At 45.3% G+C, this 72,089-nt stretch overlaps 1 protein-coding gene across 2 annotated transcripts; it reads left to right on the top strand.

Moving 5' to 3' along the window:
* The first annotated feature begins 840 nt into the window (after positions 1 to 840).
* LOC122941663 (zinc finger protein OZF-like) lies at positions 841 to 29,095 on the top strand. 2 transcript variants are annotated; one of them, XM_044299074.1, is made up of 5 exons: positions 841 to 886; positions 13,673 to 13,816; positions 13,946 to 14,125; positions 14,208 to 14,331; positions 27,692 to 29,095. In XM_044299074.1, the coding sequence occupies exons 2-5, from the start codon at positions 13,742 to 13,744 to the stop codon at positions 28,996 to 28,998; spliced, it is 1,686 nt and encodes a 561-aa protein (XP_044155009.1). In that variant the 5' UTR covers positions 841 to 886; positions 13,673 to 13,741; the 3' UTR covers positions 28,999 to 29,095. The 2 variants fall into 2 exon arrangements, with proteins under 2 accessions (XP_044155009.1, XP_044155010.1); XM_044299075.1 differs by lacking the exon at positions 13,946 to 14,125.
* The last annotated feature ends 42,994 nt before the right edge of the window (positions 29,096 to 72,089 follow it).

Raw genomic sequence — 72,089 nt, forward strand, 5'->3', positions numbered from 1 at the left:
ATCATCATTACCTTCACGCAGAGAAAGCTTCCTTCCAACAACTGCTTCTTAGGTCGGTATTATTTGTCAGTCCGTGTACTTGAGTAACTTGACCTAACGACACCTTCAGCTGATCTGGCTCCAGTCCAAAGAGACACCTTTTATCAGGTCCCACACTTGATGCCTATGTCATCGTGAATCACCTGTGTCCCTTAGGACAAAGTATTAGGCTGGATCGGCGTTGGTCACTTACTGTACCCCGGAGCTTCACGTGTTGTGCCGGTGATCAGCGCATGCGTGGATTTGGGAACTCGCTGGAGTTGATGGTCACATTGCCAGAACACAGAGTCTCTCCCAGGATGAAAACAAGTCTACTGCGCATCCGCCGATGTGTAATCCGGGATATAAGCTGGAGGTGGAAGAGTTAAAAACAAAAGGGCCATAAACCCCGGAGTTATGATGTATGATATATCTCCTGGAGAATGAATAGCAGATGAGCACACACAGCTCTGCTACACACACATCCCAGGACTGGATTACATGGCTGTATACACACTGCACACATACAGCCCTGATACAAGAACATTACCGCGTTCTGCTAAATACGCATTAAAAGACGCAGCTGTATTACATGTACATCACACACATACAGCACAACTACATTCACTTCACACAACAGGGACAGCACTGCTACATACACCCAGTTCACTGAGCATATTAAGGCACCACCTGGTCATGTGACCCTCTAACTCCTCCTACCCAGGATCACATGGTCATGACATCATCACAGGTCTTTTACCTCCCCCAGCAACACAGTCTTCAGCCTGACTCCTCCCACACAGGATCACATGGTCATGACATCACCGCAGGTCCTTTAGCCCACTACTCTTTTCCAGCTCTGGTGCAGGTATGTGTACATTTACCTTCCCTGTCTGTCAGGATTAGGCCTCGTTCACACAGTCAGTATTTGGTTAATGATTTATATTGGGGTAATGCCTAGAATGTATGGGCTCCCCTGAGGTTCAGGTCATGTGACTGTGAGGTAGGTGAAGCATTCAGTGGAGGGTTGTGATTTTGGGGCTTGGAGTGGAGCCTGCACCTAGATATGGTGGAATGGAGAGATCTGACCAAACAGTGAGTGTGAACCAGGCCTTACTGGGGCTGAGGGATCATTAACCCCTTATTCCCACAGGTATTTAACCCCTAATGAGCGGAGCAGCTTTCACAGTCCTGTCAGACACAGATGTGATAGAGCTTTCTATGTGTTTCCTGGATCCTGTGAGGTTCACACTGGTGTTTGTGTTCCCGGTGAGGAGGAGGCCGCCCCGGGAGGGAGGGTTATGTTCCTGGTGAGGAGGAGGCCGCCCCGAGAGGGAGGGTTATGTTCCTGGTGAGTTGGAGGCCGCCCAGCGAGGGAGGGTTATGTTCCTGGAGAGGAGGAGGCTGCCCCGGGAGGGAGGGTTATGTTCCTGGTGAGGAGGAGGCCGCCCCAGGAGGGAGGGTTATGTTCCTGGCGAAAAGAAAGCCGCCCCGGGAGGGAGGGTTATGTTCCTGGTGAGGAGGAGGCCACCCCGGGAGGGAGGGTTATGTTCCCGGTGAGGAGGAGGCCGCCCCGGGAGGGAGGGTTATGTTCCTGGTGAGTTGGAGGCCGCCCAGCGAGGGAGGGTTATGTTCCTGGTGAGGAGGAGGCCGCCGTGGGAGGGAGGGTTATGTTCCTGGTGAGGAGGAGGCCACCCCGGGACGGAGGGTTATTTTCCTGGTGAGGAGGAGGCCGCCGTGGGAGGGAGGGTTATGTTCCTGGTGAGGAGGAGGCTGCCCCGGGAGGGAGGGTTATGTTCCTGGTGAGGAGGAGGCCACCCCGGGAGGGAGGGTTATGTTCCTGGTGAGGAGGAGGCCGCCCCGGGAGGGAGGGTTATGTTCCTGGTGAGGAGGAGGCCACCCCGGGAGGGAGGGTTATGTTCCTGGTGAGGAGGAGGCCGCCCTGGGAGGGAGGGTTATGTTCCTGGTGAGGAGGAGGCCGCCCTGGGAGGGAGGGTTATGTTCCTGGCGAGGAGAGGCCGCCCCGGGAGGGAGGTTTATGTTCCTGGTGAAAAGAAAGCCGCCCAGGGAGGGAGGGTGGTTATGTTCCTGGTGAGGAGGAGGAGGCCGCCCCGGGAGGGTGGGTTATGTTCCTGGTGAGGAGGAGGCCGCCCCGGGAGGGAGGTTTATGTTCCTGGTGAAAAGAAAGCCGCCGAGGGAGGGTTATGTTCCTGGTGAGGAGGAGGCCGCCCCGGGAGGGAGGGTTATGTTCCTGGTGAAAAGAAGGCCGCCCCGGGAGGGAGGGTTATGTTCCTGGTGAAAAGAAGGCCGCTCCGGGAGGGTTATGTTCCTGGTGAGGAGGAGGTAGCCCCGGGAGGGACGATTATGTTCCTGGTGATGAGGAGGCCGCCCCGGGAGGGAGGGTTATGTTCCTGGTGAGGAGGAGGCCACCCCGGGAGGGAGGGTTATGTTCCTGGTGAGGAGGAGGCTGCCCCGGGAGGGACGATTATGTTCCTGGTGATGAGGAGGCCGCCCCGGGAGGGAGGGTTATGTTCCTGGTGATGAGGAGGCTACTGGGGGAGGGAGGGTTATGTTCCTGGTGATGAGGAGGCTACCGAGGGAGGGAGGGTTATGTTCCTGGTGATGAGGAGGCTACCAAGAGAGGGAGGGTTATGTTCCTGGTGATGAGGAGGCCGCCCCGGGAGGGGGGGTTATGTTCCTGGTGATGAGGAGGCCGCCCCGGGAGGGGGGGTTATGTTCCTGGTGATGAGGAGGCCGCCCCGGGAGGGGGGGGGTTATGTTCCTGGTGATGAGGAGGCCGCCCCGGGAGGGGGGGGTTATGTTCCTGGTGATGAGGAGGCCGCCCCGGGAGGGAGGGTTATGTTCCTGGTGATAAGGAGGCTACCAAGGGAGGGAGGGTTATGTTCCTGGTGATGAGGAGGCTACCAAGGGAGGGAGGGTTATGTTCCTGGTGAGGAGGAGGCCACCCCGGGAGGGAGGGTTATGTTTCTGGTGAGGAGGAGGCCGCCCCGGGAGGGAGTGTTATGTTCCTATAGATGAATATGGTACAAAACATGAGCACTCTGTATTATGTGCAGCTGATGTCACACATGTATTATTTACTGTAAATCCTCATTGAAGAGGTTGTCCAAGATATTTAAAAGGTGTTTTCTGGGAGTAAATTCTTCAGGATAAGTCACCAGTATCAGATCAGAGGGGTCCGACTCTGGGCAACTGTTTGAAGAGTATGCAGTCCTCCAGTGAGTGGTGCACCCTCCTCACAACGCCGTCCATTGTATGGTGGCTGTGCTTGGTATTGCAGCTCAGGCCTATTCACTAGGCCTGAGCTGCACCTAGGCTGTGATCATAGTGCCATGAGCTCTTCAAACAACTGATCGGCGGAGGTTGCGGAAGTAAAACCCCCACCGATCAGATATTGGTGACCTATCCTGAGGACAGGTCATCAACATTCTACTCCTGGACAAAAAAAACTTTAAGAATCTCAGACAGCCCCCCCATCCCCAATTGGCTGTCACTTTTTTCTCCAGTGCCTTTCTATTCTCTGTGGCAGTGACGTATTGTATAATCATCTGGAGGTCATTTTGAATAACCCCCCTGTTCAGTATGGACCCCTTAATTGTTTTACATTTACCACTGTTTGTGGGACTTTTTTTGTACTGGATTCGGGGAAAGAAACTGGAGATCACACAGGCTTGTTCAGTGATAGAATTCTTCCCTGAAAAAAATATATATTAGTAGACTGCACAGCCTGTAAACCCAAGATCAGGCAGGAACTCACCTCATAAGTCATTATGGAGGAGCAGCTTTCAGTACGGGAAACACAGCCGCCATACGTAGCGGGTTTCTCGCTACCTTGTGTGAAACTGGCCTTGAAACATTGCAAAATCAGAAAGGGTTAAACGTCTTATAAGCCAGTCACTGGATAAGACCGATCATCACTTCGGTAAGTGATTGGCTGAGCCAGGCATTTTTAATTATTACCTATGTGTTGAATCATGACCAGGAAGTGGCGAGCAGCAGAGACCACAGCAGTGTCGGAGTGGTATCGGTGGTGGCTTAGTAGTAAATTCATTAGTATAATGAGTATTGATTATTTTTTATTAACCCATCCTGGAAAGTTGTTCTTATAATTAATTGCAATAATTAAATTATCAATTGAGGTCAGGTCAGACACAGTCTTTGTTTACCGAACTGAGCTCGTTTGTATGAATCAGCCGTTACACTGTTTGAAGAAACCCAATGGGACACATTTATCAAGCATGACTTTTTGGGGGGAGAAATTAAACAGCCGTGTTGGCAACGCTAGTCTTCAATTTGCGCCTCGTCTGTTATCCCTTAATAAATCAGGCTTTTCTCTTTTTTAGTTTAAATCTGACATCTAGTGGTTGTTGAAAAGATAGGTTCCTATTCACTAAGACTGGTCTATTTCGTATGCGCATGAAAATGTAAGCTGAATCTAGGCGCACTTCTCCATGAAAGTAGGCAAAATGTAGCACAATGCACCATTTAAAACATAGGCAGAACAGTAAGCCAGCCCTGGAGTGGAGTAGAAATTAGACTCACAGAGTTACAGTAAATTGGTCAGAAAATAGTTGCAAAAGTTTTAAAACTTCTGAATTAATCTTAGAACTCAAAACAGACACAAATGCCTCCAGAACAGGTGCAAAATCAGTTGGTAAATGAGACTTCTAAAACAAGACGGTCAGAAGCAGGCTTTTTACTCATGAAAACAGGCACAGACACTATAGTAAATGTGCCCCAATGTGGCTCAGGCTGGGTGATAAATCTGGAGAACCCTTTAGATCAGCGTTTCCTGAACTCCTCAGGGCCCACCTGCCGGTCATGTTTTCAGATTTTCCTTAGTATTGAGCAGGTGATACAGGGAGTGCAGAATTATTAGGCAAGTTGTATTTTTGAGGATTAATTTTATTATTGAACAACAACCATGTTCTCAATGAACCCAAAAAACTCATTAATATCAAAGCTGAATATTTTTGGAAGTAGTTTTTAGTTTGTTTTTAGTTTTAGCTATTTTAGGGGGATATCTGTGTGTGCAGGTGACTATTACTGTGCATAATTATTAGGCAACTTAACAAAAAACAAATATATACCCATTTCAATTATTTATTTTTACCAGTGAAACCAATATAACATCTCAAAAATATACATTTCTGACATTCACAAACAAAACAAAAACAAATTAGTGACCAATATAGCCACCTTTCTTTGCAAGGACACTCAAAAGCCTGCCATCCATGGATTCTGTCAGTGTTTTGATCTGTTCACCATCAACATTGCGTGCAGCAGCAACCACAGCCTCCCAGACACTGTTCAGAGAGGTGTACTGTTTTCCCTCCTTGTAAATCTCACATTTGATGATGGACCACAGGTTCTCAATGGGGTTCAGATCAGATGACCAAGGAGGCCATGTCATTAGATTTTCTTCTTTTATACCCTTTCTTGCCAGCCACGCTGTGGAGTACTTGGACGCGTGTGATGGAGCATTGTCCTGCATGAAAATCATGTTTTTCTTACCTTGCAGACTTCTTCCTGTACCACTGCTTGAAGAAGGTGTCTTCCAGAAACTGGCAGTAGGACTGGGAGTTGAGCTTGACTCCATCCTCAACCCGAAAAGGCCCCACAAGCTCATCTTTGATGATACCAGCCCAAACCAGTACTCCACCTCCACCTTGCTGGCGTCTGAGTCGGACTGGAGCTCTCTGCCCTTTACCAATCCAGCCATCTGGCCCATCAAGACTCACTCTCATTTCATCAGTCCATAAAACCTTAGAAAAATCAGTCTTGAGATATTTTTTTGGCCCAGTCTTGACGTTTCAGCTTGTGTGTCTTGTTCAGTGGTGGTCGTCTTTCAGCCTTTCTTACCTTGGCCATGTCTCTGAGTATTGCACACCTTGTGCTTTTGGGCACTCCAGTGATGTTGCAGCTCTGAAATATGGCCAAACTGATGGCAAGTGGCATCTTGGCAGCTGCACGCTTGACTTTTCTCAGTTCATGGGCAGTTATTTAGCGCCTTGGTTTTTCCACGCGCTTCTTGCGACCCTGTTGACTATTTTGAATGAAGCGCTTGATTGTTCGATGATCACGCTTCAGAAGCTTTGCAATTTTAAGAGTGCTGCATCCCTCTGCAAGATATCTCACTATTTTTGACTTTTCTGAGCCTGTCAAGTCCTTCTTTTGACCGATTGTGCCAAAGGAAAGGAAGTTGCCTAATAATTATGCACACCTGATATAGGGTGTTGATGTCATTAGACCACACCCCTTCTCATTACAGAGATGCACATCACCTAATATGCTTAATTGGTAGTAGGCTTTCGAGCCTATACAGTTTGGAGTAAGACAACATGCATAAAGAGGATGATGTGGTCAAAATACTCATTTGCCTAATAATTCTGCACGTAGTGTATAATTAGTGTCCATGCATCAGGTATTCATTCTGTGGGATATTCTCAAGTCATGACCGGCAGGTGGGCCCTGAGGACTGGAGGTGAGGAACATTGCTTTACACTGTCTAGTCTAACCTTGCACCACCTATTTATTGGCTTACTTTGCAATAGAATTTAATGCCGAAACTATGGTGCAAAACCGTGCCTCTTAACCCGTGTGCCCTTTCTTATGAAGTCACGTCCATTTTCCACAAAGACAAACCCCCTCAGTGGATTTTTTTTCTGGCTTACATTTTTGCCATAGTTTATGTGATTGGATTTCCCAGCATAAAAAAAAAATGTCATTCAAGTCTGTGAAATGCCCCGGTCCTTCCATTGATCCCTTTTAGTCTTTTCACATCGCTGCAGTGACACCATTGGTCACAGAACTGATACCAGTATGTATGAGCAAGTCAAGAAAGGGGCCATCAGCTCGAGTTATGCCTCATTCACACATTGTTTTGGTCAGTGATTTCCATCAGTGATTTTGAGCCAAAACCAGGTGCAGCTCTAAACACAGAACAGTTGCCGATCCTTCCCTTATACCTTATGTCTGGGGAGGCTTCAATCCAGGTTTTGGCTCACAATCACTGACCAAATCATTGACATGGGAATGAGGCTTTATTGTGGAGTCCTGAGATGTAGACACATTGACCACTACCAGGTTCCGTTGATTGCTGATGTTTCCACCTTGAGTTCCTTGTATTACTGAATATATACCATACTATCTATATTTGCTTTTAAATGACGGCAACACAAGGAGATTGACCCTGACCTCTGTAGGGGCAGGAAACAGAGAAAGGTTTAAATACCCCCCTCCCACCACCAACACCAGTGTTTTCTGTCCCTACAGAGGACAGGGGCGGAGAAAGGTCCCTTTGTGTGCCTCACGCCGGGGAGATGAAGAAGATGCGCACCTTAACACCATATCCACATGGTGACTCCCTGCCCTCCCGCGATCTCCGTATTGACGCAGGGCAGGGAGTGGATCGGGAGGCTCCAGTATTATCTGGGGCCTGCTCCCGGGGCTGCTGATTCCCGCCTGGGCTCTGTTATTTCCAGCTGGGTGCTATATAAGTTACGTCCCTTCCGGCGCCGAGATGACATCACCGGAAGTGACGAAGGTGGAGCAGATTCGGTGGTATCAGAAGGAAATTAGAAATTTTCTCCTTTCCCCAGCGTTCCTGGTTGTGGGGAGTTGTGCCTCCTCCATCCCTCCAGGATGTCCGTACCAGAGCACTCAGAAGCCACCGCGCCGCCATGCGTAAGTCCCCCGGTGGGGGAAATCTAATGCATGTGGTTTTCATTTTTTTTTGGCCAGATGTGAGGGATCCATTGGGCTTCTCTATTTACTAATGGGGCTTTATTCCTTTGCCCTTAGATTTCTAAAGAATCCCAAGCCCAAAAAATCCACAAAATAATTTCTTGCTTTAAACGTTTGCCAGATGACTATTTAAAAAAGCTATGCGGGGATTGTATTGCCAGGATTATACGAGACGAACAGCCATCGCTAATGGGTGAGTTTAGAACCATGATGCAGGAAGAAATTAAATATTCTTTAGCATTCTTGTCTGGGTTACACAAAGATACCCCTCCTCAAATTGAACCCCCACACAATAGTCTGAGAACTGGGGATTCCTTTTCCTCTGAATCAGAGTATGGGAGGAAGATGACAGACAATCCGAGCGTGATATCCCTGAAGGTAGAAAAAGATTTTATTTCTCTTCAGATGATATGCCAGAGTTACTCAAAGCAGTCAGGGCAACCATGGGAGTAGAAGAAATTCAACCAACCCCTTCTGTTCAGGAAGAAATGTTCGGTGGACTGCGAGTGAAAAAAAACTAGAGTCTTCCCCATTAATGAAAACATTAAGGGTTTGATATTAGATGAATGGTCTTATCCGGAAAAGCGTCTAGGACTCTCCAGAGCTTATCAGAGTCGTCTACTTTTTGATCAAGAGGAAGCCAAAATATTTAATCCAATTCCTAAAATAGATGCTCAAGTAGCAAAAGTCAATAAAAATACCTCTCTACCCTTTGAAGATGCATCACAACTAAGAGACCCCATGGATAGGAAAGCCGATGGTCTATTACGCAGATCCTGCGAGGCGGCTATGTACAATCTAAAATCTAACATAGCTGCTACATCTGTAGCCAGATCTATATTTGTATGGCTTTCAGAGTTAGAAAATCGCGTCTCTGATAACGAAGAAATTCGAAGTGCACTCCCACTCTTAAAATCTGCCACAGCATTTCTTGCTGATGCCTCCGCAGAATCCATTCGGTTAGCGGCTAAGGACGCATGGCTCTCAAATGCGGCTCGGAGAGCCCTTTGGGTAAAATGTTGGTCGGGAGACAAGGTCTCTAAATTGAGACTTTGTGCTATACCTTTCTCATGGGAATATATATTCGGGCCCGAACTAGATAAAATACTTGAGAAAACTTCGGATAAAAAGAAGGGTTTCCCAGAAGAAAAGGCCTACAAAAGGAAGTACCCCTTTCGTGCCCCCTCTAATCAGAACAGACCTTACAGTGGTAAAGGGAAAACGGGGTGTTATAGTTACGCCAAAGGAGGAAAAGGAGGGAGTTTCCTCGCCCCATCCCAGAAGGGAAACCAAAATCAGTGACGCCAGAGTGGGGGGAAGATTGAAGGAATTTTTTCCTTTCTGGGAGAAAATTTCTTCAAACCCGTGGGCGCTAAAGATTATCAAATCAGGCTACACGATCCAATTTTCTGCCTTTCCCCCAAGAAGATTTATAGTCTCAAATCTACCTATTCCAACATATCAAAGCCCAACTTGGAAGGGTGTTCAGGAGTTAATATCCAAACAGGTGATAACAGAGGTACCTCATCAGAAAGAGGGAAAGGGTTCTACTCGACTCTTTTTCTGGTGAAAAAGAAAGAGGGTTCCTTTCGAACTATTATAAACCTGAAGCTCCTAAACAAATTTATCTCTTTTCAAAAGTTTCGTATGGAGAAACTAAATTCAATCATTCCCCTCTTACAGAAAGAGTCAGTGATGTGCACGGTGGATTTAAGCAACGCTTACTACCATGTCCCAATACACCAACATTTCCAGGAATTTCTGAGGTTTGCAATAAAGGATCACAGGGGCGATATTCACCACTACCAATTTACCTCTCTCACTTTCGGCATATCCTCGGCTCCTCGGGTGTTCACAAAACTGATACGTAATAGAAGTAGTAGCATATCTGATGAAAAAAGGATTAACAATCTTCCCATATCTGGACGATTTCTTAATAACCAACAACTCTCCTTCCCAACTACAGAAAGACCTGGAAGTGTTTCTACTAACATTGGACAGACTGGGATGGATGGTCAACAGAATGAAATCGAACCTTGTACCATCGACCAAGATCAGGTTCCTAGGAGTTTTCCTAGATTCTCAAAAACAGCTAACCAGTCTACCTTGGGACAAGATATCTGACATCCAACGGAAGATCAAGGTATTTTCATCCAAAATAACCTATTCCATCAGAGACTCAATGAGTCTTCTAGGCGTCCTCACTTCTTGCATCCCATCAGTCCAATGGTGTCCAATTCACTTCAGACCTCTTCAAATGTGGATACTCAGAGTATGGAACAAACAAGATCACAAGGTTACCATACCTCAGAGGATAAACTCCTCACTACAGTGGTGGAGAATCCAGGAGAACTTGACCAGAGGAGTAACATGGAAGAAAATACCTCACACCCAGATTACCACAGATGCAGGCCAGTGGGGCTGGGGGTCGAAGGTCGGCAATTTTTATTATCAGGGACCATGGTCCAGTTCAATCAGGAGTCAGTCATCGAACTACCGAGAGCTGAGAGCGGTATGGGAAACTGAAGATTGCAGAATCACAACTCCGGGGCCGTCATTTAAAAACACTATCAGACAACACGACGACTATAAAATACCTAAATCATCAAGGAGGTACAAAATCTAGGAGTCTACTAAAACTATCCTCAAAAATATTCAGTCGGGTAGAAATAAATATAAAATCCATTTCAGCGGTTCACCTAAAAGGAGTCCTGAATATAGAAGCCGACTACTTAAGCAGGAAAAAGAAAGACCAATCGGAATGGTCCTTGAACAAAGGGATCTTCCATATGATAACAAACAAATGGGGCATACCGAAAGTGGACCTGTTCGCCTCTCGGGAAAATTCAAAGGTTCCAACATTTTGCTCCCTACACCCCAGGGACAATCCATGGATTCTAGATGCCTTCTCCATCACGTGGGACCAAGCGCTGTACTATGCCTTCCCGCCTCTTCCGATAATACCAAAGGTGATATGAAGATCTGGAAGAAATTTTGTTCTTGGTCGGGATCATCCTCTCCTAATAAATCCACTCCAAATATACAATCGATTCAAGGGCAAAAACAGAGGACAGAAGAAAATTTCCAAATCCTCAATCGCTAGATGGATTAAGAATGCTATTTTAACCTGTTATACTATTCAGAATCTCTCTTGCCCAGATAATCTGAAGGCTCACTCTACCAGAGCGATGTCTTGCTCCCAAGTGGAGAGAGCGGGTGTTTCCCTAGAAGAAATTTGTAAAGCCGCTACTTGGTCTAGTATCCATACCTTCATTAAACACTATAGACTAGACCAGTGGTCACGAGCCACAAGCGGCTTTTTAGAAACTTCAATGTGGCTCTCTGGTGCGGGCTGGCGGGTGGGCGGCCACGCAGCCATATCGCGCCGCTCAAGCTGCTTGCAAAATGTCCGTCATGCGCCTCCTGCCCCGTCTATCTGCTCCTTCCACTTTATGAATGAAGCAGGCAGGCGGGGCAGGAGGCGCTTGACGGAGGGTGAGATGTCACGCTCCGCACAGCAGCAGAAGGGCGGGCAGCGGCGCTCTTGTTCGGCTGCCCACTGCCGGCCATATGAGGAGTGGTGAAGAGGCCGCCACTCAGGAGGAGCGAAATGTCCTGCAGCAGAAAGGTAGGAGCTGCCCCCGGTGTGTGCACAGCGCCGGGCACTGCACTGGCCCCGCCGCAAGTGTCCCTGCCTCCTACCTTCCCCCCACTAATACATTACTTTACTTACTAGAAGGCACTTATGTGGGATATCTGTGGATGACGCACTTATGGGGGATATCTGTGGATGACGCACTTATGGGGGATATCTGTGGATGACGCACTTATGGGGGATATCTGTGGATGACGCACTTATGGGGGATATCTGTGGATGACGCACTTATGGGGGATATCTGGGCCTTGGGATATTGGACACACCTATGGGGGATATCTGTGGCTGACGCACTTATGGGGGATATCCCCCATAAGTGTGTCATCCACAGATATCCCCCATAAGTGCGTCATCCACATTACATCCACATCTGCAGACAAGTTTAAAGGGGTTCTGCACTTTCAATTAACTGATTATCTATCCTCTGGATAGATCATCAGCTTCTGATCGGCGGGGGTCCGACACCCGGGACCCCCGCCGATCAGCTGTTTGAGAAGGCAGCGGCGCTCCAGGAGCGCCGCTGCCTTCTCACTGTTTACCGCCGGGCCGCCCGCCCACTGACGTCACGACTTGTATCAACTAGAGTGGGCGCGGCTAAGCTCTGTTCACTTGAATGGAGCTTAGCCGCGCCCACTGTAGTTGATACAAGTCGTGACGTCAGTGGGCGGGCGGCCCGGCGGTAAACAGTGAGAAGGCAGCGGCGCTCCTGGAGCGCCGCTGCCTTCTCAAACATCTGATCGGCGGGGGTCCCGGGTGTCGGACCCCCGCCGATCAGAAGCTGATGATCTATCCAGAGGATAGATCATCACTTAATTGAAAGTGCAGAACCCCTTTAATAAAAGTAAAAAATGATAAAGATAAAATGAAATAATAATCAAGATCCAAATAAAAGAAAGTACATATACAAGTATGTAAAAACACACTCTGGGCTCATGCCCGCGAATGTAAGGGCGCCGTGCCTGTGCTGCGGACCGCAAATAGCGGTCCGCAATGCACGGACACAGACCATGGGGCAGCTGCATGAGGATCGCGGACCCATTCACTTGAATGGGGTTCGCGATCTGCATCCGACTGCCCACACCGCAAAAAAGTAGCGTATGCTGAAGTGAATGGGTCCATGATGCGGGCTTCACTTCAATGGGTCCAGGATCCGGGATATGAGTGCTACAGTGTGCCTCCGTGGTGCTTCTGGCTGTGCCTCCGAACCGCAAAAAAGTAGTGCGTGCACTACTTTTTTGCGGTGCGGAGGCACAGCCAGAAGCACACTGTAGCACTCATATCCTGGATCCTGGACCCATTGAAGTGAATGGGTCCTTGATGCGGGCTGCGGGCTGCACACGGCCAGTGCCCGTGTATTGCGGACCCGCCGTATGCGGCCTGCAATATGGAAATGGCGGGCACACAGTGCATGAGCCCTAATAGTCCTCACCGGTACTGTTGACGCAATATTTTAGGTTTTAAAAATGTGGCTCTCAAAAGAAATTTCAATCTTGGTTTTGGCGATATTTGGCTCAGTTGACAAAAAAGTTTGCCCACCACTGGACTAGATCTTTTAAAAAAATCTGACATGTCTTTTGGACAAAAAGCCCTTCAGGCTGTTACCCCCCTTGATCATATTTCTCCTTGTGCTGCCGTCGTGGTGATGCTATGGAAAACCGGAATTAGTACTCACCGGTAATTCTTTTTCCATGAGATCACCACGACGGCAAATAAATTCCCTCCCATTATGTTCTTTGCCTTGCTTTTTTGGGATTGCTATGGAGTAATACCTTCCCTTCGGTTTGGTTTAAATTCGGATATTATAAAATCACTTGTTTTCCACCACCTTTCTACTCTTGTATTTTGGAATCACTGGTGTTGGTGGTGGGAGGGGGGTATTTAAACCGTTCTCTGCTTCCTGCCCCTACAGAGGTCAGGGGTCAATCTCCTTGTGTTGCCGTCGTGGTGATCTCATGGAAAAATAATTACCAGTAAGTACTAATTCCGTTTTTTGCGATCTGCAAAATGCGTATGCAGTCTGTGTGCCATTTTATTGCAGACTCCACTTCAATTAGTCTGCACTTTGCAGAAAAGTATAGCACATGCTCTATCTATTGTGTAATGGACATACGAATGCGGAAAGCACATGGAAGCATGTATTCAGAGTACTATCTCCTCTTATTACCTCCATTAATTGTAATTTACATGGGATTTTGTAGGATTTCTACATCATCTCTTCTCCTTTCCATTCAGGTTACTACAATATAGGATCTGCACAGTGGATATCTTCTATATAAGATCCTTCTCCTGATTGATGCATCAATGATGGACAGGGACAAGATGGAGGAGAGTATAATAAATCTCACCCTAGAGATCCTCTACCGGCTTACTGGAGAGGTGAGAGATTCTGATGATGTCACATTACATCATCTTATCTATGTAGCTAACAGATGAACATGACTGGAGAGGTGAGGGGCTCTGGAGATGTATGGAGTGATATTTATTACTGTGTCTCTCCATAACCAGGACTACACAGTAGTGAAGAAGACCTCTAGTGGGCGCTGTCAGGCCCCTGTGTCTGAAGGATGGGGAAGAACCCTGAGCCCAATCACAGGGCCTTCACCTCACCCCCTAATACTTGAGGAAATCAATACAGAGAAGATCCTTGAACTCACCAACAAGATGATTGAGCTGCTGACTGGAGAGGTGACACTGCTGGGAATGCTGGGACCTTATACAGGAACGCTATGAAGAGATCTGGGTGATGACTGTATCATTGTGTTGTCAGGTTCCTATAAGGTTTCAGGATTTCACCGTCTATTTCTCTATGGAGGAGTGGGAGTATTTAGAAGGACACAAAGATCTGTACAAGGACGTCATGACGGAGCATCACCGGCCCCTCACATCACCAGGTAATAAAATAGACTGTATTACTGTGAATTCTAAGACCTAGGAATAAATAGGCTTAACAAGGCTTTTTTGCATAAAATGTTTACTTAACTATGATAAAACATGTATACAAAAGATAACATACAGAGTAAAGTACCGGTCACCAAAGCTGCAGACAAATGACCCAGCTCTCCATCAACCAGATTCCAACTTGGCACCATGTCCATACCCATATGATACAAAGTGAAGTGGTAGTCGCAAGACACATCTTACCCTGATGATGTCTTTAATGGATCTAACCTCTTTGTTACATGCTAGATTTTTTTTATACCTTCCCGTCCTCTCCTAAAGGTCTTCAGTGTGCAGTACACATGTACAGTTACATCACACCTCAGGAAGCGGCCAGGTACCTGGCACCACTTACCAGCTCTATTACAAGACATTAAAGGGGAAAGAACCACTGAAATACCTTGCTACGTACACAAATACACACAGCATCTCATTATTTGTATGTATAGATTGTCAATACTAAATTTGTATAGAATCTTCAATTAGATATGTAATATAATCTGTTCAGCAGCTATACATTCACCCGTTGAGCCAAAATGCTATTTCATGTGTGGAAATTCTCACATAATAATAATCTACAGCATAAACTGACATGAGGTGTGGATATAAAATCTACAACTTGTCAATTTATGGTCAGTCCACTATGAATTAGATTCTTTATAATGCATTGGGTGAAATCCATGTTCTGTGTGCAGTGGAGAATCTGCAGCGTACCATGTAGAATTTGGTGTGGAAATGTTGAGGATTTACTGTGGATTTCACCCCCAACATTTCAAGGTGAAATCCACAGCAGATATCCTCTACATAATTTGACATTCTGCGGATTTAAAATCTGGATGTCAGGTCAGATTCCAGAGCTTTCCACCGAGTGCCTATTTCTTCATCGTCTGTTGTCAGCGAAAGTATACGAGCAGTTTTGAGACTGAAGAACCAGCGGCTCTTAGACTGATATCAAGTTCCTGTGTGCTAACAGAATACAGAACGTGGAGACATATACACAAATAAGGAGGATGGAAGCTCAGAGCTATGAGTGTCAGGATTGGTGGTCACCATGTTCTAGAAGATAGAGAACTAGATAATAGATCATCATTAGCACATAACAATCGTCACGGCAAGCATGAAAAACACGTTTTCCCCGGAGCCTCCCCAACGGCACTGACAGGAGGGTATCCCTGCCCCCTGGACAGGAAACAACACTGGAGCTCCATATTAAAAAGGCCTCCTTTCCTTCCCTAAGCCAGTGTTATTTCCTGTCCACGGACAGTGCGGATGCTCCTGCCAGTACGGTGAAGATTTCGCACGGCCTTGCTGTTTCCCCTGCATGTGAGGGTCACTGCAGAGATCGGGGGCTCCGGGGATGCGGTGGCTCCCTTCTCCAATCTTATGATGATTTAAGGTTGGATGATACTCCAATTGATTGGGTATGTGGGCAATAGGGGATGGTTCCCAGACCAAATAATAGTAAAAATTCTGACTCCTGTGCTCCACTTTGCTATTACTGTAATTGCTTTATTTCAAAGAGCGGTATCCAGTCATAATAAATGTTTTTCGGCATATAGCCTTCTTCAGCATAACTGGAGGGGCATATAGAGATATCTTAGTAAATACATGATATTGGTCTTTAGAAAATGACAATGAAAAATAAAAATAAAATGTCAATACAACATGTGTATAGAAGAACAAAAGAAAACTATTTAAATGTACATTCAGTTTCACAGAACATATGACAAATAACAAATATACATCCGGTAAGTTAGGACTCTGGCAATATTATTCTCCACAGATTCATCCCAAGGAGGGGGGTATATGGATGGTATGTTGATCCGCATGGATGATAGGTCTGAGGACGGCCTCATAGATCACAGTGATGGGGAGGTTCAGGCAGGCGTGAGCAAATGTTAAGGAGGGCAAATGATATAGGAAATCATGTGGTGTGTACCAGTTTCCAGATTTTTATATAATCCGAATACAGTTCACCTTATGTAATACACATGCATAGTATACAGTAAGCTATGTAGTAGTAGCAAAGCACATTGTTGCAAAGACTATATAATATAGATAGGAAGCGCATGGCATTCTTACCTGGTTGAGCCGCATAGAGGAGAGAAGAAAGCGTAAAGTTTAAAATATCCACAGTGGGTTGCAGATTGCTGCGGTAGTGAGGGGCTCTAGGACCCTAATTTGCATGCGCTGTAATAAGCTGTGGCCTAAAAGAAAGGGCGCCATAACGATGGTGGTGTATCTGATCTATAAATAGAGCTCGCGCTGGAAAGGAAGTTGGTGTGCGGGGTCTGGCTGATGTGGTTCCGGTTGGTCTGTCTTAGGTATGCGTAATGAGATGAACAAAGATGGCGGGCGCTAGTGAATGTAGCTAAGGCGCATGCGCTTGTTTCGCAGAGTGACCTGAGAGGATGAATCGTAATCGGCCCATATTGAGCATGCGCTAGAAAATGGCGCAATATGACATTCTGGAAGATGATCTCAAATGACGTGAGTTGGAATCGTCATGCGCAGTAGTGGTAAATAGTACGATGCTAGAAAGTAGCTACTATGTGGGTATGGAACACGCGCACAATACCTGACAGTAAATCAAAGTAAATGAAGTATAAAGACTGGGGCAGTGTGAGAGTTAGAATAAAACATAGAAAGTGCAAAGATAGTAGATACTTATACCAAAGGATATAGAGAATGCAGCTCCAGCCAGGGGGATATATTCAATATCTGGTCTGAAAAGAATGAAAATAGGAACATAGTTATGATTCCTAATCAAGGCCGGCTCTAGGATCATGTGGGCCCTTGGGCGATAAAGTCTCAGTGGGCCCCCTTATAAATTGATAACTCTCTGAGTACAGATATTACAGTAGATATCACTTGCAGTCCTATGTAACAGCATATATAACACAGTCATGGCTATCTGAGTACAGAAAATGTAGTAGTGTTACCTGCAGTCCTATTTAAAACTACAGATAACACTAGTGTAGATTATGTGCTAGTGTTACCTGTGTCCTTAGTGTACCTCCCTGCGCCTCTACCACGGACTCCATGCTGGCGGTGCTGCCTCCTCTTTCATCTTGCCCTGCACGTCAAGACAAAGGGAACACTGTGGGCATGGTGATGGTGACACACACACTGGGACACGCACACACACACGGGGACATATACACACACGGGGACAGACACACACGCACACGGGGACAGACGCACACGGGGACAGACACACACACACACGGGGACAGACACACACACACATGGGGACATACAGACACACACACACACGGGGACAGACACACAAACACGGGGACAAACTGACACACACACACACACACACACAGGGACAGACACACAAACACACGGGGACATACTCACACACACACACGGGGACATACACACACACACGGGGACATACACACACACACGGGGACATACACACACACACGGGGACAGACACACCCACCCACACGGGGACAGACAGACACACCCACACGGGGACAGACACACACACACAGGGACAGACACACAAACACGGGGACAGACACACACACACACACACAGGGACGGGGACACACACACACACGGGGACAGACGCACACACACACGGGGACAGACGCACACACACACGGGGACAGACGCACACACACACGGGGACAGACGCACACACACGGGGACAGACGCACACACACGGGGACAGACGCACAAACACGGGGACAGACACACAAACACGGGGACAGACACACAAACACGGGGACAGACACACACACACACACACGGGGACAGACACACACACACACGGGGACAGACACACACACACACGGGGACAGACACACACACACACGGGGACAGATACACAAACACGGGGACAGGCACACACACACGGGGACAGACAGACACACACACACGGGGACAGACACACAAACACGGGGACAGACACACACACACAGGGACAGACACACACACACACAGGGACAGACACACACACACGGGGACAGACACACACACACGGGGACAGACACACACACACACGGGGACAGACACACACACACGGGGACAGACGCACACACACGGGGACAGACGCACACACACGGGGACAGACGCACAAACACGGGGACAGACGCACAAACACGGGGACAGACACACACACGGGGGGGACAGACACACACACGGGGGGGACAGACACACACACGGGGGGGACAGACACACACACGGGGGGACAGACACACACACGGGGGGACAGACACATGTGCGATCATCAACCAACTTCTATCTAATGTGTGGCCACCTTTAGTTCTGCTCCAACCTTTTGTTACCGTCTAATATGACTCCCACTGATTCCCAGTACTGAGGGGACATGGACTGGGGTTTAAAAGGGAATTATCAACATGTACCAGAAGGTGGTCTAAACCGTAACCCATTAGGCACTGGCTAGACTGTGGGATGGAGTCTAAGCAATGCCTCAGGCCTCATGCACACTGCCGTTATGCGTCCGTTCCGTGCATTGGGGACCACATGGTCCCCAATGCACTGGCAACGTCCAAGCGGCGGCCGGGACAGATTGAGACCCATTCAACCTGAATGGGTATGGGTCCATGATCCGTCTGCACAGCACAAAAAATAGAACATGTTCTATTTTTTTGCGGTGCGGAGGCACGGGCGTAAACACCACGGAAGCGCTCAGTAGTGCTTCCCATTGAGTGATTGCGGACCCATTCAAGTGAATAGATCTGCATCCGTGATGCCCACGGCCGGTGTGCATGAAGCTATAGACACAGAAAGGGGCACACACACAGGGACAGACAGACAGACTGACACACACACACAGGGACAGACAGACTGACACACACAGGGACAGACAGACTGACACACACACAGGGACAGACAGACTGACACACACACAGGGACAGACAGACTGACACACACACACACACAGGGACAGACAGACTGACACACACATACAGGGACAGACAGACTGACACACACATACAGAGACAGACTGACACACACAGAGGGACAGACAGACTGACACACACACAGGGACAGACAGACTGACACACACACAGGGACAGACAGACTGACACACACATACAGGGACAGACAGACTGACACACACATACAGGGACAGACAGACTGACACACACACAGGGACAGACAGACACACACATGGCCTTCATAATACAGCTGGATCTGTATGATAAACCCCCTTAATTGCACCAGATTCCACTCCACTTGAACCCCACTGCCCCTGAGTGCTCCACCTGCCCACTCATATATGAGCTCCATATGCTGCCCCTTATAAAGTTCTGGTTCTACCTCGATCTGCATCTTGCAGGCACACACAGCCCCTCCTCCTTCCACAAGCTGCTGCTGCCGTCAGGGTTTGTCATGTGACCATGAAGGAGCATGTGACCAGTGATGTCACAGACCTCCTTCTAACAACTACATTCTAGCATAGGATCGATCATCTACCGAAACTCCATCTACCCTGTTCTGAGTTCTTGGGCCGCTCCCCAGCAGTGCACATGGCGAAAATTGTCTGCATTGCTGGGGTAAGCTGCCCTAGAATTCAAAACAGGCAGGACACAGCTGCAGGAGTGAGCGGGGCACAGTGGGCCCCCCAAAGAGCAGGGGGCCCCGGCACTTGCCCGGGTTTGCCGGGTGGTGGCGCCGGCCCTGTTCCTAATGTATATCTAGTTCTTATCATTTAGGTGTATACAGATCACATATAGTTTTGGTATGAGCATGTAACCAATAGCAGATAGTTTTTAGGATTTTAGGATAGCGTTCCCTGTCACATGTAATAGCTTATATTGAAATTAGAGAAAACTGGCAACTTCATATTCTCGCTTGAGCCCCTTTGGTTCCAAGGTTTGTAGGCGGTGGATCCAGAGCGCTTCCCTGTTCATTAGTATGCGGGATAAATCCCCGCCTCTTCTAGGGACTGATACTGTTCCACCACCTGGAAACGCAATTGGGCAATGGAGTGTCGCTTAGCTGCAAAGTGTGCAGGGAAAGGTAAATGGTTGTTCTGACAACGGATATTGGATTTGTGTTGGCATATCCTATCTCTAATGGTCTGTGTGGCTAGTGTGCAGAGGCTAGTGGGCCGGAGTCTTTTTTGGGGCAGGGCAGGAGTTTTCCCAGTCCCACGCCTGGGAGCGACAGCTGGAATGTTGCTGTCTCCGCCCACCTATTGTGGACACGGCTGTTTCTCGCTTGGCTAAGCATACTACCTTGCCAATGACGGATGGTGCTTCTTTCTCTGATATCAGGGATAAGAAACTGGAAGCTTTGCAAAGTCTTCCTTTGAAGCAGTGGGCACAGCACTGCAGTCAGTGTTTGCCTCTACTTGGGTGAGCAAGGCTATGGGGGAACGGGCAGATAATTTGCATCAGGGTCTTACCTCGGGAGTTCCTTCTGGGGAACTGCAGCTCTCTCATGCCAGTGCGTATATTTGCGAGGCCTCTTTGGACGCAGACAGCCTTCTAGCTCGTTCGTCAGCCCTGTTGGTGGCTATTCACCGTACCCTATGGCTTTCCTGCTGGGCGGCAGATAATGCTTCAAAGCGGACCCTGACGGCACTCCTCTTTACCGGCAGCAGAATGTTTGGTAAGCACCTGGATGAGATCATTTCGGACGCTATGGGTGGTAAGAGCACTCATTTACCAGAGAACAGTGGGCGGTTTAATATGTCAAAAAAGAGGAAGCCTTTTTTTCGCCCCTTTCTGAGTTTTTCCAGCCCTAAGAGGTCGGCCTACAAGTCGTTCCCGGATCAGAATTACAAGCCTTCCATCAAGCCTCACCCTTCCTGGAGTCCCTGTCAACAGGGCTCAAAGTGTTATAACCCTAAGCCCTCCGCTGTATGACGGACTGCTTCCGGAGCCTTCAGATCAGGTGAGCGTCCGGCTTCATTTATTTCGGCATGTTTGGCTGTCTCTAATGCGTGGGTGTGAGAGGTGATTGCAGAGGGCTACTAACTGGAATTCAAGTCCCCCCTCCATCCTGATTTTTTCCGGTCTTCGCCTCCGACCTCTCCCTCAGCCGCAGATTCCTTTTTTTCAGGCGATTCGCACACTCTTGCAGCAGTGAGTGGTTGTTCTGGTTCCTGCGCAAGACTGTTTTGTAGGGTTTTACTACAATCTCTTTGTGATTTCCAAAAAAGAGGGGATAGTCCGTCCCCTTCTGGACCTCAATGCACTCAACTGCTTCCTTTGCATCCGCAGTTTCCGGATGGAGTCCCTGAGATTTGTCATTGCGTCCATGGAACCGGGGGAGTACCTATCCTCGGTAGACATCAAGGACGCTTATCTTCACATGGCCATCTGCGTCATTCATCAGAGATTTCTCTGGTTCGCAGTGGGTCCATTTCACTTCCAGTTTTTAGCCCTCCCGTTCGGCCTGGCTACGGCTCCCAGTGTCTATACGAAGATTCTGGCGGCAGTCATGGCCCTGCTCAATGCCAGGGGGATCATGGCGGTCCCTTACTTAGACGACATCCTGGTAAAGGGTCCGTCATTCCGGGTGACAGCGGACAGCATGCGCATAGTCATGGACACCCTGAAACACTTCGGATGGACCCTGAACAGACAGAAGTCCTGTCTTCATCCATCCCAGCGGCTGACTTATCTGGGCATGGTGCTCAACACATTTCAGGCCAAGATATTCTTGCCTCTGGAGAAGCTACCTGCTCTCCATCTTCAGAGTCTCACCTTGTTGCAGCCATGTCCTATTCCCATTCACTGCATGTGGGCTCTGGGTCACATGGTCTTTGCCTTTGAAGCACTTCTCTATGCTCGGTACCATACCAAAACTCTTCAGTGAGCCATTCTGTCCAGCTGGGACCGTTCCCCAGCCTCTCTATCTGCCCATGCGTCTCTCTGCTCCAATCCGCCGGGCCCTTAGATGGTGGCTGGCCTCTCTGATGTTGACCCCATAGCCCCTGCAGTGTGACGCGCTGGTGATTCTGTGTAGTCGGTTCACGTTTCCTTACGTGTTCCCGCCTCTGCCTCTCATTCCGCATCTCCTCAGGAAGGTCAGGTCCGAAGGACTGCCCGTCATTCTCGTGGCCCCCGATTGGCCATGCCGATTGCGGCATGCGTCTCTGGTCACCCTTCTCATCGACGAACCCTGGCGTCTTCCTCCTCGGTAGGGCCTTCTGTCAAAGGGGCCGATCTTCCACCTGAATTTTGAGTCGCTACATTTAATGACATGGCTATTGAAGCCGCCATACTAAAGGCTCAGGGATTCTCTGGTCCAGTCATAATTTTCCCGAATCTACCACCAGATCTGGAAGTCCAACTTTAGTTGGTGCAAGCGGCATCAGCTGTCTCCCGCTCGGTTCTCTTTGCCGCGACTCTTGCCTTTCCTGCAGTCGGGCATGGCCTTGGGGCTGGCTCTCAGCTCCCTCAAAGGGCAAGTGTTGGCTCTCTACATTCTTTTTCAGCTGAATTTAGCTTCGCTTTCAGTGGTTCAGACTTTTCTGCAGGGGGTGGTGCATGCTGTGCCCCCTTTCCGTCCTCTGTTGGATCATTGGGATCTTAATCCAGTGCTCAACGCTCTCCAGTCTTCACCGTTTGAGACTTTGCAGCAGTTGTCGCTTTGCTTCCTGTCTTACAAGGTGGCATTTTTGGTGGCAATCACTTCTATTCGTAGGGTTTCGGAACTCGCGGCTCTGTCATGTCGGTTGCCTTTCCTGATCCTCCATCAGGATAAGGTAGTCCTTTTTCATGTTCAGTCCTTCTTTCCGAAGGTGGTGTTGACATACCATTTAAATAAGGAGATTATTCTCCCTTCATATTGTCCGGACCCATCTCATCTTTGGGAGCAGTCGCTCCACACTATGGATTTGGTACGGGCCGTTCGAGTCTATCTGTCCCAGGTGGCATCAATCCGGCGGACGGATTCCCTGTTTGTCAATCCAGAAGGGACGAGACAAGGGCTGGCAACATAGAAGATTTACATTTCTCGATAGATTCGTTTGGCCATTGTGAAATAATACCGCCTTAAGGACCGGGCTCCACCCTTCCGGTTGACTGCTCATTCTGCTCGGGCAGTGGGGGCCTAGTGGGCGGTGCATTACGGTTCTTGGGCCCTTCAGGTATGCAAGGCGGTGACCTGGTCGTCTTTGCACACCTTTTCCAAGTTTTATAGGGTGCACACCTTTGCGTCTGCTGACGCGGCTCTGGGGCATAGAGTTTTGCAGACAGCGGCTATCTGATTGGCAGGAGGGTTTCTGGTTAGGCCCACCCCAGGGACTGCTCTGTAACATGCCAAGGTCAAGCCTGTGTCCCCCAATGAACAGAAGAGAAACAAATTTTATGGTAAGTACAAAAATCTAGTTATCACCTTCCAAATTAGAGATCATTGGGGAAGATTTATCAAGGCCTTCTAAAAGAAAAACTGTCATTCTTCATGAGCAGAATAGGAAATGAAATCTACGTTGTAATTGGTTGCCATGGGTAACAAAAACAGTTTTTATGTTAGACAGTTTCTTTGGTCAATGAGACCCAAAAGGAGATTTAAGACGGCGTGAGCTGTGTGGGTCTTGATCCTCTGCACTCCTGGAGGATGTGCCTAATTTATGGCGAAGTGCAGTCATGCAGCCATGTTCAGAAGCTAGGCAGACATAGGCCTTCATCACTGCTACTTTAGTTCCTGCACCACAGGGACCTTTTTATTCTCATGTTATTTTTCTGCCATGCATTTGTAAGTACTTTTGTTTTCCTGGCTCCTGTTCCTGTGTGTCGCTATTGATTAAAATGTTAGATCCTGATCCTGACCATGGCTTGGTTCCTGGCCATGCTCCCATCTTGTACTTCGCTCCTTTACTGAATCCCCTGTTAATGCATTGGTGCTGCTACTAATCCATAATTATTCTGGAGGCTGTGGCCTGGAGGTCATACTGCAACAGAGTTCATATGGTTCCTCCACATAGGGGGTTAGGATAGGGTGACTACCAGGTCATTCCTTAGGCTCCACATCTCCTCCTTGGCAACCCCAATGGATTACGGCTTAAAGAATACATATTTCTGGTATTCGACCATAAAAGGAATCCATCGGACTCAGTGCCTCATATAAGGCCAGAATAGCATAAACATTAAGCCATGTTTCTCCAAGGTCACATAGAGGAAATCTCAGTGTACTTGATCAAATACCTTATCAGTGTCAAGAAACTGAAATACACTGGAGGCCCCTGTATACCGTATTTGTCGCCCCATAAGACGCACTTTTTACCCCAAAAGTGGGGGAAAAGTGCCCCTGTGTCTTATGGGGCGAATGCTGGCAATTTACATCGCAGTCTGCGATGCTGCAGCATCGCAAACTGGGATGTATTAGTGAGGAGGGAGGAGGGTCTGTAGTAGGCGGGGAAAGTGGCGGGCAGTGCAGGCACTGTACTCTGGCCCCACCGCTCAGTATGCGCTGTATTATACCTAGTGTTAATCATAATATCTAAACTGTGCTCCCCATCTGTACCGTACTTACCGGTACACATGTCACACTCCGTCTCCTGTAGTAAGCGCTAGCAGGCAGGCTAGGCTGCAGGCAGCCGTAACTCACTGAGGTCACGTGCCTGCTCCGCCTGCTTCATTCATAAAGTATGCGGAGCAGGCACGTGACCTCAGTGAGTTACGGCCGCCTGCAGCCCGGCCTGCCTGCTAGCGCTTACTACATGAGACGGAGTGTGACATGTGATGCGATGAGTAGAAGAAATAAAGATAGCGGCACTCACCCGGATGTTGCAAGTAGTAACTTTATTCTTATGGAATCGAATACAAAGTTTCAGCAGGCTGGGGCGGACAGAAGCATGTATATGCTGAGTGATCAAGAAGGCGACGGCCATTTCGCGCACCTTGCGCTTCCTCTGGCCTCTGATCTCATCACGCTAACTGTGCGCTCCTTTATACCAGGTCCCAAGTTACCTAGGTAACCTCTGACGCAAAGGCATATCAATAGCTTCCTGAGCAGTGACCGGACCATGTACACAGTATCGGACATAAAATAATCCCTGACAATTACTACATTTACATATAAAGGCTAATCTAGATGCGTGTCTATATACACTTAAATCATTTCGGTCGTTTAACCCTAACGATCCCATCGCATAAGGAGGCGATCTCTATCCCCTCCTATAGGTGGTGCAAACACCTGCTCTAGAGCCACAAACTTTAAGCATTTAACATTGCTATCATGCATGGTTAACCACGTGTTCAATCAATCTTGGACATCCTTTTCCTGATCTAACAGAATTGATGTGCTCCCTGAACCTTTCATACATAGGGCGAATAGTCTTCCCTATGTAGAAAGATCTGCATGAGCCTATGTTCAATGTCTGCAAAGAAGACATACTTGCCTTGTATGACCTGTTTGCAAAATGAGCAATTTGTGGCTCCCTACTGGAGTGTGACATGTGTACCGGTAAGTACGGTACAGATGGGGAGCAGGGGGAGCGCAGTTAAGATATTATGATTTAACACTAGGTATAATACAGTACATACTGAGCGGTGGGGCCAGAGTACAGTGCCTGCACTGCCCGCCGCTCTCCCCGCCTACTACAGCCCCTCCTTAGGGATCTATGGATGGGATAATGATGGGGGGGTCTGTGGATGGCTGGATGGGGGGGATCTGTGGATGGCAATATGATGTTGGGGGGGATCTGTGGATGGCATTATTATGGCCGGGTCTGTGGATGGCATTATGATGGGGGGATCTGTGGATGACACATATAGCAGTGTCATCCACAGATCCACTACCCCATAACAGTGCCATCCACACATCCCCCCCACCATAACAGTGCCATCCACAGATCCCCCCACCATAATAATGCCATCCACAAATCCCCCCACGATCATAATGCCATTCACAGACGCCCCCCACCATCATAATGCCATCCACAGATCCCCCTCACCATCATAATGCCATTCACAGATCCCCCCATCATAATGCCATCCACAGATCCCCCACATAACAGTGCCATCTACAAATCCCCCACCCCATAACAGTGCATCATCCACAGATCCCCTATAATAGTGTCATGCAAAGACCGCCATTAGTTCAAACCTACCAAAAGCACACCTTTTGGTTAAAACATATTTTCTTTCTTATTTTCCTCCTCAAAAACCTAGGTGCGTCTTATGGGCCGGTGCGTCTTATAGGGCGAAAAATACGGTAGCTAACAATTTGGATTAAAGTTGTACTGTCCAGTTTGCCCACCTGGCTGTTATTTGGGGTAACCTTCTAGTCAGAATTTTTATAACTATAAAGTAAGTGTTTATCACCTCAAAAAGGCTAAATCCACTATTCCAGTCCCATTTTTTGTTTATTAGTAATCATATTCCTGCCATAATGCTGAACACGACTCATCTAGCTTTTAAAAGCAGCAGGGACAGTTCTGGTTTTTGGTGGTATTACTTCCCTCACTACATTAGAGATGAACTCTATTACCTCACTACACTATCTGTGGAGGTGGCATCTCAGGAGAACCCCCCTGAACTGTCTTTGTGGGGGTGGAGTCTCAGAAGCACCCCACCTTCACTGTCTGTAGGGGTGGCAACTCAGGAGCTCCTGAGAAACCCGGTCTCAGCAGTGTTGAGTGTGGCCTACCAGGAGAATTGATTCTGAGGGTCCTCCCTCCATCTATACAATATTTGCTAAGAGGGCATTCCAGTTATACAGGATAAAGGATAACTATTAGATCATGGGGGTCCTACTGCTGGGACCTCCACTGATCACGAGAATGGTTATATTACCCCCTCAGAGACCCCCAAAATGAACAGAGTGGCAGGTTAGGCATGCACATGTACAATACATTCACTGCTAGATGCAAAGTCCTTATAATATAGTAGAGGAATATTGATAACGGTACAAATTAACAAAACTACCATATCAGACATGTAAATAGTGCCACTATATACTGCTCATATAATATTGTGATATTTTCCATCCATGTGCTATCCCAGTTTTTGGTGGATAGCAAAAAAAATTCTTTGTGTCTGCAAAAAAAAAAGACCTGTGTACTCTCTGCATCCGTATGTCTTTTCTGCTAACTATAGAACATGTCCTATTCTTCTCAACAAAAAACAAAAAGTAGCCATTTCTATTGATGGAAGTGAGAAAATTGAGCAATACACACGGAAGATATCTGTGTGGTTTGTGGACCAAAATACGGATATGATGGAATACATAATCCTTAGACAGTGATCTGATTTGTCTCCATTGTGAAAATCAGTTGAATATTGGATTTTGCTACATGCCATGCAATGAATATGCATTTTATATAGAAATGTTATAAATACTATGCTGTCAAATTAATTTTATTCTTTTCAGATGACTGTACCAGAATCTCAGATGGGCATGTGACATCTTCAGATTTTAAAACAGAGGATTATGCTATTACACAAAATACAAGTGAAGAACATGCCATAATCCCAGACGTACCCTCAGGTCTTCTCAGCAAAGATTCATCATGTGATTCTTTTAAATATGTCCAAACTTCAGATTTATCACAGATTGCAAAGGAACAGAAAAGCCACAAAATGGGTGTTGAACATCAAACAGAGAAGAAGCCGTTTTCATGTTTGGAATGTGGAAAATGTTTTAAACATAAATCTGCTTTTGTTAAACATCAGAAAATTCACACAGGGGAGAAGCCATATTCATGTTCAGAATGTGGGAAATGTTTTACAGATAAGTCACATCTTCTTAGACATGAGAGTAGTCACACAGGGGAGAAGCCATATTTATGTTCAGAGTGTGGGAAATATTTTAGCCAGAAATCAGATCTTGTTAGACATCAAATAACACATACAGGGAAAAAGCCATTTTCATGTTCAGAATGTGGAAAATGTTTTACAAAAAAATCTAATCTTGTTACACATCAGAGAATTCACACAGGGGAGAAGCTATTTTCATGCCCAGAATGTGAGAAATGCTTTACTCATAAATCATATCTTGAAAAGCATTTAAAAATTCACACAGGAGAGAAGCCATATTCATGCTCAGAATGTGGAAAATGTTTTACAGATAAGTCGAATCTTGTTATACATAAAAGAAGTCACACAGGAGAGAAACCGTATTCTTGTACAGAGTGTGGCAAATATTTTATCCAGAAATCTGATCTTGTTAGACATCAACTAACTCACACGGGGGAGAAGCCTTTTTTGTGTTCAGAATGTGGGAAATGTTTTACTCAGAAGTCAACCCTTGTTTGTCATCGAAGAACTCACAGAGGGGAGAAACCTTTTTTATGTTCAGAATGTGGAAAATCTTTTAATTGTAAATCAAATCTTCTTAATCATCATAAAAATCATACAGGGGAGAAGCCATATTCATGTTCAGAATGTAGGAAATGTTTTAAAGATAAGTCATATCTTCGTAGACATGAGAGTAGTCACACAGGAGAGAAGCCATATTCATGTTCAGAGTGTGGGAAATATTTTAGCCAGAAATCTGATCTTGTTAGACATCAAGTAACTCACACGGGGAAAAAGCCTTTTTCGTGTTCAGAATGTGAGAGATGTTTTACTAAGAAGTCAACCCTTGTTTGTCACCAAAGAACTCACACTAGAGAGAGAAGAGACTTTCTTGTTCAGAATGTTAAAAATGTTTCACAGATAAATCATATAGAAACATAGAATGTGTCGGCAGATAAGAACCATTTGGCCCATCTAGTCTGCCCAATATACTGAATATTATGAATAGCCCTTGTCCCTATCTTATATAAAGGATGGCCTTATGCCTATCCCATGCATGCTTAAACTCCTTCACTGTATTTGCAGCTACCACTTCTGCAGGAAGGCTATTCCATGCATCCACTACTCTCTCAGTAAAGTAATACTTCCTGATATTACTTTTAAACCTTTGCCCCTCTAATTTAAATCTATATCCTCTTGTAGCAGTTTTTCTTCTTTTAAATATTCTGTCCTCTTTTACCTTGTTGATTCACTTTATGTATTTAAAGGTTTCTATCGTATCCCCTCTCTCTCGTCTTTCTTCCAAGCTCTACATGTTAAGGTCCTTTTCCTGGTAAGTTTTATCCTGCAATCCATATACTAGTTTAGTAGCTCTTCTCTGAACTCTCTCCAAAGTATCAATATCCTTCTGGAGATATGGTCTCCAGTACTGCGCACAGTACTCCAAATGACGTCTCACTAGTGCTCTGTAGAGCGGCATGAGCACCTCCCTCTTTCTACTGGTAATTCCTCTCCCTATAGATCCAAGCATTCTGCTAGCATTTCCTGCTGCTCTATGACATTGTCTGCCTGCCTTTAAGTCTTTTGAAATAATGACCCCTAAATCCCTTTCCTCAGATACTGAGGTTAGGACTGTATCACAGATTTTATATTCTGCTCTTGGGTTTTTACTCCCCAGGTGCATTATCTTGCACTTATCAACATTACATTTTAGTTGCCAGATTTTTGACTATTCCTCTAGTTTTCCCAAATCCTTTTCCATTTGGTGTATCCCTCAGGAACATCAACCCTGTTACAAATCTTTGTGTCATCAGCAAAAAGACACACCTTACCATCGAGGCCTTCTGCAATTTCGCTGATAAAAATATTAAACAATATGGGTCCCAGAATAGATCCCTGAGGTACCCCACTGGTAACAAGACCATGGTTTGAAAATACTCCATTGACTACAACCCTCTGTTGCCTGTCCCTCAGCCACTGCCTAATCCATTCAACAATATGGGAGTCCAAGCCCAAAGACTGCACTTTATTGATAAGCCTTCTATGTGGGACAGCATCAAAAGCCTTACTGAAGTCTAGATAAGCAATGTCTACTGCACCTCCTCCATCTATTATTTTAGTCACCCAATCAAAAAAATCAATAAGATTAGTTTGACATGATCTCCCTGAAGTAAACCCATGCTGTTTTTCATCTTTCAATCCATGGGATTTTAGATGTTCCACAATCCTCTCCTTAACCACTTTAGGACCACAGGTTTATACCCCCCTAGTGACCAGGCCCTTTTTTACAAATCGGCACTTCACAACGTTAACATCATGAAATGAATTTTACCTCCTTTTCTTTCACAAATACAGCTTTCTTTTGGTGGTATTTGATGCTGCTGAGAGTTTTTCATTTTTCTGATATTAATCAAAATAGATTGCAATTTTCTCAAAAAAAGTGTATTTTTAACTAAGGTTAAATTGATCAAATATAATTACATTTCTATACAAGTTTGTGTCAGAATTCATTGTGCTACATGTCTCTGATAAAAAATTCCAATAAGTGTATATTTATTTGTTTGCGCAAAAGTTATAGCGTTTACAAACTATGGTACAAAAATGTGAATTTCTGCATTTTGAATCAGCTCTGACTTTCTGAGCACCTGTAATGTTTCTTGAGGTGCTAGAATGCCAGGATAGTATAAATACCCCCCAAATGACACCATTTTAGAAAGAAGACACACCAAAGTATTTGCGGAGGGGTATGGTGAGATTAGATTTTTTTTCACAAGTTAGCAGAAAATGACACTTTCTGAGAAAAAAAAAAAAGTTTCAATTTTTGCTAACTTCTGGCAAAAAAAAATAAAAAATCTCCCACGGACTCACTATGCCCCTCAGTGAATACCTTGGGGTGTCTACTTTCCGAAATGGGGTCATTTGTGGGGTGTGTTTACTGTTCTGGCATTTTGGGCGGGGCTAAATTGTAAGCAACCATGTAAAGCCTAAAGGTACTCGTTGTACTTTCGGCCCCTTTACGCACCTAGGCTGCAAAAAACTGTCACATATGTGGTATCGCCGTACTCAGAAGAAGTAGGGCAATGTGTTTTGGGGTGTATTTTTACATATACCCATGCTGGGTGAGAGAAATATCTCTGTAAATTGACAACGTTGTATAAAAAAAATTAAAAAGTTGTAATTTACAGAGATATTTCTCACACACAGTATGGGTATATGATTTCTTTATTCGCATCGATCAATGTGGATGAAAAAATCTCTGCCAAAAAATGTGCAAAAAAAAAAGAAGAGGGGAAAGGCGTCTGCCAGGACGCAATAAATTTATTAACATTAACTTTATATAACATTTGAAACAGAACATTAACTTTTTTGCTTACCTGTGATTCTTGCAGAAACACTCCCCTATGCATAGGGCAGGCTGGTCAGAACAAAAAACTGTGGTGTCACGCCTTATTCCAGCCCTGCTACAGACACAACATCTTTTTCTTGGGGAACGGTGAGTTGGGGTACCTGTCACCACCAGACATTTGAGAAGCTCTGACAGACGTTCTTCAGAACCTCCTCCTTGAGGTTCCTTTTGTTTTGCTTTCGTTTTCTCATCTCGTTAGCCTCTCTCAGCTGTCATGTAGTTGCATTGATTGCATCTCTTTAAATCCCTTCCCATACTGCATCACTTTGCGGTTTATACAACTTCCTGGAGTGTGTGCATGCTGGATGCTACTACTGAGTCTTCTACAGATAAGTTTTGTTCATAAACCACCTAATATACCAGAGTCCACAGAAAATCTACTACTAAACGAGATAGACGAGGCGGCAAATCATAATGAGGTGGTTATTATGGGGGACTTCAACTACCCAGATATAGACTGGGAAACTGAAACTTGTATATCTCATAAAGGAAACAGGTTCTTGGCAATAACCAAAGACAATTACCTCTCCCAACTGGTTCAGGACCCGACTAGAGGGATGGCCATACTGGACTTAGTATTAACCAATAGGCCTGACAGAACAACAGACGTGCAGGTCGGGGGACACCTGGGAAATAGTGACCACAAAGTAATAACCTTCCAATTATCATTCAAGAGAGCGTTTGTACAGGGAGGAATAAAAATACCAAACTTCAAAAAAGCTAAATTTAGCCAACTAAGAGAGGCCATAGGCCGAACTAACTGGGATAAAGTCCTTACAAATAAAAATACAGCCACAAAATGGGATATCTTTAAAAGCATCCTAAAATCTCATTGTGAGAGGTACATACCGTATGGGAATAAAAGGTTAAGGAACAAAAAGAAACCAATGTGGATAAACAGAACTGTAAAGAAAGCAATAAATGACAAAAAGAAAGCATATAAAACACTAAAACAGGAAGGTAGCACGGAAGCATTGAAAAACTGTAAGGAAAAAAATAGAACATGTAAAAAACAAATAAAAGCGGCCAAACTAGAGACTGAGAGATTAATTGCCAAAGAGAGTAAAACTAACCCTAAAATGTTCTTCAATTATATAAATGTTAAAAAGTATAAATCTGAAGGTGTCGGCCCGTTAAAGAGTAATGAGGGGGGAGTCGCAGAGAGCGACGAGGAGAAAGCAAAGCTGTTAAATATTTTTTTCTCCAATGTATTCACTGAGGAAAATAAACTGTCAGATGACATGCCGAATGTTGAAATAAATTCCCCATTAAAAGTGTCCTGTCTGACCCAGGAAGAAGTACATCAGCGACTTAAAAAGATTAAAATAGACAAATCGCCAGGGCCGGATGGCATACACCCCCGTATCCTAAGGTAATTAAGTAATGTCATAGCCAGACCCTTATTTCTGATATTTGCAGATTCTATATTGACAGGGAATGTCCCACAGGATTGGCGCATGGCAAATGTGGTGCCAATATTCAAAAAGGGTCCAAAAACAGAGCCTGGAAACTATAGGCCGGTAAGTTTAACATCTGTTGTGGGTAAACTGTTTGAAGGTTTTCTGAGAGATGCTATGTTAGAGCATCTTAACGGAAATAAGCAAATAACGCCATATCAGCATGGCTTCGTGAGGGATCGATCATGTCAGACAAATTTAATCAGTTTCTATGAGGAGGTAAGTTCTAGACTTGACAGCGGCGAATCAATGAATGTCGTGTATCTTGACTTCTCCAAAGCATTTGACACTGTACCACATAAAAGGTTAGTATATAAAATGAGAATGCTCGGACTGGGAGAAAACGTCTGTAAGTGGGTAAGTAACTGGCTCAGTGATAGAAAACAGAGGGTGGTTATTAACGGTACACACTCAGATTGGGTCACTGTCACTAGTGGAGTACCTCAGGGGTCAGTATTGGGCCCTATTCTCTTCAATATATTTATTAATGATCTTGTAGAAGGCTTGCATAGTAAAATATCAATTTTTGCAGATGACACTAAACTGTGTAAAGTAATTAACACTGAAGAGGACAGTATACTACTACAGAGGGATCTGGATAGATTGGAGGCTTGGGCAGATAAGTGGCAGATGAGGTTTAACACTGACAAATGTAAAGTTATGCACATGGGAAGAAATAATGCAAGTCACCCGTACTTATTAAATGGTAAAACACTCGGTAACACTGACATGGAAAAAGATCTAGGAATTTTAATAAACAGCAAACTAAGCTGCAAAAAACAGTGTCAGGCAGCTGCTGCCAAGGCCAATAAGATAATGGGTTGCATCAAAAGGGGCATAGATGCCCGTGATGAGAACATAGTCCTACCACTTTACAAATCATTAGTCAGACCACACATGGAGTACTGTGTACAGTTCTGGGCTCCAGTAAACAAAGCAGACATAGCAGAGCTGGAGAGGGTCCAGAGGAGGGCAACTAAAGTAATAACTGGAATGGGGCAACTACAGTACCCTGAAAGATTATCAAAATTAGGGTTATTCACTTTAGAAAAAAGACGACTGAGAGGAGATCTAATTAATATGTATAAATATATCAGGGGTCAGTACAGAGATCTATCCCGTCATCTATTTATTCCCAGGACGGTGACTGTGACGAGGGGACATCCTATGCGTCTGGAGGAAAGAAGGTTTGTACACAAACATAGAAGAGGATTCTTTACGGTAAGAGCAGTGAGACTCTGGAACGCTCTGCCTGAGGAGGTGGTGATGGTGAGTACAATAAAGGAATTCAAGAGGGGCCTGGATGTATTTCTGGAGCGTAATAATATTACAGGCTATAGCTACTAGAGAGATATCGTTGATCCAGGGATTTATTCTGATTGCCTGATTGGAGTCGGGAAGGAATTTTTATTCCCCTAAAGTGAGGAAAATTGGCTTCTACCTTACAGGGTTTTTTTGCCTTCCTCTGGATCAACTTGCAGGATGACAGGTCGAACTGGATGGACAAATGTCTTTTTTTGGCCTTATGTACTATGTTACTATGTATTCATTTGTGTTTTCCTGTTTGCTGGATCTCAGGTGACCCTGACTCCCTCCGTATCAAGTGTAGGGAGCCGGTGGTCGTGTCCCCTCACTATTATAGGGTGTTCAGGTGTTATACAGTCGAGGTACGAGGATATGCAATCATCTACCATTGAGATTTTTGCATAGGCTGAGCAGTTAGGGAGAGAGCCAGGTCTGTTGCAGGGCTCTCCCTGTTGTTCCTTAGTTTTGGATCCAGTCAGTCGGATCTTCATTTTGTCTTCTAGTTTTCTGTACACCTTCCGTGACAGTACCAGGATAGACACTCGGGAAGTGTCTGGCATGTAGCCGGCTCACTACATCAGGGACTTGGGGCACGTACCCTCCTGGATACAGGAGTTCTGAAATGGTCTCTTCCTGGAATTTTAGGAAGGATTCCGTTCTCTCAGCCTTACTGTTGAGAACCAAACTATTATAGACGGCCAATTGAATTAAATAAACAGGCACCTTCTTATACCAGCGTCTGGTGCGGCGGGACGCTAAATAGGGAGCCAACCTCTGGTCATTGAAGTCCACCCCTCCCATGTGAAGGTTATAGTCGTGGACAGAGAGGGGTTTCTCAATGACTCCAGTTGCCCTTTCAATTTCTACTGTCATGTCTGCGTGAATGGTGGACAGAAGCTAAACGTCCCTCTTGTCCCTCCACTTTACCACAAGCAGTTCTTGGTCACACAAGGCAGCCCTCTCCCCCCGTGAAAGAGGGTATTAATGAGCCGTTGGGGGAAGTCCCGGCGACTAGGTCGCGCGGTGCCACAGCATTAAATTCCAACTAGATTTAAGTGCCGAAAGAGGGCCACACTTGTGTAAAAATTTTCCATGTATAAGAGGTATCCCTTGTGGACTAAGGGTGACACCAGACATTCTTGCCACTGCTCCCCAGGTAGTCAGGGCATCCAACCAGCTCCAGTTTTGAGTCTTTTCCCCTCATAGACCCTTTCACAGAGCTTATACAGTTTTACCCCATACCGGGCGCGCTTGCTGGGGATGTACTGTTTGATGCCAAGGCGCCCGGTAAAATGTATAAGGGACTCATCTATGCAGATGTTTGGGGGTATACTCATCTGCAAATCTGGATGACAAATTGTCTATGAGGGGCTGAATTTTGTGGAGCCAGTCTCAAGGAGGGTGGCCTCTTGGATGCATAAAGCGCATGATGACCTCAAAACGTGCCCTTAACATTGCGGCAGAGAACAAGGGCAGGTAATGTATTGGGTCTTTAGACCAATAGGACCACAATACATTTTTTTTTTGTTAGACCCATGCTGAGGATAAGGCCCAAAAATATTTTAAATTCGGAAAATGTGACTGGTTTCCACCGGAAAGGCTGGGCATAGAAGCTTTCCGGATTGTCGGTTATATAGTCTGTGGCGTAGCAGTTGGTTTCTGCCACAACTAAGTCATAGAGATCCGCGGTGAAGAACAGCTCAAAAAACTCAAGGGCCGATCCTAAATGAGCTGTCTCCATGCGAACTCCAAACTGAAAGGGGGCAATACGGATGCGGCGGAAGCAGGGGATTGCCAATTAGGGTCTGCCAGCACCTCTGGGATACTAAGGGCTCTATGGGCCTGTGAACATAGTGGCTGCGACGGAGGAGTTAATGCACGTGCCACCGTACCAGCTTGAACTTCCCTTCTGGTGCTCGCCACTTCACCAGGGAATATGGCAGTGCTGGTAGAAGGTCCAGGATGTGCCGCGCTAGAACCACTCTGAGGCTCATGGGGTCGGGTACGCCTGACCGTAGCAGGGACCTCAACCTCGTCATCTTCACTAGCGGTTAGAGTGCCACTGCTGTCTGCAGGTTCATATTCTGAGCCACTGGATTCGGCGGGTGAGGCGTCCCCATCGCTTTCATCCATCAGGGCCAGAATCCTGTAGGCCTTTTCAGTGGAGTACCCCTTTTTTGCCATTTTACACTAACTAAATTTAGGGGGTATTCCTATGAGACTACCCAGAAAAAAGAGCACACCTGCCTAGTAAAAAGAAATGCTTGCGAAGTAAAGCTGCGATCGCTAATAAAGATTAAAAGTAATCTTTAAAGCGGCGCAGCGATTTTACAGTGTTTTTGCAGTGCTCAGAAAAAAAAATTCTGTCACTGCGGTGGGGCGGACTGAACGCAAGTGTGCGCACAAGATCAGGCCTGATCGGGCGAACACTGCATTTTTTGAAGTGCCTAAGGTGACCCTAATGTACTGATATAGATCTGATTGCGATCAGTCTTGATCACTTACAGATACTATATAGTACTAGTGCTGATTAGCGACAGCGATGACGCTAATCAGCAACTAATCAGTGACTGCGGTGGGCTGGCTGCTAACTACCTGGCGGTGATGAGGGACCCTTACAGGGGGGTGACTAAAGACAGGGGGGTGATCAGGGAGTCTATATGGGGTGATCAGGGGTTAATAAGCGACAGGGGGGGGGTGTAGTGTATGTCTGGTGATTGGTGCTACTTACAGAGCTGCCTGTGTCCTCTGGTGGTCGATCCAAGCAAAACGGAGCACCAGAGGACCAGGTAGCAGGTATATAAGACACTATTTACAAAATAGTGTCTGACATACCCATTTCATTGGTTATTTTAAAAATCTACAGCCTGCCAGCCAATAATCAGCGCTGGCAGGCTGTAGTTTAAATTGCTCTCATGGCTCTGACATGAACTCGCGCGCGTTCACAGAAAATCTCGGGTCTCACGAGATGACGCCTATTGGCATCATCGAGACCTGAGAGCACCACCGTCCTAAAGCCTATCGGCGTTAATGTGACCGGGAGGTGGTTAAGTATGGTTTCCATTGGCTTACTGGCCTATAGTTGCCCGATTCCTCCCTACTAGCTTTCTTGTGAATGGGCACAACATTTGCTAATTTCCAATCTTTTGGGACGACTCCTGTTACCAGTGATTGGTTAAATAAATCTGTTAATGGTTTTGCTAGTACACCGCTAAGCTCTTTTAATAGCTTTGGGTGTATCCCATCAGGCCCCTGTGATTTATTTGTATTAATTTTAGACAGCTGACTTAGAACCTCTTCCTCTGTAAAGACACATGCATCAAAATATTAATTCCTAACTGAGGTCCTTTTCCTTCCTTTTCCTTTGTAAAAACTGAACAGAAGTATTCATTGAGGCAGTCAGCTAGTTATGTATCTTCTTCCATATACCTTCCTTCTTTTGTTTTTAATTTGGTAATTCCTTGTTTTAATTTCCTTTTTTCATTTATGTATCTGAAGAATGCCTTATCACCTTTTTTCACTGACTGAGTTAATTTATCTTCTGCCTGTGCTTTAGAAGCTCTTAGAACTTGCTTGGCTTCTCTCTGCCTAATCTTATATATTTCCCCATCATCCTTTTTTTTTTTTTTTTTTTTTTTTTTACAATTACTAAATGCTATCTTTTATTTATTTTTTTATGATTTTTGCCACTTCTGCTGAGTACCACAGCGGTCTCTTCATTTTTTTTGCTTTTACTGACAAGCCTAATGCAATTATCTGTTGCCTTCAATAGTGCCACTTTTAAGTAGTCCCATTTCTCCTGGACTCCATTGAAACTGTTCCAGTCTAATAGGGACTCGTATACCACTAATCTAATTTTAGAAAAGCCTGTTTTTCTAAAAGCTGAAACTTTGTTTTTGTGTGGCGTGACTCAGTCACTGTAATTATAGTAAACCACACTGACTGATGATCACTAGATCCCCAACTTTCCCCTACATTAATATCAGATACCAAATTCTAAATACTAAATCTAAAATGGCCTTTTTCCGGGTTGGCTCCTCAACTACTTGGTGTAGAGATAATCCCAGTAGGGAATTTAGAATATTTGTACGCCTGGCAGAACTAGCTATTTTGGTTTTCCAGTTTACATCAGGAAGATTAAAGTCTCCCATAATGATAACTTCCCTTTTCAATTTCATTTTAGCCATTTCCTGAACTAGTAGATCTAATTCTTTGACATGGCCAGGTGGTCTATATATCACCTACACGAGTTACCTTATGATTATCAAGCTGCAACGTAACCCAAACTGACTCTAAATTGTTCTCGCTAACTTGTATTAGTAAATGGAAAATGTTTTACAAAAAAATCTAATCTTATTATACATCAGAGAATTCACACAGGGAGAAACTATTTTCCTGCCCAGAATGTGAGAAATGCTTTTCTCGTAAATCAAATCTTGAAAAGCATTAAAAAATTCACACAAGAGAGAAGCCATATTAATGCTCAGAATGAGAAAAATGTTTTAAAATCAAATCAAATGTTATTATACATCAGAGAATTCACACAAGGGAGAAGCGATTTTCCTACCCAGAATGTGAGAAATGCTTTACTTATAAGTCACATCTTAAAAAGCATTTAAAAATTCACACAGGAGAGAATCCATATTCCTTCTCAGAATGTGGGAAATATTTTACAGATATATCATATCTTGTTATACATTAAAGAAGTCACACAGGAGAGAAACCGTATTCATGTACAGAGTGTGGAAAATATCCAGAAATCTGATCTTGTTAGACATCAAGTAACTCACACGGGGGAGAAGCCTTTTTCATGTTCAGAATGTGGGAAATGTTTTACTCAGAAGTCAACCCTTCTTTGTCATCGAAGAACTCACACTAGAGATAAGATACTTTCTCGTTCATAATGTGGAAAATGTTTCAGAGATAAATCATATCTTGTAATATATCAGAGAATTCACACAGGGGGGAAGCCATTTTCATGTCCAGAATGTAGAAGCTCCCACTAGGGGTGATGCTCTATTGGATCTGGTAATTTCTAACGATGCAGAGCTTGTTTGTAATGTTACTGTTCAGGAAACACTAGGTAATAGTGACCACAATACAGGGTGGATTTGATTTAAATCAAACCGATTTAAATCACGATTTGAATCACTAGTCAGTAAGGCTTGATTTAAATCATAGTTTTTTACATAAAGATTCATATTTGGACAATTTTTCTGTTGTACTTAGGATGGAGAAAAATAATCATTACCTTAATAATAACAATTTAAATAGGATTTATTCAACTGAAACAATATCATTACAACATGTTATTTGCTTAAACATCCATGTTTGTTAACTAATTTGGATAAAGAAAATATATATATTTTAAGAAACGTACACTGTCAGCCCAGCCTACACAAGAAAGTGATATTTTGAAGTCAAAGTGATGAAGAAATATTGTTGATATTCTATTCACTGAACTTTAAACTTAGCACTGAAGGGGTTGATTCTTTTTTTATAGGTTTGTAGAAGTTAGGATTAAGATCTTTTTCTCAACTCTTTTCATGTTATAAATTCAGTTTTGAGAACTCCAAAATTAAACCAAGCATCTGATAATATCTAGTAGGCAGAGAAACTACCCAGTAATCTTACAAAAACCTCTGGAAGAGCATGACATTGTAAATGGATTAATGGAATTTAACAAAAAATTAAACATAATTATTCTACATAATTGAATAAGTAATCTTTATTTCATAATGAAATAACCTTTGGATGGTAATATATTTTCCTCAAAAAGCATTTTATATGAAAAAATCTGATTTAAATAAAAAAAATCTGATTTAAATAAAACAAATCCGATTTTTTTAGATAAAAAACAAAACAAATCAAGGGGTTAATTGGGGTGATAGGGGGTGATCTGGGGCTAAGTGTGTGGTGTTTGGTGCTACTCACTGTGATGCCTGCTCCTCTGCTGAGACCAACCGACGAAAAGGACCAGCAGAGGAGCAGAGAAGCCATTTAACACATCATATTTACAAATATAATGTGTTAACTGGCTTCTGATTTGTTTTTAAAAAAATCATCAGCTTGCCAGCCACGATCATTGGCTGGCAAGCTGATGACGTGACCCCCCTCTAACTTTTGCCGGTCCGCGATGCGCATGCGCGGGCCGGCTAAGCGGGTCATCTCGCGTCTCGCGAGATGACGCATATATGCGTGACTGTGCCTGGGACTGCCGCCTCTGGAACGTGATCCTGCGTTAGGCGGTCCGGAGGCAGTTAATGGGGTTCGGGGTCAAGTTCGGGTCCTGAACTCGAACTTTTTTCAGAAGTTCGGCCGAACCCGTCGAACCCGAACATCCAGGTGTCCGCTCAACTCTACTCATGAGATATCGTCTCTGTCAAAAACAACAACATACATGTTATTTGCTTAAACATCCATGTTTGTTAACTAATTTGGCTAAAGAAAAAAATATATATTTTAAGAAACTTAGACTGTCAGCCCAGCCTACACAAGAAAGTGATATTTTGAAGTGAAAGTGATGAAGAAATATTGTTTATATTCTATTCACTGAACTTTAAACTTAGCACTGAAGGGGTTGATTCTGTTTTTATAGGTTTGTAGAAGTTAGGATTAAGATCTTTTTCTCAACTCTTTTCATGTTATAAATTCAGTTTTTTGAGAACTCCAAAATTAAACCAAGCATCTGATAATATCTTGTAGGCAGAGAAACTACCCAGTAATCTTACAAAAACCTCTGGAAGAGCATGACATTGTGAATGGATTAATGGAATTTAACAAAAAATTCAACATATACAGCCTTATTCTACATAATTAAAAAAGTAATCTTTATATCATAATGAAATAACCTTTGGATGGTAATATATTTTCCTCAAAAAGCATTTTATATAAAAAAATCTGATTTAAATAAAAAAAATCTGATTTAAATAAAAAAAATCTTATTTTATTTTTTATTTTAAAAAATCATTGATTTGTATCCACCCTGCCACAATATAACTATATCCCCCTTAACTATAAAAATAAAACTCTGTCAGGCAAAGCAAAGACACTGAATTTCAAAAAGGCTAATTTCCCTCGGTTGAGGACAGCATTTCAGGGCATAGACTGGGAGCAGCTACTGTCATATAATAATACAGAGGATAAATGTGAGAGCTTCAAATCTGCATTGAGTAATTGCACTACAAAATTTATCCCTTTAGGTAACAAGTATAAACGACAAAAATTAAACCCCCCATGGCTTACAGCTACTGTAAAAGAAGCAATAAAAGACAAAAAGAGGGCATTTAAAAAAAAATACAAATCTGAGGGGTTAGCTGTAGCGTTTGAAGATTACAAAGGGCTTAATAAAATCTGCAAAAAGGAGATAAAATTAGCAAAGATACAAAGCGAACAGCAGGTAGCAAAAGAAAGCAAAACAAATCCCAAAAACCTTTTTAAATAAATAAATTCTAAAAAACCTAGGTATGAGCAGGTAGGTCCCCTAAATAATGGTAATGGGGGGGTAGTCACTGAAGATAAGGAAAAGGCAGAGTTCCTAAATAGGTTTTTTAGCTCCTTATATACAAAAGAAGAGAAAGGAGCTGATATCTGTGGCGCCGGGGTTGTTAGTACATCCAGTGATATACTCAATTGGCGAACTGTAGATATGGTCCAGGAGAAGTTAAATAGGGTAAATGTGAACAAAACTCTGGGTTCAGATGGATTACACCCAAGAGTGCTTAAAGAGCTCTGTTCAGTCATTGTTGTGCCCCTGTTTATAATTTTTAAGGATTCTCTAGGGACTGGTACAGTGCCAAGTGATTGCGCAAGGCAAACGTGGTGCCCATATTCAAAAAAAGATCAAGGTCCTCCACAGGTAATTTAACTTCTGTTGTGGGAAAAATGTTTGAAGGAATCTTAAGAGACTATATACAGGAATATGTGACTATAAATAATATTATAAGTGATAACCAGCATGGGTTTACTAAGGACAGAAGTTATCAGACTAACCTGATTTGTTTTTATGAGGAGGTGAGTAGCCTGAACAGAGGGGCAGCTGTGGATGTAGTGTTTCTGGATTTTACAAAGGCTTTTGATACTGTCCCTCATAGATGCTTAATAAGTAAAGTAAGGTCTATTGGCTTGAAAAGTATAGTTTGTAATTGGATTGGAAACTGGCTAAAGGACCGTGTCCAGAGAGTTATGGTCAATGATTCCTATTAAGAATGGTCCCAGGTTATAAGTGGTGACCCCAAGGTTCAGTGCTGGGCCCTTTATTATTTAATTTATTTATTAATGATATTGAGGACGGGAATAATAGCACCATATCTATTTTTGCAGATTACACTAAGCTGTGTAAAACTGTACGGTCTATGGAAGATGTCCACAAACTACAAGTTGACTTAAACACTCTGAGTAATTGGGCATTAACTTGCCAAATGAGGTTCAATGTGGACAAATGTAAAGTTATGCATCTTGGTAGTAATAATCTCTGTGCTTCATATGTCCTAGGTGATGTAGCACTGGGAGAGTCACTTATGGAGAAGGATTTAGGTGTACTTGTGGATGGTAGATTAAATTATAGTATAAGATGTCAGTCAGCTGCTTTTAAGGCCACCAGGATATTGTCATGCATTAAACGAAACATGGACTCGCGGGGCAGGGATGTAATACTACCACTTTACAAAGCGCTGGTGCGGCCTCATCTGGAATACGCAGTCCAGTTCTGGGCACCAGTACATAGAAAGGATGCACTGTAGCTGGAAAAAGTACAGAGGAGAGCGACTAAAATGATAAGGGTCCTGGAGTGTCTTAGTTATGAAGAAAGAGCAAAAGAATTGAATTTATTTAGTTTCGAGAAGAGACGTCTAAGAGGGGACATGATTAACCTGTACAAGTATATCAATGGGCCATACAAAAAATACGGTGAAAAGCTGTTCCATGTAAAATGTGCTCAAAAGACAAGGGGGCACTGCCTCCAATGAAAGAAGAAAAAGTTCAGTCTCCAGAAGAGTCAAAACTTCTTCACTGTAAGAACCTTGAATCTGTGGAATAGACTTCCTCTGGATGTGGTCATAGCAGGAACAGTGGACAGTTTCAAAAAGGGTTTAGACGAATTCTTAAAAGTAAAAAACATAATTGCTTATGAAAACGTGTAGAAATCAGAGTCTCGCTTCCTTCTGGGATTCGCGTCCCCACATATCCCTTGGTTGAACTTGATGTATTTTTTCAACCGTATTAACTATGTTACTATGTAATGTGGAAAGTGTTTTACAGATAAATCAAATCTTGTTAAACATCAGAAAATTCACACAGGGACGAACCATGTTCATGCTCGGAATGTGGAAAGTGCTTTACAGATAAATCTTATCTTGCTGCACATCAGAGAATTCACACAGGGGAGAAGCCATATTTATGCTCAGAATGTTTTATTGATAAATCAAATCTTGTTAAACATCAGAGGAGTCATTAAGGGGAGAAAACTTTTTGAGGTAATGTATGTGGAAAGATAAAATGTCCAGAAGGAAGGAAATGTTTCAGCGACAAATCAAATTTTTTAAACTTAGGAAAGTCATCATTTTTTTTAGCTTTTTTTTATTAATGAATAGTACACAGAAAAAATGTAAACATAAAGTAAAGGTAAATGTCATACAAGACAAATGGAAGTCAATTTACAGCACTAACAGGTTTCAGGTGGACAAAAACCATTTCATACAACATTTTTTGCCAGCTGGATCCCATTATAGTCTATTGGGTCCCGAAGTGAGCCTCATTATCTGGAAATGCCGGATCCTGAAAACTTGAGCAGGTTGTTCTATGCTGGATCAGGTTACTGATGATGTAAACGTAGCCAAAGAAATGTCTGCAATTATAACTAAACCTCTGTTATCAATAAAACTAATAGACTCCAGATAATGCAGCTGTGGATCCACCATGTGCATAGAATATTTCACAGTATCACAGTAAGATCTCAAGACTTGTTACTCGTTAATAAACATTTGACTTTAAAACATATCCTTGTGGTTGGGCCTATTTTCTTTACTATTTAGATTTGAAGACAACATTACAGAACCTATGGAGTTAAGCGAGAGCTGATATAACTTGACTGTGGAGAATTACACTGTGGATCCTAGACTTTGTGGAATTTTCTAGGACATTTTCTGTTTTAGAAACAGATCCATTCATTTGGGCACATTAATATTAACCATATTATGTTGTTGAGTCTCCTGTCCATCTCATCATTAGACTTGTCTTGTCTCACAGTCCTGAACCAAGGATCTCTGCAGAGACATCGGTGGTGGTGGTGATGATAACTGGGTAGAGATCTGGAAGTATTTCCCTCTGGTAAGAATAAATTCTAGTAAGCACCACCTGAGATCTTGAATCAAGACAGTCCATAAGCTTATCAGAGGGCAAAGGTTATAATAATTGAGGTGTAAAACCCACAGCATGTCCTGATGAAACTCTCTGGTATACACCTTGACCCAAAAGACAGCATCTATAGCTGCAATCAGAGGTCTTCATAATCTTGTGTACAGAAGTAATGGGATAGACTATCTGTTAGTGAACTTTGTTTTTGACAGAGACGATATCTCATGAGTAGAGTTGAGCGGACACCTGGATGTTCGGGTTCGACGGGTTCGGCCGAACTTCGGAAAAAAGTTCGAGTTCAGGACCCGAACTTGACCCCAAACCCCAATAACCGCCTCCGGACTGCCTAACGCAGGATCGCATTCCGGAGGCGGCAGTCCCAGGCACAGTCACGCATATATGCGTCATCTCGCAAGACGCGAGATGACGCGCTTAGCCGGCCCGCGCATGTGCATCGCGGACCGGCAAAAGTTAGAGGGGGGTCACGTCATCAGCTTGCCAGCCAATGATTGTGGTTGGCAAGCTGATGATTTTTTAAAAAAACAAATCAGAAGCCAGTTAACACATATTTGTAAATATGATGTGTTAAATGGCTTCTCTGCTGGTCCTTTTTGTCGGTTGGTCTCAGCAGAGGAGCAGGCATCACAGTGAGTAGCACTAAACACCACACACTTAGCCCCAGATCACCCCCTATCACCCCAATTAACCCCTTGATCGCTCCTGTCAATCAACTAGTGAAAGGAAAAAAGTGATCAGTGCAAACTGTCACTTTTTTTTTCCACTGGTATTGACTGATAGGTTTTAGGATAGTTTAGGCCCCTTGGTTAGGTAGTTTAGCGATTGTTTAGCGCCCAGCCCACCACACCGCAGTCACTGATTCGCTGATTAGCGGATCGCTAATCAGCATTTGTACTTTTATAGTATCTGTAAGTGATCAAAACTGATCACAGTCAGATCTATAATAGTATTTGTGATCGGGGCTATATGTGACAGGACTCGAACTACCTAACCCATAAAATATGCCAACGGTTTGAGTTGTGCCATAACCGTTACCGTCGAGAGTATACCTGAAAGAGGGCATACCCTGTGAGAGAGTAGAGAAAAGGGGTGGGCTGGGAGGGGAATACTGCTGCTGCTATCCGTGCCCTGATGACGAGGGTGAGCAGCTGATAAAGGCCAGGGCGCCCCTCCCACAAATTCAGGCCAATAACTCGGCCTTGCTACTTGTGATCGGGGCTATATGTGACAGGACTCGACCTACCTAACCCATAAAATATGCCAACGGTCTGAGTTGTGCCATAACCGTTACCGTCGAGAGTATACCTGAAAGAGGCCAAAACACCAGCATGAAATACCAACACTTTATTAACATATTACAACACCAATGTCTGAAACGCACATGAAATCTCCCCTGTGGGGTTGGGAACATATCGATTAAAACAAGAGGATCGTCACCGGCCCAATTTACGAATAATGTGAGCCGGCACTCGATTCTTGGAAGCAGCGGAAGCCGCCCCAATCCTAAAGGAATGACTTGACACTGTGAGTGGGTCCAAGCCTAAATGTACTGCCAGGATACGTACATGCGAGATGATCTGGGAGGTGGACAATGCTACTGTCCCGAAGGGTAACAGGGGAGTGTTAGGGCCGAGAGCGCCCAAAACCCCACAGAACTGCTGTAGCACGAGGACAGGACACCATTTGTGCGTCATCCGGAAAAACTTAATGTGGGTAGGGGGGCCTGACTGGGAAGTCTTGGTCACGGGTAGAGAGAGGACGAAGCCCTCTGGGCTAGGGGCCAACTGCCAACGAGCTAGGAATGGCCTACTGGGTGATGACGAGGAAAACTCCCCTGGCCTCATGAAACCGTAAAAAGACAAATAGATGGCCGCCTTGATTACCAAGCTATGTAGAGCACCAAAGGGCATTAAATCTAGTAAATCGGACATGTCTCTGAATATCTGGCCGGAAATGGGCTGTCTACGGGAGCTTACACCGGGGGTACTATTCTGTAAACCCTTCAACGTGGCCTTGACCGCATGGCTGGAAAACAACGATGTTAAATTTGGATGGGAAAGGGATAAATGATGTTGCACCCCTGCCAAATAAGTCCGCACGGTGCCATATGATAGGTGCCGGTGCACATGACAGTATCCGATAAAGGCAAGTATGCGATCGATATGACCGAGGGCACCTGGCGCATGCTCCTGTAGGAATGTACAATACAGCTGCCAGCCAGTGTTGTACGCTTTGGTGGTATTGGCCGAAAGAGACCTGGAAAACAGCCCATGGGCAGCGGCTAGGTACTGGTTTAGTGGCAAATTAGCGAGGCGGGATGAGGAGACGGAGTCCTTGATGAGTTGGCTTCGGGACAGACCTGGGAAAACAGAGAGTAATCATGCTTAGCTAGGGCGTCCACTGCTACCATCTGTGCATCATGAATGAGGGAGCCGTGGACCAGGAAATGGTGCTGGAGGGATAACTGCACCAGACGCCTAAGGAAGGCCATGGCCGGTTGTGACTTAGTTTTGCCACTCTCAAGGATGGTGATGACGGCGGAACTGCTGGAGGTAAAGACCACGGTCACAAGGGCTACCCCAAACATAAGCCGCCGTCACCATAGGATACAAGAGCCCTGCCTCTGCTGATTGACGAACTCCCGTGGCCTCGAGCCACTCTCTTGACCAGGTCCCATTTAGCCAATGGGGGCCAAAAATTGCAGCGAAACCTGTGTTCACTGCTCCGCTGGAAAACAAAATGGGGGAGTTATCTGAAACTGCTGGAATGAACATGGACACGCCATTTCAGTGTCTTAAAAAATGGTCCCACATGCCTAAATCTGCTAGTGCCTGATTATCTAGGAACACCGGACTGTCCTGACAGGGGGCCTCTGACAGGAGTGGTAGTAACCTTGCTACAAAAGACCTACCTTGAGGGATAACGCGCATGGCAAAATTAAGCATGCGCAATAAAGATTGAAGATGTACCTTCGTGGTGACCCTGTCTACGGTGAATGTGTGAATAACTTCCCGGACCCTGACCAACTTGTCTACTGGTAGCCTGGCAGACATGCTGCCTGTATCCAAGACAATGCCCAAAAATGTAATGACAGTGGCAGGACCATCAACCTTTTTGGGGGAAACGGGAATCCCTAATTGCGTGAAGCATGCTAGGAGACTTTGGAGATTGCCTTGCGGGCCCTGAGGAGACTCAATCAGCAGGAAGTCGTCTAAGTAATGTATAACATGTTCGCACTCAAACTTATTCTCGAGGATCCAATGTAGGGCTTTCGCCAGTTGATCAAAAATCCAAGGACTGCTACGGGACCCAAAAGTCAATTTTGTGGCAAAATAATAAGAAGAATTCCACTTGATCCCATGCCATTGCCAAAGCTCTGGCCTGATCGAGATTAACTTAAACACATCTGATATGTCTGCCTTAGATAAAATGGCCCCGGGACCTGTCGCTAAGATCAGTGCGATAGCCTGATCAATGGAGGCGTACACCATACTGACCTCCTCTGCCGGTATGAGAGAATTAAGACTAGGCGTATGTGTGCCATGAGGAGCCGACAGATCGAATATCAGTCTCTCCTTGTTGTTGAACTTGCCTGTCACGACCCCTATGGGGCTGACCCTCCACCACTCGAACGGGGATGTTGTAAAAGGCCCAATGATGTAACCCTTCCCTAATTCCAACTGTAAGAGCCTATCTATGGACCCAGGGTTCAGTAGAGCGGATTGCAAGTTCCTACATTCATGAGTGGCCTCGGGTAACGCCACTAGGCCTGTGTGGAAACCCGTAGTAAACCCAGACACTAAAAAAAAAAAAAAAAAAAAAAAATCACAAAAACAAGTATCCTCGTGCCCTTGCAGATAGAACTTCAGGAGATCCACATTCACAATGCTCAAGCAATGTTTGTCTGATTTTAATGAGCAAGTAACCTTCGGGTGACGGCATTGACTATAATTGCATGCTAAAAAATTGTAATTGTTGCAGATTTGTGACCTGCCCAGGTACTTGATGGGACGGCCAAGTTTGTCCACAGTTGCCTGCTGCTGGGCAAGCCCTGAAGGACCTGGGATAGGAGCGGAAGGATTGGACCTTGGTGTACTAGCTGCATTTTGACACCATTCACTAGTGTGGTATATAGACTGGCAAGAAGAACATGCTGGAGCTTTCAGCCCAGCGAAATGCCTGCAAAAAATCTCTGTATCGATGTTGGCCCAATTAGTGGTGAACTGGAATTGGCTGAGGGCTGCTGCAGCCTTGGCGGAAAAGGAGCAATGATAGTCGTAGAAGCCAAAGCCACCGTATTTGTGGCCAAGCTCCGTGACCCTGAACAAGTACAGGTCCAATTCTTCCCTCCTATCTGGTCGCACAGAACAAATGATGTCACGGTACAAACTAAAAGCAAGTACAAATTCTGGTATGTTTAGTTTCCTACTGAGCCTGAGGTCACGACCTCTTAGGACGACAGAGACATCGCCGCAAGCGATGACCCTATTGTCAGACAGGTCACGAGTGGCGATCAGCAGAGAAGCCAAGTTCACATCCCTCCCATCGAGAATGTCCTTTTTAATGTTGGCCGGGATAAAATGGGCCGGCGTTACATTGGGCACTTAAATAAAGTTACCTGCAGTACCAGCCACTGGGGTAGCTACGACCGGTAACAGTGCCGCAGGTGAAGACAAGCCAGAGACCCTTGATTCCACTGACTCCAGCCTAGATTGTATGCCAGACATGGAGGACGTGAGATTATTGATCATGACATGAAGCTGCGTCAAGGAGGTCTGAACCGTGGACATTGAGACTTCTGGATGACTAGGTTCTGCAGGGGTGGACACCAGAAGCAGATACAACTCGGCCTTCCGAGCTGTAGCTGGGAAGGGAATGCCTCTCTTGGTTAACTCTGATATGAGTTTAGGCACAGTCCAATTACGCAGAGAGGGAACACTGCCAGCATCGGATACCCTTGAACCAAAATCTTCCCCGGGAGGCTCCACGACATCCGAGACGTGTGACATGATCAGACTGTTAACACAAGCAAAATTTACGGAACGTCACTATCACAAACTAGCGAGCTGCTGACTAACCCCGTGAAAATAGAAACCACCACCGTCACTACAGAAACCATCATGAAAAAGGAAACAGATTCAGGTGAAAACCAACCAGCTGCAGCATCGTGGGAAGCGGAAAAAACGTGTAAAGTCTGTGTGGTGGACCTTACCACAAATGAACGGGATACGAGGCGAGCAAGACGAAAATCGGTAACAATCGAAGTTGAACCTGAGCACCTGAAGAAATCATGAATTTTTTTTTTTTTTTTTTTATTATATATAAAAGTGACACCACCTTTGAGCATGGGCTCCTCTGCCACCCATGTGCTAGTAACAACTGGGGCGCTGATCATGATACGGAGGAGTAACTGATGTGAGGTAATTGGCAAAACGGGGCCCATGACAAACGGCGGGTGATGAAAGCTACCACTCCATCAAACCTGCTCTGACAGTTTAGGCCAGTGATAGGCAAACCGCGGCTCCCCAGCCGCCGCAGAACCACAACTCCCAGCATGCAAAACCTGCCTACAGCTTCCAGCCCACAGCAGGGCACGGTGGGAGCTGCAGCTCCGCCACAGCCGGAGAGCCGCAGCCCGCCCACGAGCGGTTCAGGCTACACCACTGAATCAATCATGGAGCATGGCACTGAGTGCTTATGCTAAACATCCTGCAGAAACCTACTAAGAGGCATCATCCCCCTACCTAACTAACAGCACGGCGGCCCGTGCCAGACTCCCCCCCCCCCCCCTCCTTTTCTAGAGCAACCACCCATTCATGCACATGAATCATACAATTGCTCTGGACACCCAATATAGGATAGCTTGCCATGCTTCCACTGAAGCACCGCTCCCTCCCCCTTTCATCCCCTGAACCACCGCTACCCTGCCCCACCAGCTAAAGAGGCATGCTGCAGAAAATGATCGGACGGAGTCTCGCTGACTCCTGCTACCTGCGTGCAAGTCACGTGGGAGCGGGGCGTGCTGCCGGACTGCCGCTCCGGTGTGGGGATGTCCCTTCCTTACCTTGAAGGAACCGACCCCACCGACCGGACTGAGAATGCGCTGCTGTGGTACGACAGCTTCACTTACCTGGGACTCGAGCCGCACGGCCGGCCGCTGCTGCTGTGACAGGGAATCAGCTGACCGGTAGACCGCTGGAACTTCCGCTTACGTCGACCTGCCGGCTGAAACTCCGGAGCGCTTGAAGCAAAAAATACTGCTGCTGCTGTCTGACAGAAACCACAACAGAATACTGCTGCTGCTATCCGTGCCCTGATGACGAGGGTGAGCAGCTGATAAAGGCCAGGGCGCCCCTCCCACAAATGCAGGCCAATAACTCGGCCTTGCTACTAGTGTCACCTTAGTTCGCCCTCCACCCAAAACGCAGGCCTGATCAGTCATCCACACGTGCGTTCACCCACGCCCGCCCCGCCGCAGTGACAAAAATTATTATTATTTTTTTTATCACTGCACAATCACTTTCCAAGCGCTGCGGCGATAAAAAAAATCAGTTTTGATATTTTTTATCAATCGCAGCGGCCTCCGGTACTTCGCTAGCCTCCCATTTGTAAGACAGGCTTGCTTTTTTTCTTGGGTAGTCTCAGGGAATACCCCTAAATTTAGTAGTCCAAATGTCAAAAAGGGGGTATTCTTCTGAAGAGTCCTACAGGCTTCTGACCCAGTCGGATGAGGAATGGGAACCCTCATCTGATGAATCTAGCAGGTCAGAATATGAACCTGTAGAAAGCAGTGGCAGTCTGACACAAAGTTCAGACGCGGAGGTTGAGGTCCCTGATACCACCAGGCGTACCCGGCCCCGTGTTGCTAGACCACAGGTTGTGCAGGATCCGCTTCAAGGGCAGCAGAGTGGGGCTGGCGCTGTCAGATTAAGTGGTGAGGCATACACCAGCAGCGCAGCCCTCCCTGGACCTAGTACCAGCACTGCCGTGCAACATGGTGAAGTGGCGAGCACCAGAAGGGCAGTTGAAGCTGGTACGGTGGCACGTGTAATAGTTACCCCGTCGCAGCCACCGCACAGACAGGCCCGTAGACCCCCTAGAGTCCCTGAGGTGCTGGCAAATCCTGATTGGCAGTCCCCAACTTCAGCCGCACCATTAGTTCCCCCCTTTCACCGCCCAGTCTGGAGTTCGGGTTGAGACAGCTAGGATCGGTTCGGCCCTGGGATTTTTTGAGCTGTTCTTGACTGCGGAGCTCTTGGACTTAGTTGTGGCAGAAACAAACCTGTATGCCACTCAATTTATATCCGCCAACCCGGGAACCTTTTATGCCCAGCCTTTCCGGTGGAAACCAGTCCAAGTTTCCAAATTAAAAAAAATTCTGGGTCTTCTCCTCAACATGGGTCTAACCAAAAAGCATGAATTGCAGTGATATTGGTCCACGAACCCAATTCATCACATGTCCATGTTCTCTGCTGCCATGTCCAGGGCACGATTTGAGGCCATCCTGCATTTCCTGCACTTTAGTGACAATAGCACCTCTCGTCCTAGAGGTCACCCAGCTTTTGACCGGCTCCACAAAATTCGGCCCCTCATAGACCACTTCAACCAGAAATTTGCAGATTTGTATACCCCTGAGCAAAACATCTGCGTAGACGAGTCCCTAATACATTTTACCGGGCGCCTTGGCTTCAAACAATACATCCCAAGCAAGCGGGCCCGGTATGGGGGCAAATTGTATAAGCTCTGTGAAAGGGCCACAGGATATACCCACAAATTTCGGATCTATGAGGGTAAAGATCAGACCCTGGAGCCGGTCGGTTGCCCTGACTACCTGGGGAGCAGTGGAAAGACAGTCTGGGACTTGGTGTCACCCTTATTTGGCAAGGGGTACCATCTTTATGTGGACATTTTCTACACAAGTGTGGCCCTCTTCAGGCATTTGTTCCTAGAACAGATTGGCTGCTGTGGCACCACGCAAACTAGTCGCGCTGGCTTCCCCCAACGGCTCGTTACCACCCATCTTGCAAGGGGGAAGAGGGCTGCCATGTGTAACGAAGAACTGCTCGCGGTGAAATGGAGAGACAAGCATGACGTTTACATGCTCTCCTCCATTCACGCAGACACGACAATCCAAATTGAGCGAGCAACCAGTGTCATTGAAAAGCCCCTCTGTGTCTACGACTATAATTTGCTCATGGGAGGGGTGGACTTCAATGACCAGATGTTGTCTCCGTATTCAGTTTCCCGACGCACCAGACGCTGGTATAAGAAGGTGTCTGTATATTTAATTCAATTGGCTGCATATAATAGTTTTGTTCTCTACAGTAAGCCTGGGAGAACAGGATCCTTCCTCAAATTTCAAGAAGAGATCATCGAGGTTCCGTGGCCCCATCCACCAGTGTAGTTAGCCGTCTACACAAGCGACATTTCCCCAGTGTCGTTGCCGGTACCTCAACCCAACAGTCACCCCGAAAAAATATTGTGTCTGAAGCAGGAGTGGAATAATGCGTGACACCCTCTATTTCTGTCCTGACCACCCTGCCCTATGCTTTGGAGAGTGTTTCCGGAAGTACCACACACAGGTACACTTAGCATAGGGATTGCACCTCAGAGGACAGGCACACAGGGCTATTAGGGCCCATTCACACAGAGCTGCTGCAAACCTCTCCTTTCACCTGGGACAAAGTGCATAATGTACTTCGCCACATCTTTGGGCGATTTGCACTTTGCACATTGTCCCATGGGGAAGGAGAGGTTTGTTCTATAAAAGGTAAAAAAAACACCAGTAAACAAAAAAGTTAATGTTCAGTTAAAAAAGTTAAATAAAGTATATATGTTCTGTTCAAAAGTTATTATAAAGTTAATAAAATATATTGCGTTGCGGCCTGGTTATCTCTTTTTTTTTTTTTTACCTTCCAGGTGGACCAACCGATCGACTAGCTGCAGCACTAATGTGCATTCTGACAGAAGCATTGCGCTGCTGAAGTCTGTGTATGCGGCGCTGCAAGACGAGATTTCTCCTCTGCAATAAAAGATACGTTTGCCGAGGCATATGAGCTGAGGAGGCGGCGGTGTTCATATGCTTTGGCAAACACTTTGTATATATATAAAAAATAATAAAAAATCCCGGCAATGATTTATTCATCCACATCGATTGATGTGAATGGAGCAATCGGGTTTGCCAGGGCATACGAGCTAAGTGGGTATGGATGTTGGGCAGAGCTCCTATGTCCTGGCAGACGCCTTTCCCCTCTTTTTTTTGGGCAGAGATTTTTTCATTCACATTGATCGATGCGAATGAAGAAATCTGTGCCGTTCATTTTTTCTTTCAGCCCAGAGGCTGAACGGAAAATAAAAATCTCATTACCCATATGCTCAATATAAGGAGAATAGCAGAAACTCCTAATGTTGGCCATACATGTAATGATTCCGGAGACCCTCAAATGCCAGGGCAGTACAAACACCCCACAAATAACACCATTTTGGAAAGAAGACACCCCAAGGTATTCGCTGAGGGGCATATTGAGCCCATGAAAGATTGAAATTTTTGTCTCAAGTTAGCGGAAAGGGAGACTTTGTGAGAAAAAAAAATAAAAAATCAATTTCCGCTAACTTGTGCCCAAATTTTTTTTTTCCCTTTCATCCTCCATGACGGCATACCATGAGAGATGACCCGCCTCCAACCAGGTAGGGACAGGAAGTATAAGTTTGACTCTCCTCCGGCTCCTCCTCAGTGTCTTCCTGTCCCTCCAGGTAGGAGATGGGTTTTCTCTTATGGTCGCCGACCATGAAGAAAGAAGTAGAAGAAGGAAAGATGCCATGTGAGGAGGCAGCAGGGTCCGGTCCCCATTGGGGAAGCCGGGCTCTGGAAGACCTGTCTCTTACCTGCTGCTGGTGCGGGCAGACAGGTCCATGTGGGGCCGGACACTCAGGGAGTCCCTCCGGTCGGTGCGATACTCCACACTGCGATCCGGCATGGCCGGCGCTCACAGTGTCGTCACCGGAAGTGGACGTGCGTCATGCGTTCCACGAAGCGTTCCACAGCTCACTTCCGGATTGGGGCCTGAGAGCACTTCCGGGCGGTGGATCGCATGCCGGTGGCGGCGGGAAAATTCAAAAAACGCACAGGATTATGGCGGAAGTCGTCCTCTGATCTGAGGTCTGGAGGTAAAAACTATTTAAGGGGGGAACAGTGACTTTTGATTCCCTAAAAAAGATGCTGGACCCAGGTGAAATTATGGAGAACACTCAGGGATCCGTACTAGTGAGTAATTTACCAGGACAAGGGTAAAAGGCAGTATATTCTGTTAGATTAACCCTTATGTATTTTCTTTCTTTATGTGTGCAGAGCGAGAAAGAGAGTGCTCAGAAAGCAAAATCTAGTCAGAGGGCAAAAAAGTGCAGTCTCTGTTCTATTAAACTCTCTGATTCTTCTGCTAGGAAAGTGTGTAAAAAATGCACTGACAACATTTCTAAGGATTTAGTTCCGTCCCTAAAAGAAGAACTTAAAAACACAATTAGGGAAGAAATCAGGGCTGCTATGTCAGACACCTCATTAATTCCTTCCTGCTCCAAACAGGCGCAGGGACCAGCGACAAAAGCATCTGATTCAGAATTTGAGGAGGACTCAGAGTCAGGTGAACTCGGGTCTGAAGATTCTGGTTCAGATTCCGAATTTAAAAACTATCTTTTTTCATCAGAAGATACCAGAGAATTAATTAAGGCAGTTAGAGCCACTATGGATCTTTCTGATGAAAAAATCTGTAGATCAGTCCATGACGAAATGTTCAGTGGTTTTGAACAGAGATCTAACCGAGGTTTTCCGGTGCATAAAAACATGCACGATCTGATTAAAAGATAATGGAGGTCCCCGGATAGGAAACTATTCATTCCTAGGACAATAAGGCGACGTCTCCCCTTTTCTAGCGAAGACGAAGCCTTGTTAACCACCTGCCCTAAGATAGATGTTTCTCTGTCTAAATTAGTGAAGGGTCCTAACGCCTTACCATTTGAAGACATGGGGTCATTAAGGGACCCCATGGATAAAAAGACAGATCAGACTCTTAAAAAAACATGGGAAGCTTGTGCTGCCCTGTTCAAACCAAACCTAGCGGCAACCTCAGTATCCAGATCATTAAAAAAAATGGCTCACACAGTTAGAATCCCTATTGAAAGGCGGTAGTACATACGGTGATCTTAAAGATTCCTTTCCGCTCCTAATCAAAGCGGTGGATTTCCTATCTGATGCCACTGCGGAATCTGTCAGGATAGCTGCTAAGGCATCTGGGTTAGCGGTCGTGGCAAGAAGGTCCCTCTGGTTAAAATCCTGGTCAGGTGAGGTCAGTTCAAAATTAAAATTATGTACCTTACCTTTTCATGGTAATCTATTGTTTGGGGAGGATTTAGAGTCCATCCTAGAAAAGGCTTCCGATTCTAAGAAGACTTTTCCCAGAGATTCCGGGAAGAGGAAATTTCCCTTTCGGAGAGTTAAAAAAGGGACCCCCTTTCAAGCAAAGAAAACTAACAGGGACTCAGGCTGGTCAAGGGGAAGAAACCAGAAGAGTAGAGGGTACCTGTTTTCTTCAAAGAATACGGAACCGTCAAAGCAATGACGCCAGTGCTCAGGTAGGAGGGAGACTAAGTTGTTTTTTAGACTACTGGGAAAAAATTACAACAAACCCTTGGGTCTTAAATACGATCTCGGAAGGCTACAAAATAGTTTTCCGTCTTCCTCCTCCCTCAAATATTTTCAGGGTAACTCCCATTCAAAAGACAACTGTTCTCCAAACAAATCTGGAGGAAGGGATTCGGAAGCTTCTGGCTCAAAGGGCCATAATTCCGGTTCCCTATTCTCAAAAAGGTCAGGGATATTATTCAACCGTTTTTCTAGTAAAAAAACCAGACGGGAAATTTCGGTTAATAATAAACCTAAAAAACTTAAACAAATTCATACAGTACAACAAATTCAAAATGGAGACAATAAGATCAACCGTGAATCTGCTGAAAAAGGGGGACTTTTTAGCCTCCCTAGACTTAAGAGACGCATACTACCACATTCCGGTATGCAAACAGTCCCAAAAGTTCCTGCGGATAGCGGTTTATTTGGGGAAAGTTCTGTTCCATTTTCAATTCCAGGTATTACCCTTTGGGATAACATCGGCCCCCAGGGTCTTCACAAAGGTGATGCTGGAACTAGTGGCCCACCTGAGAAGGAGGAATATCTTGATTATTCCGTATTTAGACGACCTACTGATAGTAGGCGAGTCAAAACAGTCACTAGAGAACAATCTCTTTGTGACCTGCCAGACGCTGTATCTGGCGGGATGGCTAATAAATTGGGAAAAGTCAAAGCCAATCCCGTCCCAGGAAATAGTTTTCCTGGGTCTCTCCCTGGACACCACTCGTCAGAAAACGTCTCTTACAGAACAAAAAGTCTCTGGAGTGGTAGAAAAGGTCTCACGGTTTCAGAGTCATCCATCCTGTTCGATACGAGAAGCCATGAGACTACAAGGGACCCTGACTTCTTGCATCCCTGCAGTAAAGTGGGCTCAGTTCCACTCTCGAATTCTACAGCAGTGGACGCTGGCCTGCTGGGACAGAAGCCAGAGCTCTCTGGAACAGACAGTTCTGGTTCCTGTTTCGGTGAATCAGAGTCTTCAGTGGTGGAAGCAAGTAAGCCACCTACGCCAGGGAATTCCGTGGAATACGGAGGAGCAGGTTTTCATCACTACAGATGCAAGTCCTTGGGGGTGGGGAGCGCATTACTCTCATCACTATTTCCAGGGGGCCTGGGTAAGCCACCAGAAAACTTGGTCCTCAAACCAAAAAGAATTGATGGCAGTTTGGGAGGCCATAAAAGTGGCGAGTCAAGACATAGAGGGAAAGGATGTCCAAATAAGATCAGACAACACCACAGTGGTAGCGTACTTAAACCATCAAGGCGGAACAAGAAGCCTATGTCTGAGTCAAATAACAGAAAATATTTTTTCCTGGGCAGAAGGAAATATAAGATCCCTTTCAGCGGTCCATTTAAAAGGAAGCTTAAATGTGAAAGCAGACTTCCTAAGCAGGGTCAAGATATATCAAACAGAGTGGAGTCTGAAGGAAGAAGTTTTTCTCCAAATAACCCAAAAGTGGGGAGTTCCCCAAATAGACCTCTTTGCTTCAGCCACAAACGCAAAAGTAGACCGTTTCTTCTCCCTCAATCCAAGAGACAAAAGCGAAGGCATAGATGCCTTTTCAATAAAATGGAGGTTCCATCTAGCTTATGCCTTCCCCCCCCTACAACTAATGTCTCGGGTGATAAAGAAGATAAGGCAAGACAAAGCCCATGTTATTTTGATAGCTCCCTTATGGCCCAAAAAATCATGGTTTCCTCTTTTGAAGATCATGTCAATCCAAAGTCCATGGATCCTTCCTTGGGATCAGGATTTGTTGTCGCAGGGTCCCCTTCTCCATCCCGAGGTGGAAAAGCTACATTTGGCAGCTTGGAACCTGAAAGGTTGATCTTAAAAGCTAAAGGCCTGACAGATCCCGTCATCAATACTATGTCGGCCAGTAGAAAGGAGACAACCTCTAAGATCTATAATAAGGTTTGGAGAACCTTTAATACCTGGTGTGTAAAAGAAAAAGTATCCCCTGAAAAATTTTCGGTCCTTTCAATTCTAGGTTTCTTACAGTCTGGGCTGGAGAAAGGTCTTCGTCCCAATACTTTGAGGGTTCACGTATCAGCCCTTAGTGCAGTTTTTGATGAAAAAATTGCAAATCATTCTTGGGTTGTCAGATTCCTTAAAGGGGCAGATAGACTGAGACCTTCATTGAAAGCTATGACTCCACCATGGGATCTTAATTTAGTTCTATCAGGTTTAACAGAAAGCCCCTTTGAACCTTTATCATCTGTCTCTATAAAATATATAACACTTAAAACCCTGTTCTTAGTAGCAATTACATCAGCCCGCAGGGTTAGTGAAATCCAGGCCCTGAAAATTAATGAACCTTTCTGTGTTATCTCTGCAGATAGAATTACGTTTAAGTTAGACAACTCCTTCCTTCCCAAAGTTGTGTCTAATTTTCACAGGCAAGAAGAGATATTGGTTCCCTCGTTTTGCGACGACCCGAAAACAGAAGGGGAGGAGAGGTTTCATAAGTTGGACGTGCGGAGAGCAGTGCTTATATATTTAGAGGCCACGAAGGTTTTCAGAAAGACGGATTCCTTGTTTGTTCAGTTTCTTGGCTTAAACAAAGGGCAGAGAGCGACAAAAAATACCATTTCAAGATGGATTAAGACGGCGATCTCAGATTCATATAAAGCGCTAGGGAAATCACCTCCTGAAGCCTTTACAGCTCATTCTACGAGATCGGTTTCGGCCTCTTGGGCAGAGAGAGCAAACGCTTCATTAGAGCAAATTTGTAGGGCAGCCACCTGGTCTAGCCCTAATACTTTTATTAAACATTACAGAATCCATGTTAAGGCAGGTCAGGATCTAGCCTTTGGGAGGAAAGTCCTTCAAGCTATAATCCCCCCTAAAATTGTTAATATGTTATATCTCATGGTATGCTGTCATGGAGGATGAAAGGGAAAAACCAAATTACGTACCGGTAATTCCCTTTTCATGAATCCTCCATGACGGCATAGGGGTTTCCCACCCTAAAAAAAAAAAAAAAAAAAAAAGGATATATGTAAATATATACGTTCATAAGATTATGATAGGCCTACACATAGGTGATGGTGTGTGTGATGGTGTGCAAAAAAAAAAAAAAAAAAAAAAAAAAGATTCGAAAGAACACTCTCTAGGCTGTCGATCCAGAAAGACACTGAGGAGGAGCCGGAGGAGAGTCAAACTTATACTTCCTGTCCCTACCTGGTTGGAGGCGGGTCATCTCTCATGGAATGCCGTCATGGAGGATTCATGAAAAGGGAATTACCGGTACGTAATTTGGTTTTTCTATGAATTCCTTGGGGTGTCTTCTTTCCAAAATGGGGTCACATGTGGGGTATTTATACTGCACTGGCTTTTTAGGGGCCCTAAAGTGTGAGAAGAAGTCTGGGATCCAAATGTCTAAAAATGCCCTCCTAAAAGGAATTTGGGCACCTTTGCGCATCTAGGCTGCAACAAAGTGTCACACATGTGGTATCGCCGTACTCAGGAGAAGTTGGGGAATGTGTTTTAGAATGTCATTTTACATATACCCATGCTGGGCGAGATAAATATCTGTCAAATGCCAACTTTGTATAAAAAAAAGTGGGAAAAGTTGTCTTTTGCCGAGATATTTATCTCACCAAGCATGGGTATATGTAAAATGACATGCCAAAACACATTCCCCAACTTCTCCTGAGTACGGCGATACCACATGTGTGACACTTTTTTGCAGCCTAGGTGGGCAAAGGGGCCCACATTCCAAAGAGCACCTTTCGGATTTCACAGGGCATTTTTTACAGATTTTGATTTCAAACTACTTCTCACGCATCTGGGCCCCTAAAATGCCAGGGCAGTATAACTACCCCACAAGTGACCTCATTTCGGAAAGAAGACACCCCAAGGTATTTCATGATCGGCATAGTAAGTTCATGGAAGTTTTTATTTTTTGTCACAAGTTAGTGGAATATGAGACTTTGTAAGGAAAAAAAAAAAAAAGACTAAAAAATTCATAATTTTCCGCTAACTTGTGACAAAAAATAAAAAGTTCTATGAACTCACTATGCCCATCAGCGAATACCTTAGGGTGTCTACTTTCCGAAATGGGGTCAATTGTGGGGTTTTTCTACTGTCTGGGCATTGTAGAACCTCAGGAAACATGACAGGTGGTCAGAAAGTCAGAGCTGCTTCAAAAAGCGGAAATTCACATTTTTGTACCATAGTTTGTAAACGCTATAACTTTTACCCAAAGCATTTTTTTTTTACCTTTTTACATTTTATTTTTTAATCAAAGACATGTAGAACAATAAATTTTGCGAAAAATGTATATATGGATTTCTTTTTTTTTAAAAATTTTTACAACTGAAAGTGAAAAATTTCCTTTTTTTGCAAAAATTTTGTTAAATTTCGATTAATAACAAAAGAAGTAAAAATGTCAGCAGCAATAAAATACCACCAATTGAAAGCTCTATTAGTAAGAAGAAAAGGAGGTAAAATTAATTTGGGTGGTAAGTTGCATGACCGAGCAATAAACGCTGAAAGTAGTGTAGTGCAGAAGTGTAAAAAGTGGCCTGGTCATTAAGGGTGTTTCAGCTAGGGGGGCTGAAGTGGTTAAATTGCACACTGACTAATACAGATGTTGTAGTTTGCCCCCCAAAAATGGTGATTTGCAATGTCCCAAAAGCTCAGATGCAGTGCTGGTGCACTGAGCATGCATAAAATGGCCGCCGCCACCCACCTAACTAACAGAATTCTAAAAGTTAGTATTTTTTGGTCAATTAGCTCAGGGCAGGGTAAAACGATTGTGCCCTGCACCCACACAACTATTTGTCTGTAGATAGCCGAGTTAGATTCTCTCCCTGAAATCACAAGTCCAGCAGCATCCTCTCCCTACACTTGTAACAGCAGAGTGACGTGCAGCGCTACGTGACTCAAGCTTATATAGAGCCTGGGTCACATGCTGCTCTGGCCAATCACAGCCATGCCAGTAGTAGGCATGGCTGTGAAGGCCTCTTGGGGCAAGTAGCACAACGCTTGTTGATTGACTGCTTTGCAGACTTTCAAAAAGCGCCTAGAAAGCACCAAACCCAAACTTTTACGGAAATCTTCGGGTTCAGGGTCCCAAAATCCTAAAGTTTGGTACAAACCCGAACTTTATAGTCCCATGTCGGCGATCGCAGCAAACCGCAGGTCAATTCAGACCTGCGGTTTGCTGCATTTCCGGGATATTAGGTTCTCTGGAACCCGATAACCCGGAACAGGATGGTGATCGGTGCTGTGATAATACACCACCAATCACCATCCTTAGATCCTGAGAGGTGATGGTGACATCACCTCTCAGGATCAGCTCTCATTGGTAGGTGGGCGGGCGGAGCGGGCGGTTCAAATTAGAGCAGCTCGCCCCTCCTCATTCTTTTGTGTCCAGGAGGCAAGGAGAGAGGAGCGCTGCTGCACGTGGATCCACACCCCAATCTGTGCCCAAACACCCCCCAGGTATTTAGGGAAAGGTTGGGTTAGGCGGGCAGGGATATTCAGGGAACGTTAGTGTGAAAAAAAATAATAATATTATATATATATAAATAAATGTAGAAAAATCCACAGCACATCCAAGTTGTAAAAAGTAAAAAGACGGCTTTATTCACCAGAATAAAGCAGTCTTTTTACTTTTTACAACTTGGATGTGCTGTGGATTTTTCTACTTTTATATCGCTGGAGGTGGATCGCCTCCTCAGCCGCTGGCACTCCGACCGTACCGTCCAGACAGCTGTGCTGCCCACATCCTTCTACCTGTATATATGTATATATATATATTTTATATTACTTTTTTTGGGCACAAGATGCAATTTTTTTGGTGTGTACGCTGATTGTGGCCGGCACTCTTAGCATTCATCCACTGTTAGCGCATCGCACACCCCACCGCTGATTAACTTCAGACGGTTGATCAGCGATTTAGAATTTTTTTCTAATTTTTTTCTAATTTTTTACTCTTTTTTAGTTAGTCTTTGTTTTTTCTTGTCTGTTAGGTGTCGGGTGAGTTCGCGAACACCCGTGCCCCCACACACACGCACACTGAATGAAGATTTACACGCACGCACACACACACGCAGACACACACTCCCCTATGGCCCGCCGGATGTTCTCGGCCGAGGAGGCCTACGCCCAGATTGCATCAGAGTCGGAGAGTCCCAGTGAGGATGAGGATGACCCCACTTTCCTGTTGTCATCCGCGTCCTCCTCCTCATCTAGCGATGATGAGCCTGCAAGGCGGCGGAGACGGTGGTGAACTTGTCTGGTGTACCCCAGAGCGATTTGAGCCTGTGATTCCTGATTTTGTAGGCCAACCAGGAACCCAGATTTCCACAGTGGGCTTCACTTAATATGACTATTTTAGTTTTTTTTCAGTGACCACTTTGTAAATCTGATGGTGGAGCAGACGAACCTGTACGCCCAGCAGTTTGTTGCTCAACACCCGGGCTCCTTTTTGGCTAGGCCCGGTGGCTGAACCTCGGTCAGTGCAGCCAGGATGAGGACGTTTTGGGGCCTTGTGCTGCACATGGGCCTAGTGAAGAAACCCAGTTTCAGGCTGTACTGGAGTGGGGACGTCCTCTACCAGACCCCACTGTACAGTAAGGCCATGACACGCTCCCAGTTTGAGGCCATCCGGAAATGCCTGCATTATTAAGATAATGCAGCATGTCCCCCCTGAGGTGATCCTGCCTATGATCGCCTGTACAAAATCAGGCCGGTCATAGATCACTTTGGGGCCAAATTTGTACAGGCCTATGTACCTGGAAAGGAGGTCGCTGTTGATGAGTTTCTCATTACGTTCAAGGAGAGACTCATTTTCCACCAGTATGTTCCCTCTAAGCGGGCGAGGAACAGCGATAAGCTGTACAAACTTTGTGAGAGTATCTCAGGGTACACTTACAAGTTTCGTGTGTACGACGGGCGAAATTCCCGTATTCAACCCACAGAATGTCCCCCCACTCTGGGTGTTAGCGGGAAACTTGTGTGGGACCTTATGCACCCACTGCTATATAAGGGTTAACACCAGTACGTGGATAACTTTTATACCAGTATCCCCTTGTTCCAGTCCCTCACCGCCAGATCCACGTCCGGTTGTTGAACCGTGCGGAAAAATCAACGCGGCCTCCCTGCCCACCCCCTCCAGGTACCTATCCCCAAGGGTAAGACCCGTGCCCTTACCACTGGAAACCTGTTGCTGGTCAGATATAAAGACAAGAGGGATGTCCTTGTACTGTCCACAATTCACGGTAACGGCATCACCCCTGTCCCTGTGCGAGGTACCGCGGCAACGGTCCTCAAGCCCGATTGTATCGTCAACTACAATCGGTATATGGAAGGAGTTGATCTCTCTGATCAAGTCCTCAAGACATGTAACGCCATGCGCAAAACCCATGCATGGTCTACTTGGTACAGGTTGCCATGTACAACTCTTTTGTGCTGTCCCGAAGCGCTGGCAACACAGGGACATTCCTTCAGTTCTATGAGGCAGTCCTCAAGGACCTGATCTTTTCTGACAGGGAAAGAGCAGGCCGGAGTACCTCGGGAACTGGAGGCGCCCGGATCGTCCCTGGCCAACACTTTCCAGGTATGGTCCCTCATACTGGAAAGAAGGGACGGACCCAAAAAAGGTGCAGAGTGTGTCACAGGAGGGGGATACGGAAGGACACCACCACTTAGTGTGACACGTGCCCCGATCATCTGGGCCTCTGCCTTATTGGTTGCTTCAGGTAGTACCACACTTCCATGGAGTACAAAATTTATATCCCAATTTAGCTACTGACAATCAGATAAAAAAAACTGGTTCTCAGCCTTGAGACACTAAAACAAAATTATTATTTTTTCAAAAAAATTATTTAGTAAAACTAAAATAAATTAAAAAAGTAGACATGTTTTTGTCACCTTCCATGATAAAAATTGTAATAGCAAGCGATCAAAAAGTCATATGCCCCCCAAAATAGTGCCAAACAGTCCTCTCATTCCGCAAAAAATTCGCCCCTACCTAAGATAATCGGCTAAAAACGAAAAAACAAAAATGACTCAGACTATGGAGATACTAAAATGTTTTTTTTTTTCTTTATAAAAAGATAATATAGTGTAAAACATAAATAAATAAAAAGTAGACATATTGGGTATCGCTGCTCTATAAAAATCCCCCCCCCAACCCCTCAAATGAACACGGTAAAAAAATAAATAATAACGGTGCCAAAAAAGCAATTTTTGGGCAAATTTTCCATGTTAATCCGTTTTTTGTCAATAACAAAACAAGGGTTAACCGCCAAACAAAACTTAATATTTATTACCCTCATACTGCAGTCTACAGAAAATACCCCAAATGTGGTTGTAAACTGCTGTATGACCAAACGGCAGGGCACAGAAGGAAATAAATGCCATACAGTTTTTGGAAGGCAGATTTTGATGACCCTTTTTTTTTTGGGCACCATGTCCCATTTGAAGCCCCCCTGATGCACCCCTAGAGTAAAATCTCCATAAGGCCCCTTTTACACGGGCAAGTTTTCTGTGCAGGTGCAATGCGTGCGGTGAACTTGTGCGTTGAGTGAAAATCGCAGCATGCTCTATATTGTGCGATTTGCACGCGACGCAGGCCCCATAGAAGTGAATGGTGTGCGTGAAAATCGCATAGCATCCGCAAGCAAGTGCGGATGCGGTGCGATTTTCATGCATGGTTGCTAATAGACAGTCTATTCACTGTATTAGTTTCCCTTATAACATGGTTATAAGGGAAAATAATAGCATTCTGAATACAGAATGCATAGTATAATAGTGCTGGAGGGGTTAAAAAAATAAATAAAAAAAAGTTAACTAACCTTCTCCTCTTGATCGCGTAGTTCCCGGTCTCTTTACTTCTTGAATGATGAGCTGTGGGCTAAAGGACCTGTGGCGACGTCAGATCACATGCTCCATCACCACGGTGATGGACCATGTGATTGGAGCATGTGATCTGACGTCACCACAGGTCATTTAGCCCACAGCTCATCATTCAAGAAGTAAAGAGACTGGGAACTACGCGATCAAGAGGAGAAGGTTAGTTAACTTTTTTTTATTTATTTTTTTAACCCCTCCAGCACTATTATACTATGCATTCTGTATTCAGAATGCTATTATTTTCCCTTATAACCATGTTATAAGGGAAAATAATACAATCTTCAGAACATCAATCCCAAGCCCGAACTTCTGTGAAGAAGTTCGGGTTTGGGTACCAAACATGTGCGATTTTTCTCACGCGAGTGCAAAACGCATTACAATGTTTTGCACTCACGTGGAAAAATCGTGCATTTTCCCGCAACGCACCCGCCTCTTATCCGGGCCAAAAATAAGACGCCCGCGTGAAAGAGGGCTAAAAGCGGCCCCATCTAATAAACGACACCCCTCAAGGTATTCAAAACTGATTTTACAAACGTCATTAACCCTTTAGGTGTTCCACAAGAGTTATTGGCAAATGGAGATGAAATTTCAGAATTTCTATTTCTGGTAACCTTGCCTCACAAAAATGTAATATAGATAAACCTAACATCATATGTACCCTAAAAATAGTCCCAACAAAACTGCCACCTTATTCCGTAGTTTCCAAAATGTGGTCAGTTTTATGGAGTCTCTACTCTAGGGGTGCATCAGGGGGGCAAGTGGGACATGGTGTAAATAAACCAGTCCAGCAAAATCTGCCTTCCAAAAACCATACGGCGCACCTTTCCCTCTTCTACGCCCCGCAGTGTGGCCGTACAGTAGTTTACTGCCACATATGGGGTGTTTCTGCAAACTACAGAATCGGGGCAATAAATATAGCATTTTGTATGGCTGTTAACCTTTGATTTGTTACTGGAAAAAAAAGGATTAAAATGAAAAATGTTTGTAAAAAATTTAAAATCTCAAATTTCATCCCCATTTGCCAATAACTCTTGTGCAACACCTAAAGGGTTAACAAATTTGGTAAAAATCAGTTTTGAATACCTTGAGGGTGTAGTTTCTAGAATCAGGTAATTTTTGGGTGGTTTCTATTATGTAAGCCTCACAAAGTGACTTCAGACCTGAACTGTTCCATAAAAAAAAAAAAAAAAATATTTTTTCTGAAAAATTTTCAAGATATGCTTCTCCATTTCTAAGCCTTGTAACAGCCCCAAAATATAAAATATCATTCCCAAAATGATCCAAACATGAAGTAGACATATGGGGAATGTAAAGTAATTACTAATTTTTGGTAAATTTTGGTATTTTTTTAATAAATAAAAATATTGAATGGCCTGGATAAGTCAAAGCGTTTTAAAGTTATCAGCACTTAAAGTGACACTGGTCAGATTTGCAAAAAATGGCCAAGTCCTTAAGGTGAAATAGGGCTGAGTCCTTAGGCTGGTTTCACACGGGCGTAGCGGGAAAATGTGCGGGTGCGTTGCGGGAACAAACACGATTTTTCCGAGCGTTTTGCACGCGCGTGAGAAAAATTGCGCATGTTTGGTACCCAAACCCGAACTTCTTCACAAAAGTTTGGGCTTGGGATCGGTGTTCTGTAGATTGTATTATTTTCCCTTATAACATGGTTACAACGGAAAATAATAGCATTCTGAATACAGAATGCATAGTACAATAGCGCTGGAGGGGTTAAAATATTTTTTTTTTTAAACTCACCTTAATCCACTCGATCGCGCAGCAGGCATCTCTTCTGTCTTCATCTTAGCTGTGTGCAGGAACAGGACCTGTGGTGACGTCACTCCGGTCATCACATGGTCCGTCACATGATCTTTTACCATGGTGATGGATCATGTGATGACCGGAGTGACGTCACCACAGGTTCTGTTACTGCACACAGCTGAGATGAAGACAGAAGAGAAGCCGGGCTGCGCAATCAAGTGGACTAAGGTGAGTTAAAATTATTATTTTTTTTTTTTTTAACCCCTCCAGCGCTATTATACTATGCATTCTGTATTCAGAATGCTATTATTTTACCCTATGATCATGTTATAAGGGAAAATAATAATGATTGGGTCTCCATCCCGATAGTCTCCTAGCAACCGTGCGTGAAAATCGCACCGCATCCGCAATTGCTTGCGATTTTCACGCAACCCCATTTCTATGGGGCCTGCGTTACGTGAAAAACGCTGAATATAGAGCATGCTGCGATTTTCATGCAACGCACAAGTGATGTGTGAAAATCACCGCTCATGTGAACAGCCTCATAGAAATTAATGGGTTGGGATTCAGTGCGGGGGCAATGCGTTCAACTCCGCGCAGAAAACTCACCCGTGTGAAAGGGGTTAGGGCCGCTTCACACGAGCGGATGCCGTGCGTGGCATCCGCTCCGTGAAAGAGTGCCAAGACCCGCTGCAGACTGCAGAGGCACGGAGCGGTAACATGACTGTTAATGCTCCGTGCCTCTCTGTGATCTCTTTACTACGAAATCACAGTGACAACTGTGATTTCGTAGTAAAGAGATCACAGAGAGGCACGGAGCATTAACAGTCATGTTACCGCTCCGTGCCTCTGCAGTCTGCAGCGGGTCTTGGCACTCTTTCACGGAGCGGATGCCACGCACGGCATCCGCTCGTGTGAAGCGGCCCTTAAGTGTTCAGTTGGTGAGGCATGAGGAGATCCAGGAGAGAGCCACATCTGTAATGACAATGGGATGAAAGACTGGTGGCTGGAGGGAGCGGTGGACTTTGCGCCTGGATGGAGGAGCACAGAATAAAACACATCAAGTATCGTCAGCAAAGATTTCATCTGCAGCATAATTGTTATGGCTTCTAATCAGTCATAAAACAGAAAATTACAGTAAAGGAGTTAAGTGAGACTAAATCAGACCCCCAGACATGGCCAACGAGCGGTGGTGATGATACCCTCCTGGTCCCCACTTCTCCAACGAGGGGACATCTGACTGCTGCAGCCAATCAGAGGCCACAGCGGTGACCTGCTCCCCTCCTGTGTGACGTACTTCTCCTCTCGCTCTAATATTGGAATCACTTCCATGTATCATCATTACCTTCACGCAGAGAAAGCTTCCTTCCAACAACTGCTTCTTAGGTCGGTATTATTTGTCAGTCCGTGTACTTGAGTAACTTGACCTAACGACACCTTCAGCTGATCTGGCTCCAGTCCAAATAGACACCATTTATCAGGTCCCACACTTGATGCCTATGTCACCGTGAATCACCTGTGTCCCTTAGGACAAAGTATTAGGCTGGATCGGCGTTGGTCACTTACTGTACCCCGGAGCTTCACGTGTTGTGCCGGTGATCAGCGCATGCGTGGATTTGGGAACTCGCTGGAGTTGATGGTCACATCGCCAGAACACAGAGTCTCTCCCAGGATGAAAACAAGTCTACTGCGCATCCGCCGATGTGTAATCCGGGATATAAGCTGGAGGTGGAAGAGTTAAAAACAAAAGGGCCATAAACCCCGGAGTTGTGATGTATGATATATCTCCTGGAGAATGAATAGCAGATGAGCACACACAGCTCTGCTACACACACATCCCAGGACTGGATTACATGGCTGTATACACACTGCACACATACAGCCCTGATACAAGAACATTACCGCGTTCTGCTAAATGCACACTAAAAGACGCAGCTGTATTACATGTACATCACACACATACAGCACAACTACATTCACTTCACACAACAGGGACAGCACTGCTACATACACCCAGTTCACTGAGCATATTAAGGCACCACCTGATCATGTGACCCTCTAACTCCTCCCACCCAGGATCACATGATCATGACATCATCACAGGTCTTTACCTACCTCAGCAACACAGTCTTCAGCCTGACTCCTCCCACACAGGATCACATGGTCATGACATCACCGCAGGTCCTTTAGCCCACTACTCTTTTCCAGCTCTGGTGCAGGTATGTGTACATTTACCTTCCCTGTCTGTCAGGATTAGGCCTCGTTCACACAGTCAGTATTTGGTTAATGATTTTTATTGGGGTAATGCCTAGAATGTATGGGTTCCCCTGAGGTTCAGGTCATGTGACTGTGAGGTAGGTGAAGCATTCAGTGGAGGGTTGTGATTTTGGGGCTTGGAGTGGAGCCTGCACCTAGATATGGTGGAATGGAGAGATCTGACAACATTAAGTGTGAACCAGGCCTTACTGGGGCTGAGGGATCATTAACCCCTTATTCCCACAGGTATTTAACCCCTAATGAGCGGAGCAGCTTTCACAGTCCTGTCAGACACAGATGTGATAGAGCTTTCTATGTGTTTCCTGGATCCTGTGAGGTTCACACTGGTGTTTGTGTTCCCGGTGAGGAGGAGGCCGCCTCGGGAGGGAGGGTTATGTTCTTGGTGAGGAGGAGGCCACCCCGGGAGGGAGGGTTATGTTCCTGGTGAGGAGGAGGCCGCCCTGGGAGGGAGGGTTATGTTCCTGGTGAGGAGGAGGCCGTCGAGGGAGGGTTATGTTCCTGGTGAGGAGGAGGCTGCCCCGGGATGGAGAGTTATGTTCCTGGTGAGGAGGAGGCTGCCCTGGGAGGGAGAGTTATGTTCCTGGTGAGAGGAGGAGGCCGCCCCGGGAGGGTGGGTTATGTTCCTGGTGAGGAGGAGGAGGCCGCCCCGGGAGGGTGGGTTATGTTCCTGGTGAGGAGGAGGCCTCCCCGGGAGGGAGGGTGGGTTATGTTCCTGGTGAGGAGGAGGCCTCCCCGGGAGGGAGGGTGGGTTATGTTCCTGGTGAGTGAGGAGGCCTCCCCGGGAGGAGGGTTATGTTCCTGGTGAGGAGGAGGCCACCCCGGGAGGGAGGGTTTATGGTGCCCTGGTTGAGGAGGAGGAGGCCGCCCCCGGGAGGAGGGTTATGTTCCTGGTGAGGAGGAGGAGGCCGACCGCGGGAGGGAGGGTTATGTTCCTGGTGAGGAGGAGGAGGCCGCCGCGGGAGGGGGGTTATGTTCCTGGTGAGGAGGAGGAGGCCGCCCTGGGAGGGAGGGTTATGTTCCTGGTTAGGAGGAGGCCACCCCGGGAGGGAGGGTTATGTTCCTGGTGAGGAGGCCGCCCCGGGAGGGAAGTTTGTGTTCCTGGTGAGGAGGAGGCTGCCCCGGGAGGGAGGGTTATGTTCCTGGTGAGGAGGAGGCCGCCCCGGGATAGAGGAGTTATGTTCCTGGTGAGGAGGAGGCTGCCCCGGGAGGGAGGGTTATGTTTCTGGTGAGGAGGAGGCCGCCCCGGGAGGGAGGGTTATGTTCCTATAGATGAATATGGTACAAAACATGAGCACTGTGTATTATACTGTGTGCAGCTGATGTCACACATGTATTATTTACTGTAAATCCTCATTGAAGAGGTTGTCCAAGATATTTAAAAGGTGTTTTCTGGGAGTAAATTCTTCAGGATAAGTCACCAGTATCAGATCAGAGGGGTCCGACTCTGGGCAACTGTTTGAAGAGTATGCAGTCCTCCAGTGAGTGGTGCACCCTCCTCACAACGCCCTCCATTGTATGGTGGCTGTGCTTGGTATTGCAGCTCAGGCCTAGGCCTGAGCTGCACCTAGGCCGTGATCATAGTGCCATGAGCTCTTCAAACAACTGATCGGTGGAGGTTGCGGAAGTAAAACCCCCACCGATCAGATATTGGTGACCTATCCTGAGGACAGGTTATCAACATTCTACTCCAGGGAAAAAAAAACTTTAAGAATCCCAGACAGCCCCCCCGCCCCCCTTCCATTGGCTGTCACTTCTTTCTCCAGTGCCTTTCCATTCTCTGCGGCAGTGACGTGCTGTATAATCATCTGGAGGTCGTTTTGAATAACCCCCCTGTTCAGTATGGACCCTTTAATTGTTTTACATTTACCACTGTTTGTGGGACTTTATTTGTACTGGATTTGGGGAAAGAAACTGGAGAGCACACAGGCTTGTTCAGTGATAGAATTCTTCCCTGATAAAAATAAAATGTCAGTAGACTGCACAGCCTGTGAACCCAAGATCAGGCAGGAACTCACCTCATAAGTCATTATGGAGGAGCAGCTTTCAGTGCGGAAACACAGCCGCCATACATAGCGGGTTTCTCGGCCCAAACATCCTCGTTTGAAACTGGCCTTGAAACATTGCAAAGTCAGAAAGGGTTAATCGTCCTATAAGCCAGTCACTGGATAAGACCGATCATCACTTCGGTCAGTGATTGGCTGAGCCAGGCATTTTCAACCATTTCCTATGTGGTGACCAGGAAGTGGCGAGCAGCAGAGACCACAGCAGTGTCGGAGTGGTATCGGTGGTGGCTTAGTAGTAAATTCATTAGTAAAATGAGTAATGATTATTTTTTATTAACCCATCCTGGAAAGTTGTTCTTATAATTAATTGTAATAATTAAATTATCAATTGAGGTCAGGTGAGACACGGTCTGTGTTTACCGAACTGAGCTCGATTGTATGAATCAGCCGTTACACTGTATGAAGAAACTCAATGGGACACATTTATCAAGCACAACTTTTTTTGGGGAGAAAATAAACAGCCTTATTGGCAACGTTAGTCTTCAATTTGCGCCTCGTCTGTTATCCCTTAATAAATCAGGCTTTTATTTTTTTAGTTGAAATCTGACATCTAGTGTTTGTTGAAAATATAGGTTCCTATTCACTAAGACTGGTCTATTTCGTATGCGCATCAAAATGTAAGCTGAATCTAGGCGCACGTCTCCATGAAGGTAGTCAAAATGTAGCACAATGCACCACTCAAAACAGAGGCAGAACAGTAAGCCAGCCCTGGAGTGGAGTAGAAATTAGACTGTTTTTACACCTAAATAAGGCGCACCTACACACAGAGTTACAGTAAATTGGTCAGAAAATAGTCGCAAAAGTTTTAAAACTTCTGAATTAATCTTAAAACTCAAAACAGACACAAATG

Source organism: Bufo gargarizans, chromosome 6, assembly GCF_014858855.1.
Source record: "Bufo gargarizans isolate SCDJY-AF-19 chromosome 6, ASM1485885v1, whole genome shotgun sequence".
Taxonomy (NCBI): domain Eukaryota; kingdom Metazoa; phylum Chordata; class Amphibia; order Anura; family Bufonidae; genus Bufo; species Bufo gargarizans.

What these genes read in the sequence shown, in the direction of transcription:
- LOC122941663 (XM_044299074.1), top strand. Translation starts at nt 13,742, where the DNA reads ATGATGGACAGGGACAAGATGGAGGAGAGTATAATAAATCTCACCCTA. An exon ending in TCTACCGGCTTACTGGAGAG is followed by an intron (nt 13,817 to 13,945) that starts GTGAGAGATTCT and finishes CTCCATAACCAG; the next exon opens with GACTACACAGTAGTGAAGAA. An exon ending in TTGAGCTGCTGACTGGAGAG is followed by an intron (nt 14,126 to 14,207) that starts GTGACACTGCTG and finishes TTGTGTTGTCAG; the next exon opens with GTTCCTATAAGGTTTCAGGA.